Here is a 72,089-nt window from a genome sequence, read left to right on the forward strand (position 1 = left end):
AAAAAGGGCTTAGTCAATAGTGACCCTTAATATTATTCAGCCTGTGCTAAAGGAGACCTGTTGTTCTGTATCTCATCAAGCAAAAGATCATGCAGGCGCTTTGGAGTTTTGAAGGAGGGATAGCAAATGTCTTCACTATCTCCCTCTCATTTTATTTTTCATTTCAACTCATTTAAATTAAAGAGAGTAAAGCGCTGATTTGCACAGCTCCTATCGGAGCCACGTGTGTGAAGATGTGGATGTGAGTGTGGCGAGTCTTCCAAAGAAACCTACTCTGCCTGCTGCAGCCAGAGAGAGCTACTCCTCACAGCAGGAGGCAGGTGGCTTATAGAAATTTAATGACCATGTGTGGGAGAAAATCACAACTAAGGTTGGACACATTTGATGGGACTTTGCAAAGCCTTTAAAAGCAGTTAAATCATTTGGCTTCAGAAAACCAGGTGCAAATACTAGTTTGGCTTCCCTCCCCCCACCACCACTTTATTGAGATATTATTGACATAAAATGTATGTAAGTTTAAAATGTGCAAGGTAATGCTCTGATAACATGTGCATATTGTGAAATGATAACCACAATAAGATTAGGTTAACAACCTCCTTTCCCTCATGTAATTACCATTTCTTTGTGATGAGTAGATTTAAGATCTATTCTCTTAACAACTTTCATATAATATAGTATTGATAAAAATATAGTCACCATGTGAAACCCTGGGTAATATTCATTTCACCTGCCTTCACTAATCAAGGTCATTTTAAGACTTGCAGATCCACCAAGCTGCACATAGCCTAAACAGTAAGATGTTTGCCAGAGTTGTTTTCCAGGAACTTGGAGTCAGCTGTGTCTAGTTGGAGCTGAGCTGGTTAAGACTGGATAGGTAGAGGGGTGGGATAGGGAGGGTGGGATAGGGAGGGTGGGAGGGAGACGCAAGAGGGAGGGGATATGGGGGTATATGTATACATATAGCTGATTCTCTTTGTTATACAGCGGAAACTAACACAACATTGTAAAGCAATTATACTCCAATAAAGATGTTAAAAAAAAAAGACTGGATAGGACCACTGACCATCCAACTGGGCATGCGCAAGGGTCCACTCTCCTTGATCTTTTGAATGTGTGGAGGCCTGTAGCTTAGTTACACAGAAGAACACAGAAGAACGATTATCACACCTTTTTCCAATCATCTTTCCCCATGCTCTCCACGTTCCCCACCCCTCGGACCGCCCTGCTGCTTTATTCCTCATCTTATAAATACCCCTCGCTCCTCACCTTAGGGGTGTTGGGCGGAGGGCTTGTTCTCCCATAAACTCTCTCTTTGCTGCAAACCTCAGCATCTCAGTGTTTTGACTTGCTGTGCTCTACGGCAAGATGAACCTGATTCAGTGACTCATGCTGTACATTAGATTCCCTAGAACTTATTCACCTTCTAGCTCGAAGTTTGGATTTTCGATCAACATCTCCCCATTTCTCCCACTCCCCCCTGCCATTGGTAAACACCATTCTACTTTCTATAAGTTCAGCTTTTTAAAATTCCACATACAATTGAGATCATATGGCTTGTCGTTCTCTATCTGATTTATTTCACTTAGCATAATGCCCTCAAGGTCCATCCACGTTGTTACAAAAGGCAAGATTTTCTTTTTATGGCTAAATAATATTCCACTGTATGTATATACCACATTTTCTTTACTCATTCATCCCTCCATGGACACTTAGGTTGTTTCCATGTCTTGGCTACTGTGAGTAATGCTGCTATGAACGTGGGAGTGCAGATACCTCTTCAAGATAGTGCTTTTGTCTCCTTCAGATAAATACCCAGAAGTAGTGTTACTGGACCCTTTCCAGATTCTTGGACAGCAATACCACAGGCATGAATATCGCTTCCACAAGACTCTTAGGCAAGCAAAGCTTTTTATTAAAAGGGAGAGCTTGTGCACAAGGGGGAAGGTGGGAAAAATGCCAGCTCCCTGAGTAGAAGGGGTGAGTTGCTTTTCTAACAAAAGGGAGGGTTTGTCTCAGGATCACTGATTTCCAGAAATCATCAAACTTCTTTGATCAGCAGCAGATAGCTCCCTGGTGGCTATCAGGAACAAGGAGAGTGCTTCTGTGAGGAGAAAGGGACGCATGAAAATTTTCTGCAGGAAAGCACCGGAATAGATAAGGTTAAAATAGTTGAGCGTCCTGTCTTGTGGCAACCAGGGACACTTGTTAGTGTAACAGATCAAGTTAATCGTTTATTCCTGTGAGCCTGGTTTCCCCCCAAGCCCCCAATGCCGGGACTCAGGCCCCCAGGGCCTTTTTTAGCTTGCAAGGCCTGTTTTGCCCAAGGCCGCTCCCCAGTCCTTTTCCCAGACGGCTGTACTCTTGTCTTCTTGTCTCAGTAGGGTTGCTGGATCATACGGTAATTCTATTTTTAATTTTTTGAAGAAACTCCATACTTTTCCATAACACCTGCACCAATTTGCATTGCCACCAGCAGTGCGGGAGGAGTCCCTTTCTCCACATGCTCGCCAACACTTGCAGTCTGTTGTCTTTGATAAGTGCTATTCTGACAGGTGTAAGCAGTTTGGCTCCAGCTGCTGTATAATCACCTTGGTTCTTCCATACTCTCATTCCATTGCTCATGGTAACAGTAATATCTATACCCTAGAGGAGACACAGTAAATACTATACGTGGTGACTAAGAACTGAGCCACTACCCAGAGAAATCACTGCACTGGCACCTCAATGCAGGGGCATTTATCTGTTACCTTCTGAGACGTCTCAAGTTCTCAGAGGCTGGTGCTTTTCTGGGAATCTCATTTAGGGAAATCCAGCCTACTTAATTCCAAGGGTGTTTTTATGACTGTTTTGCAATTTTTCAAAGGGGAATCAAATTTAGTAAGACCTTTATTGGAATCAATGCCCTTGACTGGCCTACTTTTGCAAGCAGTTTGGCAATGGTGCATTTTCAAAAATCAGCGTTTGCAATCAACGTGCATGCAAGGATGTTTATCAAGTCCTTAGTGAGACTGATTGAAGTATCAGAAAATGGGGGGAGCCTCCTTTGATCTGGAGAGGCAGAATGGAAAAGGCAATGGAATGAAAGACAGTGGCTTCATTGGTTTTGTGCTGAGGCCCAGAACTGGATCAACCTCACTTTAAACTCCTCCTCTGCCCCCTGCTAGTTGTGAGGGCCTCAGAAATCTGTTGCAGTCAGATTAACTCTGGCGTTTAACTATCAGTTGAAATGCCACTGATTTAAGAGAAGGCTGTAGGCGCCCCTTGTCCATTTCTCCACGGCATGGAGAGGAACACACAGGCTTTAGAGTTAAAAGAGCTGGGATTGGATTCCAACTTATCTCAGCCTCAATTTTCTTACTGGCAGATGGGAGATAAACTCATAAGATCATTCTGAACATTTAATTGAATAACATAAGCAAAGGCCAAGACGTAAAACCCATTGATTACTGTCATTTCCCTTCTAATAATGGCTAGCGTTTACTGCATGTTTGCTGTGTACAGGGCACTGTGTAGGAATCCTCTATGGACCTACTCAATTAATCCTTGGGGGAGGAACAAGGCTTAGAGAAATTCAGTATCTTGCCTAGGAGATGACATCAACACGTCAACGCAGAAAATCTGAACCCAGTCAAACTCCACAGCTCAGTTGCTTAACCACTGCACCACCCAAGCTTTTTCAAAAAGAAATCACAAGTTAATTAATACTGTGTTGCTTTTACTTATCAAATGTTCAGAACTTTTACAACTAGAAGACTTGGGGAAGTGGTTCTCAACTAGTGTACGCAGAAACAACCCAGATAGTATTACGACTTTCTTAAGAGTTCAAGTGTTGTTACAGTGGAGGATTACTGGACTGAATGTCAATATTATGACATAGTATGAGTGTGTTTCATGTTTGGTAATTGCAATCATTGTTGCTTTTGTTGTGGTCATCCATGTACAATGCTTGGTGTCAGTCTTTTTATCTCTTGTAAAAATAAAACACAGTGTGTGTGTGTGAAAAAAAAAAAAAAAGAGTTCAAGTGTTGCGTATAAAGCTCAGGCTAGACGTGAATGGTGCTTAGACGTGCAAAAAACATGTTTTTTCTCTGCAATGGAACTTCACTTTCAGGTGGGTGATAGAGTGGAGTCAACTCCAGGTGATCAGAAACAATTAATCCCTCCCACTTATCTACTACATCTGGAGTTATCTCCACATCCCTGCCCACCAGTGGGGGCAGGGAGGAACCTGGTCCTCTGTGGTCAGCTGTCCATCTTGTATCTACTGAGAGATAGATCTTCCTGAATGATTGTTGATCATCAAAGAGCACAGGCTCAGCTCCATTTCAATTGCTTGAGTCCCTCTTGAAAATACAGGACAAATTTGAGCATCTCCCCCGCCCCTCTGTGACCATGGGAAATTCTGGGATGGTGTCTCATAACCTTTCTGCTAAGACAATACACAGGCCACAGAGTCATTTCTATTTTTTGCCAGACATGAGGTGGACATGAGACAGATTTCCAAAGGTTTCCACCTCTCTAGATGCTACCCAGGAAATGAGGTAGAAGTCCCCTTTCTTCACAGTAGATTCCAAACTAGAGGTGTGCTGGTAAATGTTTAACGATCAGTTCTCCATGGGGAAAACCTTGATTTGTCACAGTTGCCAATTCTGCAGTGTAAATACTCCTACTGTGGCGGATTCCAAGCTGTCAACACGAGAGCACTGAACATGGAGTTGGGAAGAGATGCCACCATTGGCTCTCATGAGCAGGTACAGCTGCTCCAGCACACCATTGCCCCAAGCTAACAAATGTCCACGGTCCTCACTCACTCACTCAACCCAGGGCTCCATCTAGGAAAGTCTCAAGGAGGGGCTCCTCCTCAGGAAACCCCCAACCTCCATCCCCTCTCCTTTCCTTTTCCATCCCCAGTTTGGCCACTTTGAGTCTCTCTCAGGGGCTAAAAACATTCAGTTTTATCTTCTGAAAAAACCCAAAATAAAATAACTCTACTACTCCCTTTATTCAGTGACCATCTTTATAGGTAATACTAGCTTATGGTCTAGTGCTGAATCGGGAGAAAAACGGTTTAACAGAAAATACCAGGTTAGGGCGGGGGAGTGGGAAGGATCTATATTTACTATATCAAAATAATAGCTCGCTACATTACAGAGAATTTCCTCACCTCCTACACTCCCACCAGCACTGCCTGCCAAGGATTATACCCCTTACCCATTCCCCAGGTGATGCAGGCATGATGTGGGTTTCAGTAGATGCTCAGGCTACAAGCTCAGCTGTGCAAGAAACACGATTTCATTTTTTTCTCGATTATGAAGATTAACATTTTTTTCTTCAGGATGGCAATACGACCAATTCAATAAATATAAAATGTATACGTTCTTTGAACCCCAAACTTCATGTTTTTTTGATATATACCTGTTATGGGCTGAGCTGTGTTCCTCTCCCCCACCCCCCAAAATTTTATATGTTGAAGTCCTAACCCCAAGTACCTGAGAATGTGACTGTATTTGGAAAGAGGGTCTTTTGAGAGGTAATCAAGTTAAAGTGAGATAATCTGGGTGGGTCCTAATCCAACACGACTGGTGTCCTCATAAGAAGAGGAGACTGATACACAGGGAGATACCATGTGAAGACATGGGGAGAAGGTGGCCATCTACAAGCCAAGGAGAGACACCTCAGAAGAAACCAACCTTGCTGCCAACATGATGTCAGACCTCTGGCCTCCAGGAATGTGAGAAAATTAATTCCTGTTGTTTAAGCCCCCTAGTCTGTGGTAATTTGTTGTGGCAGCCCAAGCCAACTGAAAAAGACTTGCACTTTTGACAAGGCAGGTATTTGTGGGACAGGACTCAGACTTGTAGAGCTTGACTTCAAGGAATCAGGACAGAGGACAGAAGAACACAGCATTGCAGCAGACACTAGGCGCTTCCCTCTAACTACCCCTCCACCTCTTTAGTGCACACCTTGGCCTGAGGGCTATCTCATCCCTTCCACACAGGAGTTGCCAGAGCATTGATGCTACTGATGCTTATTCACCTTCCTCTCCATCCTGCATCCTTCAGTCAGTGACTGATGGGAACTCCTTCGACCCTCAGCGCTCAGATACGAGCTCCCAGAGTTCTCCCAGCTGTGCTGAGCTCCAGTCACCCAGCATGGTAGCTGGTTTAACAATACACCCCTTTACTGGATGTTTCTCTGAACCTCCAGGGTAGGTGCATTGCTGTAGTTGCAGGCTTCTGTGTGAACAGCATCCTCTCTCTTCTCTTTTTTTTTAACTTCTCTTTCTAGTCCCATTTGGGTGGGTGGTAGAAAGGAGTCAGAGGAGACCATGTTTGAGGTCCAGACAAAAAGATGCCAATGAGCTGCTGTGCACCTCTTAAGGTTGACCCTCCTTGGTCCTTGGGCCACTGCCCTGACTTCCTGTCTCACTTGCTAATTAAAAATGTTTTAAATGCTAAGTGAGAACAACTTTCATTCCTCCCAGCCTCCCTCATTTCCAATAAAATTGAGCAATTTTAGGAAGTGAAGTAGACAATAATCGTTACAATTTTTGAGTTCTATGTGGCAGCATTAAGTGCTTCAGGTGCGCAGAATTACTTAATTTTCACAGTAACAATTTGAAATAACTTATGCTTATTACCCTATTTAACATATGCATCAACTGGAGCTCAGAAGTTAGGTGACTTGCCCAGGATCACACAGCTAACAAGTGGCAGAACCAAGATTCAAACATCCTCTCGCCTGACCCAAGAGCATAAGCTCTGTTTAAAACAAATATTTGGGAGTGTTTCTTTTTTCCAGCTTCATTGTAGTCTTGTTACAATTGTTAAAGAAAATCTACTGTAGGAAGACTCATGGGGATTGCACCATTCACCCAGAGAAAAATATGGTAATATACTCTAACACATTTGACCTTGTGTCCTTGCTGCATCTGGATTTGAGATGGCCTGCAAAGGCCAAGGAAAAGGTGAGTTCTAGAGTAACCGGCACCTTGGAGCCCAGGAAAACCAGAAGGTAGAGACAGGGCAAATGTTCTTTAAAGCAGCTTGATTTGACAGAGGAAAAAGCATGCAAGACTTGTTATTTTTATCTTATTTAGTGTGCATAAAGTAACTGAGGTAGTGTGTTGGTATCATCAGTAACATACATGCAAACACATAGGTACACACACAACCACACATACCATATTTTACTATAACTGATGAATTTGTTATTAGCAACTAGGAAAGAGTTTAACAAAGGGAACCTGACACAAGAAAAAAGAAGACTCGCTGGCTGGTTATGATGCCCTCCAGAGAAGGAAACGGAAATTAATTGTTACAGGAAATTTGAAATCCATGAATCATGAGTGGAAAATGATTTTTCTCCTTATATGGAATTAACAAAAAAACATTATCTAAATGTCTGGTAGATTATTTTGTAACTTGCAGCTGTGACTTGTGTTTAATCTTAAAGAGACACTAGGATTAACATTGTGCGTAGCAGAAAATATCTGTGGAATTTTTGCATGCAGTTTTAATGAATAAATAAATGAATATAGTCGCTAAATTTATAAAATAAGGATTGCCAGATTTTTAGGAGCTTCTCTAATCAAAAGTGTTCTGCTTCTAAGGTTTTCTAACATATTATTTAAATAATTAAAGAACTGTATGTGTTGATATTAGTCTTTACTATCTTTTTATATTCAAATTATAAACACAAACCTAAATTAAAAAATTAAAAAAAAAGTTTTCTTCTTGGTCCCCATATGTTGATTCTGAATGATGAAAAAAACTGATTATGTTCTTAGAGCCTTGACCTGTGATGTTTTTAAAGTCTTGGCAGCTACAATTCATAGTAATTAAAGTGATCAGGCTGGAGTGTTTGTTTGTTAATGCCAGGTTATACTCTCAAATTAGTATAGTACTTTGGACGTTTCATCTTTGCAGAATTACAAGTTAAACCTTATTACTGGTTCTTTATGGAACAAAAGTGTGAGTATTATCATACAAACCTATTTTCAATTTTCTTTGGTTTTTTCTAGAACCTTAACTGTTTTGACCTGAATAATTTTTAACGGGAACATTAACTGCTAAGGTACTCATTGTGGGCAAAATTTTCCTGGGTGACATGTTCAAACTCTGACTGTAATTGAATTTATGTGTGTAATGTTTCTACATTTTCCCATAGTGTGTGGCATTTAGGTTAGTTTATATTTCCTTCTTGAAGTTACAAAACTCGGAGTTTTTATTTAATTCATCTCCAAAAAAATAATAACTTGTAGCAAAAGTAGGAAATCTTTGATATTGACTGTGTATTCATTCAGGGACCAACCTTGCCTATCTTTCCTTTCATCAGTAATTATCGTGGGTCCTTTATCTCTGCATGTCTGGCTCATACCTGATAACATCTCCAATTCATGGTTCCTCTAATACAGTTTGCATATATCGAGTAATTGATTCCACCTTCTAGAATCGCTGAGTCACAACACTGTAGTCACAGACTTCTTTGCTTTACCACATAACGGAAATAGACAAATCATTTCAGCACCCCTGCCCCAAACTGCCTCTGTGTGAGCTGAATGTAGGTCATCGCAGACAGGGCTGTGATGCGAGATGCCACGATTTAAGGATACACTGCCTCTGGCTTTTTTATTTAAATTCAGCCTCTCTACAACACACCTTTCTCCTACCATTGTTTTAATGAAAATTTGCCTTCAAAATAACAGAACTAACATTTCCAGTTGAATTGTAACCGAATCCAGGTTTGGCTGCTCACAGCTCATAAGCCAATAATTTGAGAGGCAAGTGTCAGTAGAAAGGAAAGATACTTTAATCAGAAAACCCAGCAATCTGGGGAGATGGTGGACTCATGTCCAGAGACAAGTTCCAAAGATTCTGCTCAGCCATGACAGTTTTTAAAGGAAAAAAATGGAGGAGCGAGGAAAAATCTCAGTGATTCATCGAGGCAGGGGGTTAGGTTCTATATCCTTCTCCATTGAGGGTAGACTGGCTGACTCTCTCTTCAGAAGTTGTCTTACCTGTGTGATCTGCCTGCAGGATTGCTTAGGGGGCTGCTGGGGATAGAGAGCTAATCATTTTTTAACTGCTTATTTCTTCATTCTTACTTCTTTTTATCTAGGAAAAGAATCAATAGTTTAGGCAAGGCATGGTGTACATTCAGGAGAGCATAAGTCAGGAGTTAGTTTCAACTGCTTAGTGATCTCATTCCTAAAATCAGGTTTTTTTAAGGTTAGAGGGGAATAGAAACGGGCAAACAGGAAAGGGGCAAAGAGCTGCTTTCAATTCCCCACTGTCAAACATCATTCTATTTCCAAGGGATTAAGGGCAAAGGTCCATCTTTTGTAACATCTTCATACTGACATAGGGCACCATAGTCTCAAGAGTGGAAGATGTCACCCTGGGTCTGTAGCATCTCTTTGCTGACAATTTTAGTTGCCCGCTTACATATATGGGCAGAGCAAGCTACAATTATTTTGATGCCCACAAAGATATAGATTATTATGAGCAGTAATGTTAACCCCATTCTCTTGAGGCCAGTTTCTTGGAACTGTGCTAGCCATAGATTCAGAACTGCTCAAGATGAAGAAGCTTATATCATGACTACAGTCTGGTCATCAGGCAGTTAGTTTTTTTTTTTTTTTTTTTCTTTCCCTTGGTGGCAGTTATAGCATCTGTAAAACAACTCAGGAATGTGCATCAGACACTGAGTCTGTGACTCTATTGTCCTAATCATTAACTGCTCGGTTTTGTACTTGGGGGGGGAGTGAGGTTCTGCTTGGTTCCAGAATGACATTTGGGTAACATATATGAAACGTCTTTACAGACCTTAATCATAAGTTTTGTAGATGAGAAACAAACTCAAAGGAATTTAACCAGCTTGCTCCAGGTTGAGTTGGGATTCAACCATAGCTTATTATAACCCCAAAGCCAGTGGTTCCCAAACTACCTGAATATCAGAATCACCTGAGGATGACACATACAGATTCCCAGGCTCCACTTCTGGGTAATTCTGTGGGTGGATCATGGGTAGTGTTCCCGTACAGTCTAGTATCTGCTATTTGTGGCTTATTTTTATTTTCTAGGTAGACTCCAGCCAAGAAAGGAAATTAAACCAAAGTACTTTATTTTTATAAGCCAAGGAAGATGTGAATGGTTTAATAAATCTCATAGCTTATCTTGAGCTGCTCTTTTCTTCTTCCTGAAATGGATCATTTTCTCTATCAGGCAAATGATATGGAAAGAAAAGCAGAGACTGATGTAGTGGTTGCCATGGTGAGCTTGTATACTGCCCCCGGGGGTAATGGGGAGGAAACCCTAGTCTATAGCATTTGCCAATTTCTGTGGTGTAAATACTCCCACCATTTTCAAAATTGTTAATTTCAAACTACTGATGGTTTAACAACCTGCTCACAAAAGTTCTGAATATTTAACAATTGGCCCAAAAGCCAGCTTCAGGATAGGATACTACTGGGTATAAAATACATAGGGGGGAACTGAACAATTTCCCAACATTATCGATATTGTCCACTACATGGCTCGAATTAGTTGCATGGTCCGAGTTGGTTGTGACCTCCCCAAACATCAGTCTATCTGTTGGTCTCCTGCTCTGACTTCCAAAGGGACCTCGGTGGCCCCGCTCCTCATCTCTCACTCAATTTCCAAGGACATGCTCTGATATGGGCCTGGGGAGTAATGAAGCCATGGAAGGGACTAGTGGGTAGGGAGCATTTGGTGGAAGAGAAGTGGTTGCCGTCTTTAGGAAGACTACTCTTTCTTCTTACCTGCCTTATAGCAGGGGCAGTACAGCAGGCGAGCCGCCCTCTGCTTGAGAAAGGCTGCTATCCTTAGCAGGCCTCGCAGGACAAGGTGGGAATGAAACATGAAACAGGGTTTAAGGGAGCTTGGCTCTGAATCTGGGAGGAACATAAAGGGCTGGGTCTTTCTGTGCCTCCACAGGAGAAACATGCATAAGGTCAAGTCAGAGTGCAGGATCAACATTAGCGAAGATACCATAGTGAAGATACCACTGGCTTGATTTTAATCCATGAGTTAGGCTAGAGGGGCAGGCTGGTTTCTCAGGCAGGGCACAACCCTAGCTCATCCAACGACAGAGACTGTTCTTTTGCCTGGAGTAGGCTTTGTGCCACTGACTCATCTTAGGAAACAGCGACGCTGGCAGTTTGACAAAGACTGGGCCCTGAGCACGCTATCATGACTAATGCCACCACATGGAAAAGGACCAAAAACATATTCCCAAACCAAATGTAAATGATTCTAAGATCACTTACCATTTTAGATTATTTGTTCCTTTGGTAAACTTCCAGAAGTTGTGATATTTTGGGGGTGTCTACAACTGCAACAAAGGTACATAATCTATCCTTGAGCTCCCTGAGTAGCCAACTGCAACACTACTTATATGAGAACAAACTTGTTTTGAACGTTAACTCACTTTTATTCTGGTTCAGTCCATTTGCACAATAACTCATTGCCCATATACTCTTTTTCCCGACTAGACATAAAGATGTTTATCTTCTAAGATGACAAAGTTAAATTAACTCCCAAATGAATCAACCAGAGAGAACTGAATCACAGTAGGACTCACAATTTTAGTATAAACACTCCAGAGCAGGCAGTGTGGGTAGATTTCAAGGAAAAAGACCTAGATTTACTCCACCAGCTATCAAGTCTTGGTCCAGTCATTTAACCTAAGAGGGTTTTCCCATCTGTAAAACCAGGATATTTATACTTAAATCTCATGGTAACATTTCCTGCCAGGTACTAAGCATGTTTATCATGTTCTTTGCCCTTAATCCTCAAAATCATCCTTTAAGAGTGCTTAACTTGGAGTTCAGACTCCCACACAGAGATCGAGATGAGATCCGACATGAACGTGCCTTCCCATACACGTGTATGAAATTGAACAAAGTCTCCCATATATGTGTGTTTGTGCATTTTTATCTGGGTTCTCAGCCAGGGACACATAAGAATCTCAGGATCTGGGGTGAAGATGGGGGTCAGGAAGAACAGAGGCAGTAGGTGTGCTACTGCCATTGTGATCCTGACATTTGCTCCCCTGTCTAGTTTGTGAGATACCAATTTTGACAAAAAGACCAAACCACCAGTTTATAATAGTGATTTGGGTGTGTACCATATATGTAAAGTAGAAGTTATATTAAAGATGACTAAAAATGGAATTACCTAGGATTTTCCAGAGAAATTAAAGCATATGTCTACAAAGATTTGCACACAGATATCAAATATTCATTATAATCCGAAACTGCAAATAACCCAAAAGTCCACTGTGAATGAGTGGATTAAAAGGAAACATATGTGCCCAACACATAGATGACTCTCAAAAACATTCTGAGTGAAAGCCATATATAAAAGATAGTTCCATTTACATAAAATTCTGTGGGACTTCCCTGGTGGCACAGTGGTTAAGAATCCTGCCAATGCAGGGGACATGGGTTCAATCCCTGGTCTGGGAAGATCCCACATGCTGCGGAGCAACTAAGCCCGTGCACCGCAACTACTGAGCCTGTGCTCTAGAGCCCGGGAACCACAACTACTGAGCCCACGTGCCACAACTACTGAAGCTCGCGAGCCTAGAGCCCGTGCTCCACAACAGGAGAAGCCACCACAATGAGAAGCCCGTGCACCGCAATGAAGAGTAGCCCCTGCTCTCCGCAACTAGAGAAAGCCCACGCAACAACGAAGAGCCAACACAATCAAAAATAAATAAATAATAAAATTCTTGTAAACTAATTTATACTGACAGAAAGCAGATTAGTGATTGCCTTGGGGACCAGGGGTGGAGGGATGGGCTGAACTGCAAAGGGAAATGAGGAAACTTTTTCCATGATGGAAATGTAATGTATCTTGGTTGTGGTGGTTTCACGACGTACACATTTTTTCCAAACTCACTGAGCTGCAAAATTTTTAATAACTGCAGATTATACATAAGTATGTCTTAATAAAATTGATAAAAAATTGAATTAACAACTCCAACTCCTAGATGCCAGCAAATCTCATGGAGCATTTCTCATGTAATTAAAACCACTCACCAACTCAAATGCATGTCTTTTGAGTTGCTCTTTTAGTGAGAATGATGAAATAGTACTGATCCCTCAACACTATTCTCTCCCTTGGGCCTCTGAATAGGGCTTTTAAGAGGCAGTCAGAAGTATACTGCAAAGCTAAAGTGTCATGGGGAGACTGGGATAATGACCTCAGCCTCATGAGAACCATACCCATAACTACTTCAGCCATACCCATAATGACTTCAGCCTCATGAGAACCATACCCATAACTACTTCAGCCACAACTACTGAAGCCTGCACACCTAGAGCCCGTGCCCTGCAACAAGAGGTCACCGCAATGAGAAGCCCGTGCATTGCATCGAAGAGTAGCCCCTGCTCACCGCAACTAGACAAAGCCCATGTGCAGCAATGAAGACCCAACGCAGCCAAAAATAAATAAATTTTTAAAAAGTTCTTAAAAAAATTGTGTTAAATTTTTAAAAAATGAGTTTGCCTTGGAAATTCTACATTTTTCCTACATTTGTGCAAAAATATTGTGGACTCAGTTTTGCTGCATTTGGACAGCTGCAAAAGAAGTATGATGTGTTTAAGTTGTGAGTAGAATGTTTTTAAAAAATAATTATTTGTTCCAGATAATAACTTTCTAGAGAAGCCAAACCTTTGAAACCCTTGAAACAAACAGAACTGAAACACCTGATCAATTTTTATTTCAAAATGTCTACAAAGTTATAATTCTCCATTATACAAATAATTTTTCAAAATTCAGACATTATTCAAATGTAAGCCAAAGTCCTTATACAAACAGAATACACACAAAGATCAAAAATATACATATTCTCTCAGCAAACTTTGTTACATAAATAAGAAAAGTATATACAAAAGCTGGTATTTTCAATCTAAAGAACAATTATTTTAACACTGTAACCATATACAGAAGGTACTAAAATAAAAATAAACACCACAGCAAAAGTTAAAGGAACAACAAATTCATTTTATGACATCTACAACTGTAAACATACATAAAGCCAATCTTGGGGGGAATGTATACTTCACACTTATATCTTAATTTTTACTTCACTTTATTCATTTTTAAGAATATTCTCTGGATAGGTGAAATTCACAATTCTACCAGCTACCCCTGACACCTAATACAAGTTAGAGCATGTGAAGAACTATATACTCTATGTCTTTGTACTTTGGGACAGATGCAAAACGAATTCTTCAAAAGTTAAATTTTTATGAACCTGTGTTAAAAATTTTCCAAGTAAATTGAATTGGCTATTGAAAAATCAAACAATTCTTTTTAGGTAGGAAATGTTAGAAAAAAATCCAAACACTTGCAGTCTTAACATAGTAAAGCAATAAAGAAAAATTATGCCAGTGGTTCCCCTAGATAAAAGCAACTTAACTAGGTGTATGTCTAATTATGTTTTGCCCCAGAAATTCTCCTTCCTTCTCTGAGCTCGTGCCAGAGTTTGAAAAGCCCGGAGACTAGAAGCCGCAGAGCGAGCAGAAATCTCAGATAATCTGTCCTCATCTGCAACGAAAGAATTATATTCAGTGCAAAAAATGTCTTATAAAAATACTATGTTTCAAAACATTAACAGCAAATTAAAAGCATCAAGATTTGTAATGTCAATACTGACTCTGTCAGAAACCAGTAATCTTTTAAAATATAAGATATCAACATTTTTAGGATAGTTCACAGTAATTTTCCAAGTTTATCATATTTAGAAATCAAACATTTTAATGTTAAATGAGCATCTGTTTCCTTCCTGAAATCCCACTATGTCATTACCTAAACACTTGGCCTGTGATTTCAGTATTACTCGGAAACAGTTCATCATCATATTGTCTTGTCCTACTTTAAAAAGCACAGCTGTTTGAGCAGAAGAACTTTAATGTTTTAAAAATGAAATGCCATACCTTAACATGGTACTCACATCACATTTCTAAAATAATTTCACTTAATGTAGAAATAATGTCTGACTTTAATACGCTACCCTTCATTATTAGTGAAATTCCACAATCTGAGCAAACAAATCTCTTATCAAGTTATTTGTAAACACTGTTCTTCCATTAAAAAGAAAACAGAACTGGATTCAAAGTGTCCAGATATTGGCATTTCAAAACATAGCAACTTGATTTCCAGCTCACTGAATTCTGAAAAATGTCTCAAACTTGCTAAGAGAAAACCTTTAATGTGTGTGAAGCTATAATACATAAAGTATTAATTCAAATTTACTTTCAAATTCGAAATTTAAAGATTTAGTAATTTCATACTTCTTAGGGTGAATTTAAAATAGTAATTTCAATTGTTCAACATTGAGAATTCAAAATTCCTCCTGCCACTATTAGAAGCAAATGAATTTGTCAAAACGAAAGAAAAAAATTCATTTTCCCAAATTATATATATTTTAAGAATGTACAGACATATGAAAAAAATGATGGATATAATGCTAGGCCAAATTCCTGAGCCACCAGCTACCCAGGGTGTAAAACAGAGTACTGACCTTAGGTGTGATGCTAGGCACAATCTCTTGCCAACTGTTTGCCTTAAAAAATATTCTTCAAGGCTTATTTCCCAGTTTACTCGTTTATAAAATGGGGATAATTTCACCTTCTTCACAGGGTTTCAAGGTTCTAATGAAATGACATCTGTGGAAGTACTTTGTAAACTATAAAGTGCTAACCAAATGTAAAATCATACTATTATGAACTACTATATAATATAACATTATACTTTTATCTTGTGTTCTTTGACTATTAAAATACCTTCATCATTAAAGGCTTCTTGCTGAGGTAACTGGAAATTGTTCATCCTTGATTTTCCCACTTAAAAAAAAAAAAAGCCAGAAGAAATTATCCTTCAAAGCCACCCAACAGTGTATCTTATTTATAGTCAACTCTAAGTGAAGGTAGGCTGTCAGAAAATTTATTAATTTTATAACTTTAATAGAAATTACTGCCAAAGGGCCATTCATTAATTCATAATGTACTTAGCAAATATGTAAACAAACAATGGATAATCTCCTAGGATTCTTTTCAATGATAATACTCATCTATTCTAACTTTAAAGAAATACAGTAAGCTTCTCTTTAAAGATGGCAGTTGGACTACACACATCTACAAAGTGATATAAACCCACAGGACAACGAAAATGGGAAACAAGAAAACAGCAACAAAATTTTGGAAAGTGGAAAGCAAATGGAAGGGCAGTGAGTATGTGGTCATCATAGCCAAGTGAGCTGAATCCTAAGGCAGCAGAGGAGGGAAACCAAGAAGCAACCAATTTGCTCCCCTGATGGCTGGGGTTTTGGGAGTTCTGAGTACCACTGAGAGTTGGAGCGAAGGTAAAACTGAATCAGGAATCTAGTTGAAAGTCTTTCTACAGAAGTCTGCCAGATCCTTCTTCAAATTTGTACAGCAGGGTAACTCTCCCAAAAGAGGAATGGAGGTCTCATTGCTAGAGAAGGTTTATCAGAGCTACTTTGACTGAAGGATACCGGATTCAACTGGGGGCAAGGAAACCATATTCAAAGTAGGGGTATTATATATATCATTTATCTCCTCAAACAGATAAAACATGCCATCCATGAAATAAGAACTGGATGCTGTATAAAAGGAGTATGTAGTGTTTAAAAAAATCTTAGAAATTAAAAATATAGCAAAATATCATTTAAAAACTCAAGTAGAAGATAAAAATTAGTGACCCTTTCAAATTAAAACAAAAAGACAGAGATGGAAAATAGGAGAGGTAACATAAGAAAATATCATGTTCAACATATCCAACATCTGAAAAATAGTAGCGCTGGAAGGAAGAAATAGAAAGTGGAGGGGAAGAAATTACTGACTAAATAACTTAAGAAAATTTCCCAGAACTGAGGAACATGACTTTTCAGATTGAAAAGGTCTAGTGAGTACTAGCAAAATGAATGAAAAGGGACCCACTATAAAATTTCAGAGCACTGGGTATAAAGAGAAGATGCCAAGAGCTGCCAGGAAAAAAAAAAAAGCCACATACAAAAGATCAAAAATAAAAAGAGCTTCAGACTTCTCAGTAATAATAGTGGACGTTAGAAAACAGCAGAGCAACACCTAATAAAACCAAAGGAAAATATTTTATGACCTTGAATTCTACATCCAGGCAACATTTGGTAATGTATGAAGACATCTTTGGTTGTCACGCCTGGGGAAGAGGTGCTATGGCATCTAGTGGGTTGCCTGTACGTTTATGGGAAAGAACACGAAAGACACCTCACACTTAGACCAAAGTGAACCTGGGTACAGCACAACTGAGTGTTCCGGAGATGAGATTTTTTCTATTTAAAGAAATCTATTACATTAACTAAAAAACTAAATAACACAATTTTTTAATATAAAGTATATACTCAGAGCCTTTGTATCTATCAGAATAACACTTTCATTTTAATAGACAAAAAACTAAAATCCAAGTAATTACCATTATGCTGAAATTCTGGATCTCTCAGGGAGCCCTGAATTCGACGAGAAGGATGCCAGTAGGATGGGGCACAGGGTGGAGATGGAGACTGCCCAGGTGTGTTAGTTGGATTTTCTGGAATTTTTGATACTGGAAGAGTTGTCTCAGCAAATCTGGGGACATTGGGTTCAGAATCTTCCCTCAAAGGCAAGGGATCAATTGTTTTTAGGCCAGCAGCTGGAGAAGTCAGGAGGGATATAGCACGACTTTCTTTCTAAATGACAAAAACAAATCAAAACACATATATGCATGTGTACATATATAAACAAAACAAACATTTAAACACACAAAAGTATATAACCATAAAAGCAGTAGGAAAAAATATGGGGAAAATTTATGTAACCTCCATGTGGGGAAGGCTTTATAAGCCTAACAACCGATATAGATAAAGATATTTAGCTAAATAAAAACAAAAAATATGTAAATATTAAAAAAATAAAAGAAAAATGACAAACTTGGGGAAAATATACAACTTACTGGACTGACAATGAATTATTATCACTGTTACATAAATATTTCTTTAAAAGTAGTAAGATAAACCTAATTTAAAGGTAGAAAAAGGATACATATCAGCAATACATATACATACAAATTACAAATAGCAAACATTCCACACCTCACTGATAATCAAATAATTTCAAAATAAAAGCACTGACGTAGTAATTTTTCACTTACCAAATTACAAAGATAAATTAAAACAAACAAACAAACTATAATACCCTGAGCTGACAAGGATGTAGAAAAACTGGCACTCTTATCCAGTGTTACTGGTAGGACAACCTTCCAGGGGAGCTGGCAAAATATAGCAAAAACCTTAATACTGTGGCTCTTTGGCCACACAATTAATAATTAGGGGTATTTACATAAAAATAGGTAACAACAATATGAACAAAAATGCAGGTAAAGAATGGATTTCTTTAGAGCATTTTTTCAAAATAAAGTAAAACTAAGAAATAACAACAATAGGCATCTAGTTTTAAAAAATACATTTCAACAAAAGCATCTAGTTAAAAAATAACTATAGTATAACTACAGATCGTACATCATGTCACAATTAAAAATCAGATTATAAATTATTGGTATGGAAGTATGTTCACAATACATTGCTAGGTGAGAAGAATATATTATGAAAACTTATCTACAGTATAATAAACAAATACACTATATAGCTAAACTTAAATTCAACAACGGATGTTTCCGAACAGTAGGTATGAATTACCTTCTTTTTTGGTTTGGTCAGTATTTTCCATTTTTCCACAATGATAAAATATCATGAATGGAAAAGTCCCTGTATAATTTTACCTTTTAGGAGAATGTAAACAAGTAAAATCAAATATAGCTCCAAACTTTCCTGATCATTCCTTGTAATTGTTGCCTTTAGTTATTAACTTTTGAGTTTATCAATGTAATGTTCAAAACATTGCTTTCCGACCTTAGGCATCATTTTCTGCAATTAGAGGGCTTATTGCTTCAAAGGGGAGATAGCCTGGGGTCTCATCCAAAAAACCAAATATTTTAAAATCAAGATCTAAGATAAAATCACAAATTTTCCACTTGCTTCCCTTTTTAATTACAAAGATCTCTTATGAAAATTGTTCTTTTGGTTTTTTCTTTTTGTACACATATATGCAGAATTTGGAATTTCTGTCAAATTGGTTTCATTATTGTTAAAACCTGAATTAAATCTGTAGAATATTTGTAATACATGGGGTTCCCAGGTTTAATTTAACTGACTTCATGATCTGTTCTTGAACCTAAAAGCCTCCTTATTGGCCTCACTGCTTCTACTCTCCCCCAGTATAGCCCATTCTCCACTGAGTAGCCAGAGTGATTTTAGTTATAAAGTGTATCAGAGATCTATATTTGCTTTACTGCTTAAAATTCTCCAAGAGCTTCCCAGTGCCATTAGAATAACATCCCACTCCTTACCCAGCTCCCTTGCCCACTCCCTTTCCACCCTCATTCCCCACCCTCTCCTCTGCTTTCTCCAGGCTCCAGTCACACAGGCCTTTTCACTCTCGATGGAACGCTCACTGTTGTTCACCTGCACTTGCTGTTCCTTCTACCTGGAAAACAATCTCTGGCCCAGATCTCTGCATGGGCACCTCCCTCATCAGCCAGGTCTTGCTAAAATGTCACCTCCTCAGAGGTGCCTGTCCTGATGACCCAAACTAAAGCAGTCTCACCCACCCCTTGGAGGTCATTTGCAGTTTTATTTAATTGATAGCACTTACTACTATCTGAAATTCTTTTTAAAAAAATCATTTGTCTACTTCTCCCAATGAAAATGTAAGTTCCACGATCGCAGGAATTTTATCTTGATTACCAATGAATCCACAGATCCCAGAACAGTGTTTGGTACATAGTAAGAGCACAGTAAATTCTGAACTGAGCGAATGAAAATGAAACTCCTGATATTCCCCTCCAAAGATGGCTTTCATGCAGAGTTCTCTTACTCAGTGCATGGCACTCTCCAGCAATCCTGCTGGGCAAGTCAGAAACCTAGAAGTCATTATCCAACCCAGCTCCAGACCTTGACATTGTTCCCCTTACACAATTCTTCAGTTTCACTCACGTCTATGCCCACCCTCTTTAGTCCAAGCTATCACAGCTCCTATCTGGACTACTGCAATGGGCTCTCAAAGGTAGCCACAGTCCACTCTTGCCTTCCACGGCAGCTAGAGAGACCTTGCAAAACATAAATCAATCACAACACTCCCATATTTAAAATATTTCAGTCATTTTCCATTTTACTTGAGATGAAAGAAATTCTCAATATTGCTGTCTCCCTGCCACACACTGTACTGGTCTTTGTTTCTTAAAACTCTATGTCCATGGGACTTCCCTGGCGGTCCAGTGGTTAAGACTTCACCTTCCAATGTGGGGGGTGCAGGTTCGATCCCTGGTCAGGGAGCTAAGATCCCACATGCCTCGTGGCCAAAAAAACAAAATATAAAACAGAAGCAATATTGTAACAAACTCAATAAAGACTTTAAAAAAAAAATGGTCCATATCAAAAAAAAAAATTAAAAACAAAAAAACTCTATGCCCTTTCTCTCCATGGGACTATGGCATATGCTATGCTTCTCCTCCCCTCCCTTTTTACCTGGTTAACTCTTCTTCTTCCTCTTTATCTCAACTCAATTATGACTTCTTCAAAGAAGCATCCTTGACTTTCAAGAAGCTTCCTGATCTCCATGACTAGGTCAATTCCTTTCAGAACAGCACTATATACTTCTTTGAAACTATTATTAGTTTTAATTTTACTTTTTTGGGGGTGTGATTCTCACAAGACTGTAGGTTCAACAAAATCATGTACCATGTCTATTTTTGCTCATTATCACAACCACAGCATCTAGCATGTTAAGTAAATGGATACGAAACATCTGCTGAATGAATGAAGTGAGCTAACATACACTCGGGTTTTTAATATCATTTTTAAAATGTATAGATGGTATTTGGCTATCAAACTAATATCATGAGAATTCTACTCTCAAGTCTTGTGAGACAGTGTTGTTTAGGGGTTAAAAATGTGGGCTCTGAGAACAGACTGCCTGGGGACAAATCCTACTCCACCATTATGAAGACTGAACAAATTAACACATGTAAAGTACTTAGCACAGAGCCTAGAACATAGTAAGTGCTCAGTAAATGCTAGCTATTATGATCATCCCCACAGAAGTTCCCCAAATTGCTGCTGCCCCACAACACTCCCACAATTCAAGGTATGTCATTAAAAGTTAACAATGAAAATATTTCTGGATAATATAATATAGTCTTCCTAATTCCTATGGTAAAAAAAAGAGATACAGAATGATATTAACCAACGGCAACTGAATGACAGCGATAATTCATTGCAAACTGAATGACTTACAGATTTAACGTTATTATAATAGTAGTTTCTGTAAGAAAACAAAGGAAAAAAATGACTGTGTACAGTGAGTTTAATGACTCTTCTGCCTACCAGCAACCAAGGGGTAGACAATGGAAAATAACCAAATCTAGCTCCTGGTACAGCTACTGCTATGATCCAAATGACCATCACCTCTTGCCTGGATATTGTAATTGACTAACCAGTTTCAAGCCCTTGCTCTTGCACCCCTACTGTCTATTCCCAATACAGTTGACAGAGTGACCTTGGAAAAACCCAAGTCAAATCATATCACTCCTCTGCCCCTCTAAAGGCTTTCCATTTCATTCAGAATAAAATTCAAAGTCTTTGCTATGACCTATAAGGCCTTACACAATTTAGTTCCTCATTATGTTATGCCTCTGCCCTCACTGCCCATCCTATTCTCCCTTTCTTGCTCTCAGCTCCACTCCTGCCTGTTCCTCAAAGAATCAGGTACCTTCTCACCTGGAGGACTTTGCACTTGCTATTCTTTTTGCCTGGAATGCCTTCCTAGATATGCATATGGGTCAGTCCTTCACCTGCTTCAGATTCTGCTCAAATGTTACCCTCTCAGTGAGAACTTCCCTGGCCACTTCCCACTCACTTCCCCTGCTTTATTTTTCTCCTTAGTTCTTATCACTATCTAAAATACTATGTATTTTACCTAGTTATCCTGTTTATTGTCTCTCTCCTCCACTAGAATGTAAGTTCAGTGAGGGCCAGGATTTTTACCTGCTCCTTTCACTGCTACATCTCTAGTGTTAAATCAGCACCTGGAACATAGCTGGAACAAAACTGCCACAGAAGATGCTCAATCAATAGTATTGTTTTTCTTCTCTCTCTTCCTGTTGTCACTACTGACAAAAATTGAAAGTATAGCAGAAATACAGTGCCACTACCCAAAAAAACAATTCAATGCCTTTGCCTTCTGAAAGTAAGTTAAGAGCATCATCTCCATATATGATAGGCAGAATTTTCTAAAATCTGAACTTCTCATTCACTTATTGCATGTGACTAAAATAATCACTTCCTGAAGAGATGTTTTTCTCCAAAATATAAATATTTACCTTCCTAAAATCATTCTTCAAAGTTTCTAAGCCATTCTGAGAGGACATTCTTTTTCTCTGTTCTGCAACTGAAGGCTTCACTTTAGATGGAGACACTAAAACAGCACCACCTGGAAAAATGCAAAAGATGCTATATTTTGATTAAACTGAATTATCATGTAGAGAAAGCAGGTGAAATAAGAACTGCACAGTGTTTGCCTGTTACCGACAGCTGGAGTGGTAAGATCGTGATGAGTCCTCTGGATTCCACCAAGTTCTCTTAGCTTTGGAGTAGGAAGCCTGCCTCCTTTTCCTGAGGACACAGAAGACGATTCCGACCTACAAATTAAAACAATTATGAAGCATGTCCTCCAGAAAATATAATAAAAAAATACTTTGCCATCATTATACAATTAAACTATAAACCTATAAGAGAAGGGCATTTTGTTTCTGAAAAAAATAAACAGATCTACACACAGTTAAGAGTAACTGAATATTGGAAGAGAGGTGAGATCACTGCAAGTCAGCAACACACCAGAGAATTCTTCCATTAAATCAGAACCTAAGTTCCATATTAGCTGCAAAACTCATGAATGAATAAGGGCGTTGGACTATGGACAAAAAAATACCATAACCAATGGTAGAGAACCACTCCCCAAAGCAATCTGCATATAAATCAATGGAAATTAGCTATTTGCAGAAATCACTTATTTTATTTAAAAAAAAAATTTTTTTAACATCTTTATTGGAGTATAATTGCTTTACAATGGTGTGTTAGTTTCTGCTTTATAACAAAGTGAATCAGCTATACATATACATATATCCCCATCTCTCTTCCCTCTTGAGTCTCCCTCCCACCCTCCCTATCCCACCCCTCTAGGTGGACACAAAGCAACGAGCTGATCTCCCTGTGCTATGCAGCTGCTTCCCACTAGCTATCTATTTTACATTTGGTAGGAAATCACTTATTTTAATATTACAAAACATCTTTTCTTTCTTTTTGGTAGTATAACCATCTAATAGTAAAGAATATCAGTTATTTTCTTTAAGTCATAAAGTCATACTTCCAGAGATATCTAGCAAATCATAATTAGCAGGATATAAATGAAAATAACCCTAACTACTTCCTCCCCAAGTAGCTCAATGTTCAAGTGTTCAATTACCAAGTAATGGTGACTCAAATACCTGAGTGAATCAAATTATATAAACCATAAAGAAATGCCTATTTCATGACATTAAAGTAAAATCTGCTCTTTATTAGTCATAAAACCAAAAGTGTAAACCACTATAATTAATTAGTGACAAAACGAAATGCATATTAACTGTGAACAATAATGCGTCTATATACTGATTAATTTAAAACGCTCACCCTTCTTTTATCTTGTCTGCTTTAGATTTTTCCTGTACTTCCAACTTCTCTAGTTCTCCCACATTAACCTGCTTGTCCCTTTCCTCCTCTTCCTCCTCCTCTCTTGGCTGTTTCTGTGTGTCTTCAGTGGTGTTCTCTGCATCCCAAGCCAGACGCCTTCTAACAGGTATGGGAGCATCTGACACACCCAATTTCTCTGTGGTAGTTTTCTGGGGCTGTTCTTCCAAGATAGGTCTTTTTTCTTCTAGTTTTGTAGAAGGACATTTCTGCAAAGTCTTATGGCTTGTAGGATCTCTGCATAACAAAAATAAGTTTTATTTTAAATTGAGTAGTTTGAGGTTTCTAATTGATACTTATTTTAATAAGTCCATCATTGCCTTCCATGGTTCACAACTCTGTTTCCCACTGATATTGCCTTGCCCAGATACTGAAGAAAAAAATCGAATTAAGAGTTCATTTTACAATAGAAGTTAAAGTTATAATCTATTAAAATATTCCAAAATAAATTATATTTATCTCCTTTTACTCCTCCCATCACACATACATGCCTGCACCACTGCTGATAAAACTCACATGTATCTCTCGAGTGGCTTCTGCATACATAAACTAGGACCCCCTCACATGGCCTAACTTGTTCAGTTACTCAGTTAGGGTTTGTGCACAAACTCATGTGTATTTATGGATCAAATAAGCTGATTCAAATTTTATATTTTAGATATATTAATCTTTTCAAGTCATTGTTAAAGAACAGATTCTGTGATGAACTTTTAAAATCAGATGTCACATAATTAGAATTTAGAGTTAATCTGGTATGTATGGCTATACTAATACACTATAAAAACCAAAAACTATTTTATTTGCTACAAATCGATGTGCTATTCCTCTTAGAAACAGTTTAATTGTGTTCACTTTAAAACCCAAAATAGCAGAGAATTCTTCCGTAGAATCAGGGTGGAAGTTCCATATTAACCACAAAAATCCATTAATGAATGATAATGGAAATGTACTAATAGATAATATTCTCTAAGTTTTTATTATTGTTACCTTTTTCTTTTTGTTTTACTTTTTAAAGTTTTTTACGTCTACTGTATAGTCATCTCTAGTCTACTCTTAATTGCTAAGAAGGAATATTATAAACTCCAATCTTCCAGATTTAAATTATGTATTATTTCTACCCAAGTGTGTAAAGCAAGTATGTATAGCTTTACTTTTCATAGAGAATAAACTAAAAATAATGAAATGTTATAAGTGGCTAGTATATTTCCATTTGACTAGACAACTTTTGAGTCTTCATATCATTTTCCTATGTAATTCCATGATCTACATAATCTATAACATACTTTTCCACCATCCACAAATAACATCTCACCCAGCAAGATCTAGTGCTCTAATGTTGGTACTAATGGTTCCTTCTGAGCTCGTGGTCGAGGAGACATCCCAACAGTGGTTGTTTTCAGACAGAATCTGATTCAGATGGTCCCGAGAAAAATGAGTTCCCTGAACTCGTTTCCTATAAAACTCAGCCTTCTCTCGGAGTTCTTTAACCTATGCAGGAGAGTTGAGACATCATGTATCACTGTAAATGCTCCTTTGCAAATATCACCAGGTAGCATATCCAAGACATTGTACAAATACAGCCAGAGACCAAGGAGAAAGAAAGGCAAAAGTAGCCACATACATTCATCAGACTATGTGCATTTTTAAGCAGAAATTAAAACAGTCAAGCTGATGCACAATGCAGTTATTTTACTTCAGGCCAGCAGGCAGGGAGAAATTTGCAGCAGCTAAGAAAAATATTGACACCTACTTCTTACTTCAACTGAAATTACACAAGTACTCTATGCATTATTACAGATTTAAAAACTCAAAAGCAACCAACCTCCGCATACCACATGGCATTTAGAGAACCCTAGGGGAGGAATACAGAAACATACTTAATGACAGGTTAATGCCATAATTGAATATTAATGGGAATCACTGAAATACCTTATTATTTTTCCTTCTAGATATATACCAAACTTGTCAATCAATTTTTTTTTTAGTATTTTCAGTAACCAAGACACTTTAACATTGCCTTGAAAATCAACCACATTCTTGCATGGGTGGAATGCTGTCTGCAACAAGGTAACCTAATTACTATTTCCCCACCTCTGGAAGAGTACTGACATGCCAGAAACCCCTAGCCCCAGTCTTTACTTCTAGGCTTATATACACCTGCTGCTACTACTACAGAAGCTCCACTGAGAGAGTCATGAGGCTTTCCCCTCCAAATTCCTCAACATTCCCTTGTAATCAGCAAAACCAGTATTAAATACATAATTTAAAAGGATATCCCACAAAATAATAACTGTAATATATTCGACAAAGCAACAGGATACCAAAAAAAGTTCTGATGAACTATTAATATAAGGTGACTTGAATTCCCTAATATGCAAATAACATATTTTCACATGAAAAGGAGTCTTTTATACTCATTGAAACCCTTTCATTTTATACATCATGCTGCCACCTTCTGGCTTCCCTGAATACAATTCCACAATGTAAAAAAATTAAGTTGCAGCTTAAAATAGTTTTGAATAATCTGCTTAAAATAATTTATTCTCAAAAAACTGTATAATTTTTTTCCTATCATAAATACAAATATTAGCCTTAAAAGGATACCTGGATACTGTCTGCTAAAATCGCTTTTCTCATATTATGTAACAACCTAAATGGGAAAAGAATAGATACATGTGTATGTATAACTGAATCACTTTGCTGTACACCTGAAATTATCACAACATTGTTAATCAACTATACTCCAATACAAAATAAAAAGTTAAAAAAAGAAAATAAAAGCCAAAAAAAAAAAAAAGTGCTTTTCTCTCACTTAAAGGCAAAAAAGCAAATAATGAAAATTGGCATTGCAAAAGCAACTGGAGAAACATATCCTCAGCTCCTTAAGGAAATACTACTGATGCAGAGGGATGCAAGTGCTACATCTCTAGGGAATCAGACAAAGCAAAGGACAGCGCCTGCCAGGGCAAAAGAAAACACATAATCCCACCAGACTCCTACTGCTCTAATGAACCAAACCTGAAACATTCCTAAAAGATAATTCAAAATATTGTTTTCTTCACTGTTAAAAAAATTAAGTCATGTTCATTTATCATTTTTTTCAACTCTTATACTTTAAAGAAAATTACTAATAATGGTTTTTGCATTTAATAGGTATTGAGTCTGTTGAACTCTTAACCAGTGTATTCTGAATGCATGGGAACCTTGTAATAAAGTGCCTTGATATAATCCAGATTTTATTTCTAATAAGTACCCCCATGCTTCAAATGTGTCATGGTCACTCCATCACCTACATGATAAAATCTTCATGCCTTAGGATCACTTCCTCCCCTCTGGGTTCTCAAAGCCCTTGGTGCATATCCCCACTAGTACTTATTTCATTCTTCTGGAATTATTGCTTGTGCCATTCTTCCCCATTAACCTATGAACTCCTTGAGGTGAGGGAGAATGTAGCCTTTCAACACTGATTCCACAACCTGTCCTGAGTATGGACTAAGCGCTAGGCCTAACCTAGACGGCTGGTAGCAAAGATAAGCAAGAAAGTTCCTGCACTCAATGTGCTCGCAATCTGGTAGAGCAGGCCGACCTCCTCCTATATGATAAATCATTATCATAATATTGGTAAGATCTATGCCATAATAAACAAATGAGATATAAACTGAAGGAGTGGTTTCAAAAGGGGGTCCTACCAGTCCTGCACTGTGTGTAGGGTGGAGCGGGAAGGAGCTGCAGAGAAGGCTGCATTCTATCCATGCGGGAGGACCTCACTGATTGATGAATGAGAGGATGGACGAACATCCTCTCCATGTACACAGTGACCCAGTTTTATCTGACATCAATTTTTTTTAAAGAAGGGAGGGGAGATACAGAAATTCTGTAAAACTTTATTCAGTTCTGTTGTTACTGACATTCAAAACTCAATGTTTTAAATTGACTTTATTAGCAATCTTTGTTAATAATCTTAGTACTAATGTTATATTATACAAATACATGATTTTAAACTTCTGTAATCCTAAACTAAGATGAAAAAATAGGACGCTGATATTTCCAAAGTAAGGTGTTCTACTAGAAAGAGAAAAAAAATCAACGGTGTGAACTCAGTATTAAAAACAATCCCTACAGCCAAAAAAAGGAACCACTAAAAAGGATACGAATAAACCATGCCTAACTCAGTTAAAGCCACACACACACCCCTTTTCCGGTCAAGTAACACCATCAGGTTACATAATATTAAATGCTATAAGTAGAACGTTTTCCTTTCTGGATTTCTTTTCCCAAATTAGGAATTCAACTGAATTGTTTAAAATTTATATGTGAAAAATTCAAACTCAGAAAACTGGGGAATAAAATATTCCTTTTTCTCAAAATCATCCCCTGAAAATGAAGAGTCATCTTATACCTAAAAGTCCTTACAATGTCTGTCAAATTACAGAATCTCTCAATGTGGCACTTCATCTTGAAACAAAGTCCTATTTCTGGAAGACACATTAGAAAAAAATTATCTCAACCACTGCAGTTGGGAGGATTAGAAGACTACCAAACAATCAGGAAAAAAAGACATTTAACACAGATCCAGTAGTTATTCTGAGGATTGGACTTAACAGTTGCAGTTGCTGATTATTATTAAAAAACAGCCTTCAAGCGAGCATTTTAAAGAGGAATAGAGCCACTGGTTATAGTATAGAGATAACAAATATACAACCACTGGACAAATAAAACCAACTACCCTAATGTTATGTGAATAGGAACTTGGGACACAGGATAAAATATCTAGTGACTAGACTATAAATAGATTAAAAAAGTACAATATCTCAAAGAAGAAAGAGGGAAATGAAGATGATACATGGACTAGAAAACTGTAACATGATTCAAAGTGCGTTAATATTCTAATGATAAAAAAGTCGCTGATGTCCAAATGCATTTGACGAGTGTGAATAATATTCCATGAAATGTTAGGAGTAGGAAAATGAGGGAGTACCTTATATGTAGGTACCTCAAAATCAGCCACATACAGTAAGTATCTTCCAGGGAAAAAAATGTAAGATATAAGAAAATATGGCCCATATTAAATGTCTATGACCTGATCGACTAAAACTATTATCACTATCAGTGATTGCTAACCTCATAACTAAAAATTCTTATTCTTTTCTAACTCCAATTTGTTTTTTTGAATGATTTTGACCATGAAGTTAAGGCAAACTATTCTACTAATTTAAACATTTTCAACCACCAATAGCAATTAATAAAACAAACCTTCAGAAAAGTCACATTACCAAGATATTATAATAGGAAATCTTAAAGACCGATCTTAAATTAACAACAAAAACAAAAATGTTCTCTTCCACAAGGGCAGGATAAGGACTGTCACATTATCACGACTCCAGACATAACAGTCCTCTGATAAGGACTGTCACATTATCACGACTCCAGACATAAGTCCTCTGAGTCCATTAAATGTTTAGATCTGAGGCCTAAATACCAACACATCTTAGTTCAAAGAAGTTTCAGACTAAGGGATAATCTTTCCAAAACAAGGAGCTTCTCATGAACCCAACCTAGTGAAGTACCCGAACACGAAAGGGCAGTGGCTGACACCTAGCAACTGGCCACACACGCCCTCTATGGCCACACTCTGTTCCTGCCTTTGCCTGGGGTTTTCCCTCATTCCCCATCAGACTCCTCAGGCACAGAGATCCTCACCAAGGTCTGGCATGGTCAGAAACTGCTCAAGAATTCAAAACTGACTCAATTCCTTTCTTCTGTCATGGCTGCTTTCAATGCTCTCATTTTTAACTTGATTTCACCAGGCTGAGTATAGAAATTTTGCCCCCAGTAATATTTGGTTCGGCCAAAAAGTTTTCTGTAACATCGTATGGAAAAACCTGAACGAACTTTTTGGCCAACCCAATATCATCACCAGGACATAGGTCTGGGAGCTGCCAGAGCCAAGAGCCAGAAGCTCAAAGTGCCAGAGCTCAAAGTGCCAGAGGCTCATTACACATAACTGTTAGCCATGGTTCAAAGTACAGAGCTAAATAAGATTCATTCCCCATCCAAATTATCCCTCTCTTTATAATGTCTAATCCAAAATGTTCTCATTTAGCCTATTCACACAAAAAGGGGAGCAAACCATCAAGATGTAGTTTAAAAGATGCTAACTACACAATAACCAAAAAAGCTCCACCATTTATCCTTTGGCTATAAGAAGCTAGTACTAAACTAGCACTCACCAATTCTAGAATTACCCTTTTCTTCCAACCTTTCTTTAGGATCCTCAGAATTTCTCCCATATGTCAGGGTATCCCAACACTAGAACTCAAACCTCTATCAGCACAAGCCACTCCTTCCTTGTGCTTGCAGACTGCACTATTAGTACATGCTAACAGGGCACGTCAGTCAGATAAACTAATCTTGAAAAATTAATCAATGTTGAATTGAGAGAGTAGAGGTCTGAAGGTTATAAAATAATCAAATCTATAATGCTACAATTCTATAAACTGACTTCATTAACATAAATATTTGATTTTAAAAACATTTTTAACTTTAAAGACCTTATAATAATACTAATCTTTAAGCTAGTATTTAAAAAAAAAGTAAACACACTGATAAACTATATCCTCATACATACAATTTAAGTCCCTGATACTTTTAGTGCTATTACCGCATCATACATTTTCATATTGTCGTCTCTATTACTAGGTGAAACTATTGCGAAATTAAACTGACATAGTGCCAAAGAACATGTGGGCTTCTTGAGCTTATATACTCACCTGATTTGGTATGTTTTCCTTCACACGTGTCCAAGTCCCAGCTTTATATAAATACTGGGCTGGGCTCAGAAATTTTGCTCTATATTCAGAATTCACCTTCCTAACAGAAATGAAATGAGAATAAATATTTCACCATGTTGATCATCTAAATACCATGATATTATTCTTACAAAATACATACCCAAGCCTTTGATGTCTCCAAGGAGTAAGTTTCTTTTTAGGCGGGTTTGAGTCTTTTGATTCCATCTCTGCTTCTAATTTTAAAGGATCATCTGTTTTATTATACTAAAATGAAAATAATTTAAACTTTTTATGCTCAATTTATGTTATACATTAAAGTGAAAACAAAGATGTTATAAAGTATAACTGGATACTGAATTACAATTCTGTTTTTAAAAGTAAGATTTAACTACTAAAGATAACATAGAATTCATAAAAAATCAACAAGCAAGTTTTGAAACTAGTGTATCTGGTTAGTTTCTTTAAGTATATAGCTCAGGATATGGTTTCATTTTCTAACAATAAAAATTTTAGATACTTGGCTAGGAAAAAATTTTAATTAACAAACATCTAAATAAATAAACTTTATGTTAACGACCTATTGAACACTGGTCTTACATTTTCCCTTGATATTCTAAGTTTACATTGAATTGTTACTCATTGGGACCTTCCATTTAATTACTGTAAGTTAGCACACAGCTTTACTGAATAACAATTCTTTTTTTTTTCAAGAACATCATAGGTCCAAAAAGTATATATATTATTAAACATATACATCATATATAATATATATGTATGACTTATATATATACATATATGATTTTTATATATGTATATTTATATATATATAAATCATTTTACTTTTAGTCATATAATTTTTATTCTTAGAACCCATAACATTTCAGGTATGACATTCCAGGAGATCAAAAAATAGGACTTACCCCTGATTTACCTATAATTTACAATAATTTTAACCTGATGCTGTAACTGAAACAGCTGTAATTTCACACAGAGAAGTAGGTGTTTGTATATACCAAGGTAAATCGTGTGAATTATACCTGCTATAATTTGGCATACTAAAGCTATGGTTTAAAATACATGCGTGTATGTGTGTTTCTATGTGATTTCCACTATTTAATTTAAAGTATGTGTTTCTATCACCACTGTAACCCCTGGGGCTCACATTACTATAAGGACAATCATTTGACATTAGACATAGCAGACTTACCTGCTGTGTTGCTAAGCATTCGCTGCACTGTATTATACTTAATTATTTAGATCTGTCTCCCCACTGACCCAAGAACTGCTTAGGGCTTAGTGTAGTTATCATTGTATTCTCAGTACCTACCTGGTGCCTGGTTTCTACCAGGTGCTTGATGAACATTTGACATTTAGTGAATAAATAAACAAATTAGTGAACTAGCTAAAAACAAAATCTCAAATGGTGATTAAGTAAAAAGAAATTTGTAAAGTTCCAAATGGTGGTAAGTAAAAGAAAATGTGGAGAGTTTCAAATCATGAGGATTTTATTTTGTTTAAAGAACTGACAAATACCTTCTTTTCAGGAGATACTGTTTCAAAATTTCCGTTCTCCTTCAAATGATTTCTTCGTTTTGGTTCTTTCACTGGAGATAAACCCTTAAAATTTCTTTTGTATTCAGTTTCATGGATGACTGAGTTACCTTTGAATTGTGGAACAAATTTGCTTTTATTGTGGAAAACCTTAAAAAAAAATTACTTTAGTTTAGTTTTTTGTTAAATATATAGAACTTCTTCAATTGCTTAAAAAATTTCACGTATAAAGTTGAATCATAGGATACAAGAAAGGGAAAATTATATACGATTGTAATTTCATTTCACATATCTAATTAACATCCATTGCAACAAAAGCAAAAATAGACAAATGGGATTGCATCAAACTAAAAAAACTTCTGTACAGAAAACAATCAACAGAGTGAAGAGACAACATACTGAGTGGGAGAAAATATCTGCATTCATCTCATAAGGGGTCAATATTTAAAATATTTAAGGAACTCAACTCAATAGCAAGAAAACAACCCAATTAAAACATGGGCAAAGAGGCATAAAAACAGACATATAGATCAGTGGAACAGAATAAGGAGTCCAGAAATAAGCTCACGGGTATATGGTCAATTAACTTATGACAAAGGAGCCAAGAACATACAGTGGCGAAAGGGTCTCTTCAATAAATGGTGTTGAGAAAATTGGACAACTACACACAAAAGAATGAAAATGGACCACTGTCTTGTGCCATACATAAAAATTAACTCAAAATGGATTAAAGACTTGAACGTAAGCCCTGAAACCATAAAACTTCTAGAAGAAAACATAAGCTAAGCTCCTTGACATGGGTCTTGATGATGGTTTTTTGGATTTGATACCAAAAACAAAGGCAACCAAAGCAAAAATAAACAAGTGGGACTACATCAAACCAAGACACAATATTTGCAAATCATATATCTAATAAAGAGTTAATATTCAAAATAATAAAGAACTCATAAAACTCAATAGAAAAAAAAAAGCCATCTGATAATAAATGGGCAAAGGAACTTTTTTCCAAAGAAGACATACAAACGGCCAACGGGTACATGAACAGGTGCTCAACATCACTAATCATCAAGGAATAAATCAACATCAGTGAGATTTCACCTCACATGTTAGAATGGCTATTATCAAAAATACAAATGGTAACAAGTGTTGGCAAGGATGCAGAGAAAAGGGAACCCCCCTGTCCACTGTTGGTGGGAATGTAAATTGATATGGCCATTATGGAAAGCAGTATAGAGGGTCCTCAAAAAATTTAAAATAGATCCAGCAACCCCACTTCTAGGTATATATCCAAGGGAAATGAAATCAGTATCTCAAAAGATACCTACACTCCCATGTTCATTATAGCATTATTCATAGTAGCCAAGATATGGAATCAGTCTAAGTGTCCATGGACAGATGAATGGATAAAGAAAATGTATTATTATTCAGCCTTAAAAAAAAAAATCCTCTCACCTACAACAACATGGATGAACCTGGAGAACATATGCTAAGTGAAATGAGCCAGGCACAGAAAGACAAATACTGCATTATATGATCCCACTTATATGTGGAATCTAAAGGAACTCATAGAAGCAGCGAATAGAATGGTGGTTGCCAGGGACCAGGGGGTGGGAGAAATGGGGAGATGTTGGTCAAAGGGTACAAAGTTTCAATTATGCAGGATAAATAAGTTATGGAGATCTGAAGTACAGCATGAATATAGTTAACAATACTGTATTATGTACTTAAAATTTGCTAAAAGGATAGATCTTAAGTGTTCTCACCACACACACAAAAAAATGGTAACTATGTGAGGTGATAGATGTGTTAATTAGCTTGATTGTGGTAATCATTTCAGAATGAATACATACGTCAAAACTTCACATCGTACATCATAAATATATAATTTTTGTCAAATAGACCTCAGTAAAGCTGGAGAGAAAATCCAAAGGTCAACTTTCTCTACTCATTACTATGTTTTGAATAATAGTTATTGTAATCAAATAATGCTTAAGCCAAAAGAAATAATGAACCATATCTTTTCTCCCCCAAGTTCCCTACCCCCCTATTAGTTTGGTAATGAGAATAGTAAAATAGGCAGATTTTAATAATATGAAAATACACATTAGCTTTACAAAGCAACTCTGTTGTCAGCTCTGTCTTTCTTTCTTTTTTTCCTCCTTGACATGAATTTTTTTTCCTCCTACAACAATAAAAAATTCTTAACGTTTTGAATATCTGACATATGCATTTGCTCAGGTTTTTTCCTTTGCTTATTTTTAGCTTAAAGCAAGGAAAAAACAGGTAATTATCATGTTTCTATTTTTAAATGTTTTTTCTTTTATCCTTAATATTTCATAATATGGTTTCCATTTCATGGTATATTACCACTGATTACAAAGAAAGCAAATAGATAAGATATGGAGTTCAAATAAGGTATATTATTGCTTCACAATGCTGAATAATACACCTTCATACAGATCACAACCAAACAGTGTATCTTTTTAAGTACAGTATAACCTCAAGGACTCTTCTGCCAAAAATTGTTCTGACTCCTTTACATATTAATATAAGACATCCTTTCAGAAAACAGGTGTCTGATAAAATAGAACGGAACAGCTCCTTTAGAAGTTCCCTATCAACAAGCTTTGAAAGTTTCTGTCACAGAGCTCTTCAATCCACAGACCTGAAAACTGATATGCTTTCAACTAACAAAGAGCATTTGCTTCCAAAAAAAATTCTCTGAAACCCTCACTAATGAAAGCAATAAAGCTAGTAGTGAAGGTATTGCTAGTGATTTATTACTTCTGATACTATAAAAAGAACATTTCTACACAATGCTTTCACTGAAGTATGCAGAAGTTGTCAACAGGGCTTTGATTTGAATCACCTCTACCTTAAAGGTAAGATATTCTACAAAAATTGAACAGTCACAATTTTTAGGTTGTAAGTAATTTTGCAGGTATACTTTCTATCCAAGAACACTTGCGAGCCAGCAAAAGAAGTACTGATTCTATTCACTAGGTTTATAAAGGGTATGTATTGATTTATGTTATTTTATGTGTCCCTAAAACGTTATATAAATTTCAGTTTTTTAAAAACTGAGTAACAAGTAAGTAAGCCTAAAGCTGCTACAATTTGTAGGATAACACTGGTACTATCTTAGTGTAAGATGACATGTTATTATTGTCTTGCTGAATCTAATTATCCTCTCGGTCCTTATGGGTGTATAAAGTATACAGGTGAGTGAGAAAGAAAAGACTAAGCTGTCATAAGCCTCTGGGGATATTCTAAATGGAAGTATTTCCTACCTAAGCCTAGGAGTATGGTTAAGAACATAAGTGAGCTAAGAACTGTCTGGAGAATTATAGTCGTAAAACAACAGAGTATATATTAGTAACGGTAGTCTAATACTAAAATTGTGTGAGGATACAATGAAACCTAATACCACATTTAGTTACCATTATAGGTTTTGAATTTATAAATATAGTTAAACTGACAATTCCTATCACTGCTCATTTGATATAAGGACAAAATTATATATCTTGCATCACTTTCAACCTATTTTGTACTTATTAAAATAAATATCCAAAGCAGTTACACCTTTCTTAGAAGACAGAAAACATGCAATATATTAGTCAACAAAATTCAACATTTCAGAATAAAATCAATTTAACAATTTTTTAATAAATAAAAAAAATTCACAGCATGCAAAAACTTACCAGTCCTCAAGTTTTCATTACCCTGTCTCATATTTAGTATATGTGATGGATCTGGCAACAATGATCATCAGTAGCCTAGGACAGTATAATATTACTACTATAAATCAGAAGTAATAGGATGATTTTAGCAAAACTCTCATTTTCACGTTTCTAGAACCTACCTTCAGGCCTTCTTAAGTATCTAATTTCTTTCAGTTCTTAGTTCTATGTAAATCTGCAACACTAGATTAGATGATATTCCAGAAAAATGTATTGCATCCATTATACTACCTGATTGGCTGCAAAAGCTGAAGCAGTTTCTTTAGGGGTCTTCCAAACAAACTGCCTTTGATATTCAGAATTTCTCAAGACATTATATGAAGGAACAACAGTCAGTCCAGCTTTTTTCTGTAGAAGTCTATCCAACTGTTAGGGAAAAAAAAAAGTCCCACTCAAAGTCATTAAAATATCTATTCAAACTTTTTTTTTTTTAACTGTGGTAAAAAACGTAGAACATAAAAATCAACCCTCTTAACAAATTTTTAAGTGTACAGTACGGTATCATTAACTATATGCACATCGTCATACAGAAACCTTTCTTCAATTGTTAATCTTCCTTTAAATTGTCAAACTCTTTAAAATTCCCTTAATACCGTCAAGGAATTACTGTGCATCCCAGCAAAAGGTAACATTTCTCTCATCGCTTCTCGGCCTTTTGGCTAAGATCAAGTGTAGGTAACATTTCTCAGTCCCTTCCTACCAATTATGCATAATTGAATATATTACTAAGAAACAACAGCACATTACCTCATCCACAGCTTGCTTTGGGGACACCCCTTCCCCTGCCCACCAGACTTACATGTCACCTTCCTTGATTCCCATGCCCCCTGGTTTTCCAACACTTCTAAATGCCTCTCCGTGGTTCCAGTCAGCGGTGGACATGAGATGGGGAGGAAGCAGTAGAGTGGAGAAAAATGGGGAGGCAGTGAGGCATCTGCACAGGTCCCTGCAGCCTCTGCTTATGTGCTCACAGGGACCTGCCGCAGGCCAGCTGGGACATAAGAGAGCAGAACTGCAAGATCTTTTGAGATCTAGCCAGACCTCTCCTTTCTTTTGCATTTTGTCAATTGAGACTCTGTTTTTTCTGCTAGTACACAATAAGAAATTGAAAAGGGTCTAGGTATAAGTCAGCTCACCATCCCTGCCAGAGGTAATGGCCTACTCCCTTTCTCTGTCTCAACTTGATCTGTCCCTTAGGACTCAGGTGCTGATATATGATAAATAAAATCCAGAGGCAGGCTGTGCACCCAACGAAGGGATATCTTAGTAAAACCAGTACAAAATGGCAACTATTAAGAAGAGAACTAAGTCATAATAACTAAAATCAACAGCCTCTTATCAACTCTTCTACAGACACTGGACAAGAAAACAAATAATGGAAAAATTTAAGCACAAAATGTAATATTACTGAAATGATGATGAAATTTACAAAGAATTCTACGCTTCTGAAAGGAAATACAGTGAATATACTTACCCCACCATCTACGTTTTCTGAAGGAAGCTTGGTAGAATGTTCCAGCTCCACATTTTCATTAACTGGTACATGATTTGCTACTACATCCTCCTTATTTTCCACAATATCTGAAGCCCCTTCAGCTCTGGAGTCTGCAGAGTGAGATCTGGTTCTCTTGGGAACCCTGGAGGCGTCTAGTGCAAGAACCCTTTCTTGGTTAACATCTTCTTTTTGTTCTGCTTCCTGTGGTTCTGGTGTTCTGGGGGCTTCGGGTTCTGGTGATACAACCACAGCGTTCTCTGAGGTAGCTCTATTCCACTCAAGAGATTTTGAAATCTGTGGGTCATGGTGAGGGACTCTTCTTTTGGAGATAAAACTTGGCTCTTTTGTGATTCCTACAAAATATAATATACAAAAATAGCAGATACCAAAGCATCAAGCTACAAAGACAACTTTTAATCACATGTATGAGAGGAGAAATGGAATTTAAAATTCAGTTGAGATACACAATATCCTTCCAGTTACAGGATTAAAAAAAGTACAGTTTTTCAACATAATATCTTTAATTTTGCTTTAAAGAAATATTAAAAGTTTGACCATAATTTTTAAATTGGGGTCACAATGTTCGAGTTATCCTAACACAAGTGGCTAGAATCGCAACGTGATGGAGCTGGCAAGCCAGGTGGAATGTGCTGCCTCCGTTTCTAATTACCTTCCTGTGCTACTTTACAGAACAATGGGCCCTGGTGCTGTCAAAATTTGGAACTTTTCACAAAGCTTCTCTTATGTACAGCAGACCAAGATGAGAAGGGGTGAGATGTCATTATGCTGGATCTTAGTTCTACATTTGCCTTGAGTTCCTGAGAAGTAAAGAGAATGAACCCTTTTGACAAGAGCGAAGATACTATTTCTCTATATTTCTGTCTGGCAAGCAAATGTCCAAAAAACTTAACCTTCTACCCAGGTAAGAGGAGCTCTGTGGAATGACAGTCACTGAGATACTGCCCTAGTTTGGAGCCATTCTTTAAAAAGAAAGAAGACAGTACAGGGTGGGGTGGAGAAGAAAGATTAAGACTGGAAGAGAAGGGAAGGTAGACAGAAAACCTGGCATTAGGTAAAACCAGAGCCCTTTAGCCTCTATCATGGATGTTCTGGCCATCAAACCCAGGGTCCTCATCCTTACAAGTCTCCCCTAGACCGTGGTCTTCAAACTGGGTGTATATATATCTGGAGGCACAGAAAGACATTCTGTGGGGGGCGGGAGCAGAAATGGGCAGCTTAAGGGAATCACTTTCCAGATCCTAACTTCCATATGTGTTACTTCCTGACAGCCTAAGGGCTGCATCTGCCATCTGTAGTTTCCTTTCTCATCACTCCCTTCATAATCACCCTCTTCCCACTTCATACAAGAAGGACACGCCTCTCAACCACGCTATGGAATAAAAAAATTGTCATAGGTGGGGAGGACAAACAAAGGAACAATTCAGGCAAGCACAACTCCTGAGGAAGAGTATTTGACAGCAAAGCAACAAAGGCAGAGATTAGAAATAACAAAAGAACAGTGCCTTATTTTATCCAACACAACACCTTTTCTATCTACCTATCTTAGAATTAAAATTCAGGTGTAAGACAGTCATTATGTGAAATGCATATATGCATATTAACGCATTTATGTGGACCAAAAAATAAAGTCAGACTTTTTTCTCACAGAAAATAATTCTAATTTACATGATTAGTTTTCTAGTGAGGACTGACTTTACCAATTAAATGATGAACATTTACCATAAATTGAGCTCAATTGCTAGCTCCAAAATTTTAAGAAAAGACATGTAAAACATATACACAATATTCAATATGCTAGAAATCATATCCTTTGAAACTATTCATTATACTTTTGATAAAAAAGAAATTAAATATCAACTTTAAAATGTGAAGAGAGATAAGACTTTCTAAATTCTTTTAGCGGGTATGAAAGCACAAAAGCTTGAAGACCACTGCCCTAGACTTCTCTCTTTAACACAGAGCAGGGCTGGTGGAAGAAGAGCAAAATGAAAAGGGAAGATTCTCCAGTGGTCCACCCTTGTCTCCTAGCACCGTGGAAAATACACTATGAGGAAAAATAAGCACAGAACGCCCAGCCAGCCTTCGGTAACACCGCTGCTCTTCTTTCCTGGCCCCCACCTCCCTTTCTGAGCGACATGGAGTTCTCACTCTGCCCCTCCCCCTTACCTCCCTGTTAACAGGCCTCCCCCTAGACCATTCCTTCCTCACAAGGTACCATACTCCAAAGTGGCTCTGCTCCCGCGGTCTCATTTCATCACCCCTACCCTCATATGTAGCTGATCTAAGCTAAAATGTTACATGGGGGCAACTATGTGGTTAACCAATGCCCCGTGTCATAATATCCCTCAAGGCCCTCAGTGGGCTAGCTACATTTTGAGAGATTTATGTTGGGATTCTTAATCTAATGGAGCCTCGAATCTGTGGAATTTCTGGTCATTCGGAGAGGATTATGAGCACCACCCTGCCCAAGATGCAGTGACACCCAGTCTTTGAAGCCAGGCTCTGGGCAAAGGATCCTGACAATTCAGAGGAATCCTAAAAGAACCACCCACTCTCGTGCACTCTTCCCTTTGTTCTCCAATCCTAATCCTGGAAACACTCTCATTTTACTAATTTCCCAGGCTTGCCACCCCACGTTTAAGTCTTTCTTTTCCTGGCTTCAAACATCTAAGGTTGGAGGAACTTCTATACTACACATCTGGCACTCTCACACATGTCACAGGTTGGGCACCAAGCACTCATCTGTATATATGCACCTAGCCCTTAACAGGAACATCTCACGTCATCCCTCCTAGGAATCCTGTGCAATGGGTTTCCCAAGTCCCACTTGGTGAAACAGGCCCAATTTGCCCGAAGTCACACAGCAAATGTGGATCCAAACCCAGGTTTATTCATTCATTCAAAAATGAAGTTTAATAAACTCCAGAGTATGCCAAGGCCCTGTGCCATGTACTAGGCAGGAACAAGGTGGTGAAGACAGACAGACAGAGCCCTGCTCTTAGAGATCTTATGTTCTAGTGAGGGAGGATTAAGCAAGCAGGTTGAATGGAATCAGTCTGTCTCTTTCCCCCTCTACCACACTCTGGGAAACCTTGGCCGAGGGTTCTAACTTCCCTGAGATACAGGGAGGAAGCATGTGTGATGACAAGAACATGGCCTCTGAACGCACAGGCTTTGAACAACACAGACTTGATTTCAAATCATGGTTCTGTCACTTATGAGCTGTGAACCTTGGGCAAACTGCTTAATCTATCTAAGCTTCCATTCCTCAAGACCTTGGGAGTACCCCTCCCCACGCTTGTCCACTCTCAGCTTTCATGTCTCAGCTCCAATATCACTTCAAATAAGCCTTTCCTGACCACTGATTCTAAAGTGTATTCCCTCCAACCCAACCCTCCTTCCAGTTATCTATCACGCCAGCCTACAATTTTATATAACAACCTGAAATCCCCTGGTTTATTTATTGAGTTACTTGTTTACTGTTTTCCCCACAGTTAAGGGTCTTTGTCTGGTTCAAAGTTATATCCCTAAAAGAGGGGAATAGTCATGGCCTACAGTAAACCCTCAATAAATATTTGTTAAACAAACGAGTAAGTCAACCAGGCCAACTGAACAATGCTTCACAAATTTTTAATAAATCATTTTGCAAACTTAACCCCGAGGTTTATTCAAGTTATAATGACTACTAGCTGTGCAACTTACCTAATTGATCTGATCTAAGTCCAGCCCATGGGTACCTCCTCCCCACTGAGGAATTACAAGACTCTGACAAATATGACTTTTTCCACAGAAAGTTTCTCTGGTATTCACTCAACCCCTGTAATGCAAAGTACAATTTGAGTAAAATGTAATTAATGAAAGTTGTTTTAAAGTAGACATCAGTAAAAATCATTTCTGAACCTCTAAAAAGAGTTGAAAGACTTAAGACTGATAATTAAACATAGAAGAGGTCCTTAATAATAGCTCCCAACATTGACCCAGCCCTGTGCTAACCAGTTCATAGTGTTATATCCTTTAATCCTCACAACCACTTGAGACAGATGTTACAAGGATTCTGAGGCTCAGAGCGGCTACCCTTTTGCTGGTTGTCTGATTCCAAAGCCTGAGGCCTTGTCTGATAATGGGTGGCAATCTAAATCCTCATCACTATAATTATCTTAACTAACGAAGTTCTCACCAAGTACACAATATAATATAGTATGCCTAATCCCTTTTGAAGTTTTGTAAAGTCAACCAAGAAAAGACAAATTTCCTCCCATTCTGGATGCAAACCCTCAAGATAAAAGAAGACAGTCAGGGCTTGTGGAACACTGTGGTCAACTGTTATGTTGAAGGGTGCTTGACCATGACAGCTACCAGCTACCTGGAACTATTAACAAACCTTAAACAAATGCACAATTATGAAGAATGTGTATTTCTTATACCCTGTCTTTATCTTGTCAGGGTCCCATTTCTCAAGCCTTTAAAAGACATAACACACTTTAAAGTTTTAAAGGGAAGGGGTGTTAAATGCTAAGCTGTGATGGGGTCCACAGGTGTCCCAATCTGAAGCTGCCGTAGTTCCCATTATAAAGTGCCCTCCATCTACACGCCTCTGAGCTCTCCCCGCCCCCCCCCCCACAAATAAATCCACCTCAAACCATCTAACTATTCCACTCGGCAACTCGGAAGTGAGTGTGAACGGAGAGGGGGGCTAGGTAAGAGAAAAAGAGCAGCATCCTCTAGGATGGTGACAGGCAAGATCGGGAGCTGACAGGCTCAGCAGGGCCGAGGGGCGCGGCCCAGAAAGCCAGTGAGGCTCCGGCGCCCTGCACCCGCCTTGTCCCAGCTCCCCCCATCAGGCTTCGGCCCCCGGGGACCCCGGCCTCACCTTGAAGCGCACCGGCATGTCGCCCGGCGCTGGAGCCCCAGCCACTCCGACAGTTAACGGGACAAAAAGCCCGGAGGGGGCGGGGCGACAACAGTAGGTTCCCTAGCAAAAGCCTCGGCCCGGCGTCCCCGACTACGCGCCGGCGCACTCCGCGCTTGCCTCCTTGAGCCGTGTCGCTCTGCCTTTCCCCGCCCATTCTGAAGCCTAAAAACCAATAGAGACTCGGAGAGCCTCGTACCGTCGTTAAGATTCGACCAATCAGTGCTGGAAAGGAGAAGGCCCGCCTCCCCAGCCAAATCCCGGGGATTGATAGAGATGGCGGGCGGAAGGCCGGCCAATGAGGCTCCCGGGCCCGGAGTGGGCGGGGCCCCGCGGGAGCTTCGTCCTGAGGAGAGCTCGACGGCGTCTGCTTTGTCGGATCCTGCGTAACAATGGGTTTGCGTGCTGCTGGGATTCGTGAGTCGCCGGCCTCGCTGGAACCAGGTTCTTGACGTCATAAAACAGGAAGGTGTGTTTTTAGTTCCAACATGTATGACAGAACGGAATGTTTCTTTGTATAAAATGAAAATATTCAGGTCTGTTCTTTCGAATATCAATTCCTGCCACCGACAACCGTGCTACATTATTTACTGTCACGTCAAAAGGGAGAGGCCAGAAAATAAATATGGCTTAGGCAGGCCAAAAAACCTTTTTTTTTTACTGAATCTTGAAAGACAAACTGCTGACTTCCCAGTGATGTTCTCGCCTCCCACAAACCCCCCCTCCCCCCGCCTCCGCCCAAAAAGTTGTACATGTAGCTCCTAGATTAGGAAGCATTCGTTAATGATGCTTGTGAGTCTCAGCTTCCAAAGCTTCAGCCTTGTCTCTCCTCTCACCCTTTTTAAAAAATAAAATTCCACTTGATTTTTACAGATTTTTGCCATCATCAGAATTTCTTGAGATCCTACCGTTGACAGAACACTGTGACCCTGGCGATGGAAAAGTCATAAATTGTCCAGATAGTTCTCTAATATGCTTGGGGAGAATGAACATATATTTATTCAGTACTATTGTACAATGTATCATGTGCTGAATTTCCAAATGAGAAATTATATTCGTATATAAATGAGAAATTATATTTATATTTGTATATAAATGATATACGAATTGGAGGAAGGAGTCATCCCCAAGGGCAGAGATGTTTAGAAAAAGCCTCAGGAAGAAATATTCAGACTTAGCCTTGAAGTTTAGAAGAACTGAAATAAGTAAAGAGGAAAAGGGAACAAGCAAAGGGCAGATGTCTGAATGGAATGCTGCCAGGCTTTTTCCAGAACAATGAATGCAGTTTCATTTTACTTTTGTCATTTGTTGACTGAGGAAAAGGATACCCTCTTTTAAACTTTCAAATATTAATTTTAATCCTTTCTGCAGAGGCTTGTCTTCTGAATCCTAATTGATGTCTCTGTTCTTCTTCATCATCACTGAGATACTTAAAATTTCATTTGAAGGAGCCACCTGATATATGAAACAAAGAGAATATTAAATTAGTCCCGATTCAGCCATGCATCCAGAGGGCCCTTGATAAATGTTAATTGATGATGACAGCATCTCTGTCGTGTAAATTAAGAATGGCACAAACAAGACACAGTGGAACATAAAACAAAAGTCCTCTGCAGGAAAGCAGCCCAGATCTTACAGGATAGGAAAGACACAGATCTGGTTGTACACAAAGCTTTGTTACCACATAATGCTAAGGTGAAATCAGTAAAAGTAAGTATGTGGAATGTAGCCTGTCTGCCAAACAAGGGCAGTGATAACTATAGTCGAGCTCTGCTGAGCAGGGAACAAGTGACAAGAAAACCAAACAGCAGATGGTAAAAAATGACTTAGTCACAACCTGAGTTTGCTGAGATGTGTTATAAGGACTCAAGGAAGAAGAATAGTTTACTTTGTTATTTTTAAGAAAAGCCTACTTCAGTTTATGAGCCAAAGATGTAGAAATGAAAAAAGCGACAAGGTTGGTAAAGGAGAGTTTTGTGGCCTGTGTTTTACCAGCTCCTAACTCTCTCCACTACTGTAGGCAGCAGACCCGGTACCCCACAAAGTTCCACCCAAGTGTTCTGGAGAGTCCCTAGGAAGTGTCTCACACGTGCTTACAGCTACCACATATAGTTTGCCCAGCAGCACTGCCACTTCTTCCAATAGCCACACATCTCTAGGTGTCACTCTTCTTGCTGGCCACCAACATTTACTGTGGCCTGAGTTACCATGGGCGCAGCATGGAACCTCCTCGGGCTGCTCAGCCCTGGCGGGAATCTGTGGCAAATCACCTCCGTACATTTTTTGTGTTACCCTCTATCGAATGAGTACCAAAGTGTCTTACAGAGCTTTTCCACTTGTATTTTAGCCTTCCTTCTCTCCAAAGGACTCAAAGTGAAGTCCATTGGGTCTAGGCCAGAAAGTAATTCCTCAAATGATGGATCGAATTCCGTGAGATGAGGGTGTCACAACTGGCTCCCTCTTCCCTTTCTTGATTTCTCTGTTTCTCATGCAAATAGATTTCTGTTTATTGCCTGTGAGAGACTAAACTGATCCAACCTCTATAAAAGGCAATTTGGCAGTGCTTTTCACCCAGCAATTCCACTTTTGTAAGTTATCTTACAGATATACATGCCCATATGTGAAAAGCCAATTCATTTAATGTTGTTGACTGCATTGTTTATAGTAACAAAAGTTGGAAGCAACTTAAGTGTCCATCTGCAGGGTACTAGTTAAATACATGATGGTTCCTCCAGGGACCAGAGCAGGAACAGGCGGTGCAGCAGGTCCAGACGGCAGTGCAGGCTGCTCTGTTCCTTCGGGCTTTCTGACCCAGCAGATGTCAAGTACACACTATATCCGTCAGGGTGCGGTAGGGAAAACAGAAACTACCAGAAGCATTTCAACAGAGAAAACTTAATATGAGCTATTGGTTAGCTGTTGGAGAACTTTAAGAAGCTAAATGGAGAAAGAGAGCATAGTAATTCCAAGAAGCGGCTCGTACCCTGGGTCTGGAAGAACAGAGGGAACATGTTGAGGTTACTCGAGCACAGCTCCAGGCTGGCTGGAGACACCTCATGGGAGTTGGTCAGACCTCTGAGAAGGAGTCACTGCCTAGTGGTGCTGGTGCCTCTGAGGGGACAAAATGAGGCTGCCCAAAAAAAAAGAAAAGGGAGGCGGAAGGAAAGGGAATGAGGAGACTGCAACCAGCTGGCACCATGGAGGTAAAGGTCATTGTTAAGGGGCTGCAGAGAGGAAAAGCTAGTAAAAGAGAGCATTCCTGTCTTTAGTGTCTGTCTTAGCACACCTAACAGGGAGCTAGCAGGATCCAAGGGGTCTGCAGATTCCAAAGGGTGAGACTAGAATTGAGACAATAGCTTATTAACTTGAACGCTCCCATGCAACCCTTAAAAAGAAAGAAGCATTTTCTTGAGCTAACGTGGAATGATTCCCCCCTCTCCACCTGCCAAAAAAAAAGGCAAGTTGTAGAAGAGCTTGTGTAGTGTACCGTCAGCTGGGATAAAAGAAAGACAAAAAAAAGAAAAATGATGTCATGATGGCATCATTCACAGACACTTTTTCCCTCATGAGTCTAACTACATTAGCAGCAGCTATGAAGATGAGCATTTTATTCATAGTTTCTAATACATGGAAAATTTGTGGTATTGATAGTTATCATTAAGGCTGACCTCCTATTTAAAATAACGCTTTCCATTGACCCTTTCTAGAGTCACTTAGATTTATATGTATCCCAATAGGGCTGTTGCTTCTTTTAGAGACAAAAACATATCAAAATCGTTTAAAGCAACTTTTATTTGTACTTGAAGTGTAAATATACTACTCACTCTATTAAAAACAGGAAGTCGATCACTTCACAAATCTAACAATCTCCCATCATTTTCTCAGTAAGAATTGAAAGATTGGAGAATTTGCATTTGCCTGTAACTATATTTTTGTTTAACAAACAAAAATATGTTATCTATAAGCAAAACACTTATACAGATAACAGAGTTGAAGAAAGAAGATACAGTGAGTAAGACACAGCCTCTGCCTTCAAATGTGATTGCAATCAAATGAGGGAACAGATGCGTACACAAAGAACACAGGAAATGATAGAGAGAAGGAAGCAAAGAGGGGGCTAAATGTGAGCACCCTGGTATTCTGAAGATGCTTTTAAATCTAGAGCCAGCAAGTTTGATCTAAGCCTGGGGACTAAAGAGCAGACAGGATAAGGCAGCTGCTTTTAAATTCCATCCTGGGAAACACCTGACCTAGGTGACCTTTCACTTTCTCTTTTGTTATGCCCCCAGGTAGCTGAATCCAGGCCAGAGATCCGGAAGATTTTAACTAACACTGGCTCAAGATTCTTTCCCCAAAAGGTAAATTACTTGCTGTCTGTTGTCTCTCTTTTTTTCCCTTACTGCTTCAGAAATAAGAGTAAAGCTGTTTTAGAAATCACCGTTTTAGCAACATGGTGATACGTCATCCTTGCATTTGCATGTGTATAATTTACTCTGAAATACAAGGTAACTGAAATTCCAGTTTCCAGGCTCAGCAATGCTCTGGCACTTGTAACTTCCCCTCAGGTCACACTTACATGGGCTTCCCTTGGTAAATCTTGAGTTCAGCCTTTGCCAAAAAGCAATCAGTCTGACCACTGCTTTCTCTGGCGTTTTTCCATAGGTAATAACTGCCTTTTCCTCATATGAATGAATTTCTGATTGCACAACTGAAAAAAAAGTAAGTGAAAAAATTAAGTCAATGGATTCTGTCTTGGAAGCAAAATTGCTGGTATTTCACATTAATGTCAGTAAGAAACAAATAAACAGGGTCTGTGATTAAGACTTACCAATGAGCCAAGTGCAGTTTGCCCTCCAGACTTTTAGCCCCCATGCCTTTGTTGACAAAGAAGTGTCTGGCTTTTGAATCAGTGGGGCACGTTTTGGAGGGACTCCAGCTTCTCCTGACAACACAGACTTTTGTGTATGAGTGAGGCTGCGGGACTCCTTGCCATACAAGGCTATAGTGAGTAAAGTAATTCTCAGTAAGGCATAAACCACTGCAAGCCTTACATACCATAATAATGTTGTGCCTCCACGGAACAAGACACAGAACAAAATTGGGGGCACAAAATTCCTTTCATTTTAAGGCCTTCACTGTTGAAGAGTCTATTATCTAAGAATTACCTTCCCTTTTCTTCACTGAATATTCATCATCTTAAATCACCATCCCTACAGATTTTTCTAGAGTTGCTAACTCGGCAGATTTGGAAGCTTTAATTCTCTGACCACTTAAAACCAGCTGTCATGTCTTAAGGTTAGATCAGAGGACGCTACCCACCTGCCTTCCTAAGAACCTTGTAAAATCTACTCTATGCCAAAATAAATTTCGAAATGTTCTTTTATCACATAGTTGTGTATATACACCTTAATAACTGTGGATCAAGACCATATAACTCTTATTATTCCTTCTGAAATCACTGTTTTTTCCATTAGCATTGCTATATCAAATATCATAAGGGACCAAGAATTTTTCAGAACATAAATCAGTTTTCCTCTCCTTAGTGACTTATAATTGTTGGTTCCCTTAAGAAATTTTTATTTGAGTTTTGCTGAAGCAATGAGTTCATAAAATCTTAGTACTACGTTGTTCATCCTTTACTCTCAACTTCTGTTAATTGAATTAATGATGTTTGACAGTGTAGAGAGTGATATGCCCAATTGTGAAATACACTGAATGTATGAATTTAAAGAAGTTCTTTTCAGTATCATTGAGCATATACCTATGAAATAAGTTTTAGGAATAATGCTCGTTTTAGTTAATCATAGCTGTGGCAGATACTGAGGCTGACTCATTCCAAATCCATTCCAACCTCCTCATGTCCTGCAGAAGCTAGAAAGCTAAAAATCCCTTTGACCCTAGATGCCTTTGCAACTGAAGTTCAGGTGTAACCTACATTCTGATGACAAGAAACACTTACATAAAATGAATTAGATGGAAGAAAATGAATTAGACAGAAGAAAGGCAAAGCACAGGCATCTACCATGATGGTATAAATCATGGCAATAACAGCAGCAGCCTGGTTCTGAGTTAGCAGCTTCCTAATTACAGGAGAAGTGACAGGGTTCTGGAACCAGAGCTTGTAACAGTGGCTTGTCAACTTAGCAGGGAGTTTCCTGGTTCTACAACTTCATGACTTAAGTGACTCTGTCATGTGACATGGCCCCAGAGTCTACTTCTTCAGACTTCCCAGGGGTTCTGTAAGCTACTCGTATCAATCATCTATTGCCACAATAATGCTCTATAACAAACATTCCTAAATGCAGCAGCTTAAAACAGTAACCATTATTATTGCATGAATCTCTTGGTCAGCTGGCCAGTTCTACTGGTCCAGGTTGAGTTTGGCTGATCTGACTGAGCTTGCGCATGTGTTTGTGGTCAGCTGATGGGTTAACTAGAGGCTGACTGGTCTCAGATGGCCTCAGCTAGGACAACTCATCTATGTTCCATGTGGGCCCTCATCTTCCAGCAAGCTAGCCAGGAGAGAGTTCCAAGAGGAAGAGCAAGGTGTGCAAGGCCTCTTGGGGATTAGGTTTAGAAACAGCACACCATTTCTACCACATTCCATAGGCCAAAGCGAGAGTCAAGGGGTAAGGAAATAGACTCAGTCCCTTGATGTGAGGAGTTACAAAGTCACATGGTAAAGGAGGAATGAAAAATTGGGGCCATTATTGCAATAAATCTGCCTCAACACTGAATACTCTGAAAACACCCTTTCTGTTTTGAATTGCTAGAGTAAATTATGTTCTCTGCAGTTTAACTCTGACTTGCACAGTGGTGGGTTAGACACTCTCATTTATCTCCAGTCCCTCTTAAAACTCTAAAAAATGACAATAAATGAGGAAAACAGGTACAAACTGGTAAGGTCAAAGAGAAAGGCAGAGGCAACAATGGCAAAATAGAGATAGCAACACATACAGGCCATATGGAGAGCAGTCTGTGGCAGACTGGGTTCTCTGGGAAGCAGACTCCGGGATGTAGTTGCATGTGCTGAATGTTTATTAGTGAGGGCCCTGGGGGTCCATACCTGTGGCGGGAGAGCAAGGGAGCAGGAGTGAGCAGAAGTCAAGTTGCAAGGCAGGCCTGACCACAGCCTCAGGCAACCCCCTGGGGAGTTTAGAATTAACATGGCCTGTCAGAGTTGTCCTGCGTTGGGCCATAATAGGCTTCCCTAGGAAGGGCATGGCCTTGGGCAAGGTGGCTGTCTGCAGTGAAGGTGATCCCTAAGGGGGATGATAGCAGAGAGCACAGCCAGTAGCAGCAGGATTTGGACAACGCATCATTGTAAGCATCTTCCTACTACGCAGTCAGTGTTCCCAACTAGTAGTATATATTTGAAGCCATAGACCAAAAAACCTCTGTTCCCATTGGGAGCTAGTCTCAGTGCAACCATTAGAGTCTTAGTCCCCAAACCTTCAGGAGTGAAGATGGGTACCTGTCAGCACGAGTACCCTTCATTTCAGGCACTAGGCCTGGATTTCGCTGTGCCCTTTCATTCCCTCTGCTGGTCTCCTCAACATTACCATGTGGCATGGTGTTATAATGGGCCTCTGCAGAAGACCATCCATAGCCTTGTATTTCCAAAGATTCTGGTAGAGTTGTTGCCAAGCAAACAATTAGGAAAGCTGGATCCAAGGGCCAGCAGGACATCCTGCTGATGGGAATTGGACAAAAGGCAAAAGAAGGATGGGAATCGGAGCTGAGAGGAGCACAGGAACCCCTGCTCTAGAAGGGAGCAAGGAAAACAGAAACTGGACCTGAGGATCTGGGCCCAGAACTTGTCTTTCTACCTATAGGTGTCTAAAACACAGTATTAAGGAAAATTATCAATACTGGTGAGCCAAAAAGAGAAAAACTACTGGCTCCCTAAAATTAATTCCAATTAAAGTCATTTATAAATTGGCTACTACCATACATGTCATAAAGTGTGTGCTCAATAAATTAATTGGAAAGCTAAACTCTGCAATTACTGAAATATGGATGGTCATTAGGGTTTGTTACTACTTCCTTGTGATCCAAGGCTCACACCATAGCATGAGAGAACACATGAGCCAGAGGGCAGCTTCATTCTCTTCTGATGAGAGAAAACTCTGTGGAACAAATCCATGTTTCAAACAAATGTTCTTTTAACAATATAAGCCACTTTGTTATTATAGTTGTGCTGTTCTCTTGATCATGGGCTTTTATTGTTAAGAAAGTAAGTGTCCGTTTCCAATATGTGTTTCATCTTAGCCAAATGCAGTAAGGTATGTGCAAACACTTTGTGAATTGAAAAGTGTTAATAGAAGCGTGAGCAGTTCTTGTTATTAGGTATTAAGAATGGTCTCCTTTTATACGACTCCTCATATTTGCTGTTCCTAAACAGTGGAACTCACGTGGTTTAACAATCTTTCTTTTTTCTTTTCTTATTGAGGTATAATTGACATATAACATTATATTAGTTTCAAGTGCACAACATAGTGATTTGATATTTGTATATACTGCAAGACGATCACCACAATAAGTTAACATCTATTCTCATACATACTTACAAAACTTATTTTCTTTTGATGAGGACTTTTAAGATCTACTCTTATCAGCTTTCAAATTGCAATATAGTATTATCAATTATAGTTGCCATACTGTACATTACATCCCCATGACTTACTTATTTTATAACTGGAAGTTTGTACCTTTGCCCCCCTTCACCCATTTCTTTTTTTTTCTTTTAATTAATTAATTTATTTATTTATTATTTTTGGCTGTGTTGGGTCTTTGTTGCTGTACGCGGGCTTCTCTAGTTGCAGCAAGCGGGGGCGACTCTTCATTGTGGTGCATGGGCTTCTCATTGCAGTGGCTTCTCTTGTTGCGGAGCACAGGCTCTAGGTGCGCGGGCTTCAGTAGTTGTGGCACGCAGGCTCAGTAGTTGTGGCTCGCAGGCTCTAGAGTGCAGGCTCAGTAGTCATGGCACACAGGCTTAGTTGTTCTGCGGCATGTGGAATCTTCCTGGACCAGGGCTCAAACCCGTGTCCCCTGCATTGGCAGGTGGATTCTTAACCACTGCGCCACCAGGGAAGTCCCACCCATTTCTAACATCATTAATCTGTTAGTCTCAAGTTTATTACGAACAATACCTTTTCTGATTAGTGTTATTATTGTCTAATATTTATTGAGTGCTTGCTACATCTCTTAGGACTGTATATACTATATCAGAACGGTTCTGTCAGGAAAACAGAGCCACTGTAAGTGGTATAGGAAGTGTAAATGGTATATGCAATGTGGCAAAGGAAGGGAATACATATGGGGAAGGAAAGATCCTGTAGGAATTTTAAAAGGAGAGAATCAATAGCTTGTACTTTAGTTGTGAAGAGAGGACTATTGGATTGTCAAGTCTCAGGGTTGGAAATGGTCCTTAAAATCTGGTCACTAGTCTGGCCCTTGAGATAGATGCATTGTATTGATGAGAATGAACTTGAACATGCAATTTCGCCCCACTAAATTTATTTAGCAAAGAAATACATGTGATATCTCCAATTGTATGTCTTTAAGGCATCTTAATATTAGTCAATCCAAATGACCCCTAATTTCTCACCCTTGCATCTAAGAGTTTCCCCCTCCATCCTTTTAGTTGTTTAGGCTAAAAACCTTGGCTTCATCCTTAACTTTCCTGTTTCTCTTACATTTGGCATCCAGTTCATCAGCAAGTCTTGTCCGATATGTATTCAAGGTTTATCAATAATCGGATCATTTCTCACTATCTCCACTGATACTATACTAACTCTAAGCCACCGATAATGTTTGCCTGAACGGGTGTGGTCTCCTGGCTCCCACCCTTGGCCCCGTACAGTCTGTTTGCCCTCACTGGGGCTCTGCACATTCCCCGTGCTCGACTTCTCAGGGTGGGCCTCCCCCAGGATGCATTCTTGGCCATCTGCTCTCCTATCTGCCTGCCTTCTTCAGAAAGCTAATCCATTTCCATAAAAGCAGTTAACACCTCTGTGCTGATGACTCCCAACTGTTGTTTTCAGTCTTCACTTCCGGTCAGAGTTTGGACTTCCTGAGAGTACTAAGCACAGTGGTGGTCTAGCACAAGCACTGGAATCAGACGGCTTGGGTTTAAATCCCAGTCAACTCTATAAACTGCATTAACTGTTTAACCTCTTGTCCTTCATAAAATGGGAATACCTATCTCAAACAGTTTCCATGAGGATTAAATGAGTTTACATGTGTAAACACATAGTGCCTGGCACATAGTAAATAATAAGCATTAGCTATCATTATTGGAGGTCATACTGTCACTGCCAGCTATATTTATACAACACCAGACTCCTCATTTGCTTCTCTCCTCCTTTAATCAGTTCTCCTCCAGTTTTCTATGGGGTCTCTAATTCTCAGACCCACCGATTTGAACATTTGAAATAATCTTTGACTTACCCTCTACTTAATTTCCTTTATCCAGTCAGTGACAGACAGGCCTTGCTAACTTGCCTGACTTTTCCTCAAAATGCCACTTACTCCTTTTCATTCCTCTCCCTCCCTCTGCCGTGCCCCGGACTGGCCCCCATCCCCTCGCACTGCCACAGCCCGGGCAGCCACCTCCTCAGTAGTCTCCACGGGCTCAGCCCCCAACCCCCGAGCCCTGGAAATCTTCTCAGAGTCTCTGTCTGTTGTTCTGTCCTTCACTCAGGACCTTGCTGTTCTCCTCTGTTTCCACTTCCATAAGGTGGAGAGTCCTCTAAGTAGAGAGAACTGTCTAGAACTTCCAGAATGAAGCTCCATTCTGTACAATCTTATTTCCTTCCACTCTTCTGCTTTGCCAGCTCTTTCGCCCACTGCCCCAAGACCATCTCACACTCTTTCTGGCCTCTGCTTTCTTGCATGTTGTCCTCATCTGGAATGCCCTCCTCACTTTACTTCATCCAACTCAGTTCTACCTGTTCTTCAGCCCAGCCCAAACTCAACCCTCTCCCTGAAGAGCATAAACCCATTTAATCTCATTCTTTGTGTTATTGCAGCACCTGAAACCAGCATTTGATTCGGATTACATATTGTAGCATATTACTCCATGTATGAAGTATATAAATATATGTCATATTTTTGTGTGTATTAGATAAGATCCTGGAAGGCTGTAATGTTTCCTAAACTTCAGTGTTCCTGCTCCACCTCTTCCCTACCATACACATAGGGAAGACATAAGTAAATGGTAAAGATTGAGAAAACCTTGATGATGATATAAAATAATAGTAATAATAATACACATTATATGCCAAGTACTCATCTAAGGAGTTTTACATTTATTCGTTTGTTTAATCTTCACAATAATTTTATAAAGTAGAAATATTATTACCCCCTTTTTACAACCGAGGAAACTGAGGCACAGAGAGATTAAGTAACTTGCCCATGATTGATTGCTGACCCAGAGTAATCTTCACATATGGAGGTATGTGAAAGAATGCAAAATATAATCTAGGAAGACTATATTGTAGAAAATACATTGAATACCCAAGGAAAAGAAATCCTAGGATTCATCCTCACTTCAGTTATACAAAATATAATAACTGCATTTCTGGGTTGTGAAGGGAAAGTAATAAATAGGGATCACTTTAAAAAAAAAAAAGATGCAATTTGTCTTCTCTTTATTTCTCTGATTCTAAATGAATCACAGAGATGACCTGAAAAAACATCTCATCCCACCTTCCACCTCCCCACTCCCATTTTATAAGTGAGGTCACTAGGATTGCTTTGAGAGCTCACCCAACCAAAACCATCAGTCGCTATGAAATAAGCATCTGTGTAAATTGGCAGTTGCCGTGCCCTAGAAGGAGGCTCATGTTCCGTGGCATGCTCTGAAAGTCACGTACGCTCTTCTTTATCTTGCCACAAGGAACAGTTTGGATAGATACAAATGATGAAGGGCTGTATTAACTTGTGTCTGTTTGAAAACCAGTTAAGTATTCCCCGCAAATAACAACTCGTCCACACCTACCTGAACTCTAGGTCTTCACTCTTCAGAAGAGAGTGCAATAGGGCCAAGTGGTCCCTCCATGGCTGGCCGAACAGCCTGCCCTCGTAACACTGAAAGCACCATCCCCAAAAGCTGGGATTTCCCCTCCCCGCAACTCATCACCTCCTGTGTATGAAGGAAAGACTGCAGCTTGTCTCCAGCACACAGCTAAGGTGGTAGTTGAAGAGTTGAACAAATCAGTCATTTTCTGTGGCCTGAATAGGAATCTGTACCTCTTGGCTTTTTTTAGAGGAGGGAAAAACAGTGGCCGGTTACCTCAGAAAACTCTGCCCAGTAAGAGGCTGGCCCTTCAGAGGATCTGCCCTGGTTGCCACACAGGTTTTGCAGACCTGGTTAAAAAGTTCTTGAAATGGTTATCTTTGCTTACAGTAGTAAGTTAAAAAATGAAATGAGAATTAAGAAACCTTGTAATATAATTAATATTTCATACCACCTCATTAGTATTTGAATATGTTTTTGCTAAGCTCAGATGATTTCCATACAGGTGGGAAACTTCAGATTTCATTTTATTAAAAACAATTAACGGCACTTTGAAACAGTAGTTAGTTATATGTCATCCTACCTCCAGAAAAATATTTGCGTGTGAGGAGGTTTGAGCTGCCACAGGCATTCTTGACTGGCGTTCAAGTGGATTATTCGCTGTCTTGCCTCTAGCATCTATTCTGCCTTAATGGCTTCTATCCTCCAACACTGCTGAAAGTGACTTGAGGCATTACAGATTCCAAAGGCAACCTGCCAGATGAAGCAGAGAAGCTGCAGGAAGCATACATTGTGACAGAAAAGTGAATGCAGTTCCCCTGAGACAGGCATGCATTAATATAACCATGGTTTTTAATCTCCTCAGATACTCTCTCTGTAATTATACATGCCTTGTATAGTATGTTCAAAGGAAACATGATAATATCTAACAGCTGGACTCTTTCTAGTACTTTCTTATCAAGTCCTAGTTTGCAGCTTTCCGGAACAAAGCGTGTCCCTAATGCTTAAGCCCAAACGCTTGACTTATAAACTTAGTGTAATGAACCCTGTCAAAATTTTATTACCAATTGGTTTGTACCATAATATATGTATGGAGCAGCTATTGTACACAAGGATGAGTTATTGTAATGAACTTTCCATTTGTTAGCTTTCTCTTAACCCTGGAAATTGTAATGTCTCCTTTGTTTTTATTTTAGACAGCTGCCATTTAGCCAGCTGCCATAAAGATAGCCATCTCCATCTGATTTCTTTTGCAGCTACAATTCACATATTAAAGTGGAATCCATATCTTTCATCCTCCTTGGGTGATGTACAGAAAAGATCCTGTCCACAACTGGTCTGACACCTGTGTGTTCTCTCTCATAAAAGCCAATGCCAAGCTAAATCTTGGACTAGGTTTAATCATTACAGTCCTTCTGGACCCCACAAATGCCAAGGCATTTGCTGCACAAGACAGCCTGGAACCAAGGTGTAATCAAGCCTTCCACTGGTCCCACTGGACTGGGCTATGAATCATCTTCCTTTCTTACCCAGCTGGCACAGATAAAGAGCAATTGGACAGCATTTTGTCTCCTGAAGAGTATAATTTCTTTAAATTACCATAGGTACTAGTTGTTGTATTCACTTGCAGCTTTTATAAGGTCAAACAGATCTCAGGAAGGCCAAACTAATCTCAGGAAGCAACCCACATGTGGAGAAAGCCCATTGCAGAGTTCAAAACCTCTTAGGGAGATGGAATATGCAGAATCGTCCTCACAGTCACCTGCCTGGGAAACTTGAGCTGATGGGGCCTGAAGAGCATTACTGCTCCAAGCAATGACACCACCTTTTGTTCTCAGTTTCATTTCACTGCCAAAATCATTCTGTCACCTGCCTCTTCCCTAGGGGCTGAGCTAATAGGAGATTGTTACACCTATCAGTAAGTCCATCTGGTTCACTGAAATTTATCTCACAAATAGTAGCTAGTCAAAAGAGATGGGAAGAGTGGCACAAAGTGGTCTTATTTCTGTAAATCACCACCACCACCCCCCCCCCGGTGAAAAAAAGCACTAGCTTACCCTGCACTAGAGCAGCAAACCTGTAAGGTAATGGACCCTTTCAGAGCATTCAGGTATGACCTGAATTGGGGCTGATATTTATTTGGTTTGTTCCTGGTATTTTATTCAGATTACATTTGTAATGCTTCAGTCTTCCACTGAAAGTGACTTTCTTCTTAATCTTCATAACCTGGAGGGAATGCAGATTGTCTAGGTATATATAAAAGGAAATAACGTATTCACAGTATCAACAAAAAGCAGGGAAATCTTTTTTTTCCCCTTGTAGGTTCCTGCTGAATATTTTAAGAGTCAGTGGGAGTTGTGGTACTTACTCATTTTTTAACCATGGGTCAGATTGGCTGCACTCTCCTCCAGTCTGTGGCTAGAACAGAGTTTCCCCAACTACATTGCTGTGGTGGTAAAGTACGCACACTCTGGGGCCACCTGCCTGCGTTTGAATCCTGGCTCTACTACACCAGCTGTGTGATTTTAGGCAAGTTTCTCAATCTCCACATGCCCTGGTTTCCTCATTTGCAATGTGGAGATAATCATAGTGCCTACTTCATGAGATGGTAGTGAGGATTCATTTCAGTAATATAGATGAAGTATTTAAAGTGACTGGGCAATCATAAGTGGTAGGTATCATCATAATTATATTCCACAGAACACTAGTTCCAAGAGATGTTCCTGAGGAAACAAGAGTCTGTGGTCAAATAAGATTGGAAATGCTTTACACTAACATATTTCATCAAACCTATAAACTATCGATTACGTACCACTAAGAAAGAAAAAGCAATGCCAATTAAACTAGGACACGATGCTCTTCTAGGGATTTGGCAGTTCTCCTGAGTTTTTTTTGTTGCATTGCTCTCTGGCCTGTGGTGGGCAGTCGTTTTGCACCTACCTCAATAACACAATATAGCCTCAACCACTGGGTATTGTCCTTTCTTAAGTTCTATCAAGCACTTGGTTATTGTTTTGCAAGAAAATATGGCATGGCTGTTAACCCTGCATGATGAATTTTGGCTGCTGTCACATCATACATACACGCCCACTGCTCTGTTTCCATACCTCTTGGCATATACAGTAACTTTTCATTCCAGCGCCAAATCATGGTGTCATCTTTATAAAGACATTTTAAAGAGCAATTAAACATCACATATGTTGTTCTAAGAATGTTCCTAACTCAACTGACATATGACAACAACAGCTCTGACCAAGTTCATATGTGCCCACGCAGTGTCCACCATTGCACAACTGCTGCTTGACGAACAGCCACTGGAAGATGCCTCAGTCCATAAGAAGCATCCTAGCTTCAGAGATGACAAAATGTGGGAGGAAAGTGCTGCTTAGAATTGATGAAACATTTATGTCCCCCTTTAGGGGATACTCAATGCATGTTAGCATATTAAAGGTTGGAGGATGCCCTGCAGTGAAGAAACCATCTTCCCTGATTGAAGCCAGTATATTGGGCCACACAGATGTCTTTACAAGCTGCACCTGTCAACGCATTGTGGCGTGCTGAAATAGAACCTAACAAATCTGAGCATTACAAAGTAATTGGAAGGGATTTTTCTAGCCACTCTGTAATCAAGTAGCAGCAAAGAGAAGGCTGACTGACGCTGATGGGGTTCGGAACTTGCTACCCCAAAATATGGCATCTTGGCATATTGAATATTTTCAGCTGAAGGAGTTTGAGAAAACAGCAGAAAGAGGAAGGTCACCCTGACCTTCTCCCTCCACAGCCTTCTCCCCAGAAAAGTCATAAAACCCTCATGTGAGAGGTACCTTCCCTATACCCCAGGGGAAAGGAACACCATTACCTCCGAAGACAAACGGACCCTTAAAGAATCCTAACAAACAGAACTTGCTAAGTTTGCCCCAGTTTACTATACATGCTTCATACTCCCTAACCTATCATATTTCTACATTGACCACTCTTCATCAAACCTAGCATAAAATTACATAGGTCTGTTTCTTCAGATCTTCATTTCCTTATGAAGTTTCCCATATCACATAAAACTTATATTCAATAAATTTGTATGCATTTTTTGGTATGTAAATCTGTCTTTCTCAGTTTAATTTTCAGACCCAGCCAAGGACTATAAGAGGGTCAAGGAAAAGTAGCCCTCAGAAAACTCCTGGAGACTAGTGATGAGTCAATATCTTCATACTCTTAAGGAAAACACTTGCCTTCATCCCAGTCCAGGGTTTCCACCGTGATGGGACTAACTCCTTAGAACTGGTCAGATTTCAGTTAAATAACAAACATTCTTGAGCCCTCAATATGTATCAAGCCCTGAGTTACAAAATGGTTAGGGAACCTCTGTTTCATCATCTATAAAAATGAAATAATAACACATAATAATAGTGTTTATTAAAAGTAATAATAATAGTAATTATTGTAGGTATGCAGTTAAGTGATGTATGTAAAGCACTTAATACAATGCCTGGCATGGAGTGTTACAGGGTTCATTGCAATGAGGGAGATGGGAGGGAAACGCAGGAAACGCTGAAGGTCCTGGGGCTCGCTGTGGGCCATGAGGGCCACTGCTGCCCACTTGTCTCTTGTTCTAAAAGGGCAGATTACCATAGAGGACACCAAGCAAATGGCTTTCTGTCCTCTGGTTTAGTTTAACTTTAGATTCAACTCATTCTAGTTCCTTTGTGCCTGCAAAACCAGAGGAACTAAATGAGGTTTCAGCCAGCCTTGCCTGTGGTCACCTGGCCCCTGCAAATGCTGGGGTGTGACAGAGCAATGCAATGACTTATTCTACCTTCAGCTTGGCATTTGGGATGAGAACCAGCAGTGAGAAGAAGATCATCTGGCAGGCAGAGGGAGAAGGTGCATGTGGGCACTGGGAGTTAAGCCAGACATAGACATCAACTCAAGGCTTTCACTTCCAGCCCCAGATTGGCAAGCTAAGGGAAGGATGGCACCTCAAGTCCTGCCCGACAACCCCCACTGGCCCCCTGCACTGGGCGCTGCCCAGAACTTCAGGAGATACACAGGCCCGCTTTTACTGGGGCCTGAACTTGAGTTAGAACCAGGCCAGGTACAGAGATTTTAAAGACAGGAAAACTTGTCCTCAGGGTACCCACTTTACAGCCAAGCTCCCAGTTCTTCCTCCCTGTCAGAGGCTTAGCCAGCTGCTCCTGCAGTTTTGTAGTGCTTTTCACGTACTCGCAGCCACTCTGCAGCAAGATGTCAGCCGCTTAGATGCTAGCCTCCTGCTGGGAATGAGAAACCGAAGTGAGAGAATGTTTTAAAAGGGATTATTTGCAGGATGGGAAAAGCAAAACACCGCACAGACATTGAAATCGCAGTAATTGGCTGCAATAACAAAGTTCATAACATTAAGCTTTGCTTCTCCATGCAAACATTAAGAGGGATAAGGAACAACTTGGTGAATCAACAAAGATTGTTCCCACCTAGAAGGAGGAAAAGAAGAACAAGGTAGAAGAGAACAAAGGAATAGAAAAAAAAAAATGCTGCCCAGAATCATGCCTATGGAAATGAGTAGGGGATAATCAAGAGAAGAAGGATGGCGGTGGAGGTATAGGAATGCATTCAAGGAAAAGTTTAGTAGAGAAGGCATTTGTAAACCAGTGAAAGAACTTAAAAACGGTAAGAAGAGGGAGTTAATCTTATTTTTGCGGCAGTCTCTGCAACTGCCTGGAGGATGGAGAGAGGCCCCAGAGCAAAAGATAGCATATATCATTGGTTTCCATGGTGATGACTAACGGTGTCACCATCAGAGCATTATGACTTCAGAATAGGAATGAGGATATAATGATAGCATATGCTAACATACCCCTTTAATCCCTCCCCAAGCTCTTAGTATTTATTCTTTAATTTTCACAATGCCTGTGAAGTAGAGAATATTATCCATTTTATTTCAGAGATTAAAAAACCAAGACAGGAGCAGTCCAAATGGGCACCATGCCTGAAAAGTAGTATTTCTGCTCATCTTTCATTCTACAGTATAAATTTGTGAAATAATCAGTATGAAAGACTATTTCATTGGTTTCATGATAAGTAATATGAGTATTTTGAGCTAATCATTTTTGAAAAATGTACTAGCATTGTATGGAGGAAAAACCATTTCTAACTACTATTCTCATGTTTCGCCTTTGCTTACAAAACAAGAAAAGCCAAAATTTTAGCCTTTTCAGCGGGTCAGCATTGCCTTCCAAACTTTGTGTCGAAGATTACCAGTCCATCTTACCCATAGGTTACTTTCATTGCAACTGGCATTTTTTCAGGCTTTGTATATTTTTTCTGGGCTTTGTTTCACTTTAGTCTTCTGTCTCACTCTTTTCCTCTTCATTCATCTGTCCCATAGCTCCCTTCAAACAGACCTTCAAAACCAGGGGTAATAAGACCTGTGACCATATCACTATAAAATTCTTAAAGCTAGTTGACATGGAGAGGAAGTTTGTATAGCAGTTGAGAAGGCTTTGGAGTCAGACAAACTGGGTTCTAATTCTGCCTCTGCCACCTACCAGCAGGGTGACCTTGGACCAACTACTGCTCTAACCTTAAAATAAGATTATATTAGTATGTTTTGTGAGAATAAAACTGGAGAATGTATACAGAGCACTTAGCAATTATTATTCTTGGGGCTATGAAAACCCAGGAGTCCTTTCCTAGGTGGCTCTCCTTCCACTTTCTCATACCCTATTTCACATTCCCCACCTTGGCTCTAAGGTCTTTTGACGCTAGCCTCCTTGTGGGGGGTTCTCTCTAGTCATATCACGAGAACAAAGAGAGAATCTCAGATAAGCTATGTTCATGCTTAGGATCTACTAAGACCTCAGGAAGTGGCTGAGGGGCTGTAGATCCAAGGACCAAAGTTTTCTTTCTCTGTGTCCCCCTTGCAGATTGTGTGATCGAGGGCAAGCTACTTAACTTCTCAGACCTTCAATTTCCTCTTCTGCAAAATGGCATCGCAGTGCTTCGTAGGTGGTCATAGGGACCCTGTGAAGGTTAAATGTGATTATGAATATGAAAATTGCCTTGTGCAGGAGCATAGCACACAACAGATGTGCAATAAAGTATGAACTGAATGTGACTATGAATTTAAAATATTCCCCACCATTCTCACTTTCCTGGAATTTAACAGTAATTAAGTACCTTCTGGTGTATCCTATGATGCAGTTACTAAAATCGTGTAATAGAAGAACATTTTTTTTTTATAAGCAAAGCATTGTCATTTTTTTTTTAATTTTATTTATTTATTTATTTATTTATTTATTTATGGCTGTGTTGGGTCTTCGTTTCTGTGTGAGGGCTTTCTCCAGTTGTGGCAAGCGGGGGCCACTCTTCATCGCGGTGCGCGGGCCTCTCACTATCGCGGCCTCTCTTGTTGCGGAGCATAGACTCCAGATGCACAGGCTCAGTAATTGTGGCTCACGGGCCCAGCTGCTCCGCAGCATGTGGGATCTTCCCAGACCAGGGCTCGAACCCGTGTCCCCTGCATTGGCAGGCAGATTCTCAACCACTGCGCCACCAGGGAAGCCCGAAGAACATTTTTTGACATGAGAAAATGCTCATGATCTATCACTAAGTGAGAAGTATTTTATATCATTTTTGTTCTTTGTTTTTTAAAAACTACAGGCACACACAAATAAGGAAAAAGGGGCAGTAAGGATTTTTGCCAAAATGTTAACAATGATTATCTCTAGATGATGGTGGTGTGGTGTCTGTGTGTGATTTTCTCCATTTTCTAAGTGTTCCGCATTAAGAATAAATCCTTTTCCTTTTCGGGAGAAAAAGTAAAAATGAAATTTAAAAAGGAAATTGTGGCAAGTTTTTAGAATTATATGGTGATTCTTAGGGACATAAAGCATGACCATGGAAGAAAAGCAGTAAACGCAGCAGGGAATGTGGAGCAAGCCAGCAGCAGCCGAGAAAGGGGGTTAGGGGTGGAGGGAGAGGGAAGGAAAGAGGTCAGAGAGAGGACAGGCAGTAAGTCGAGGCCAGGACCCAGAAAGAACCTTGTCGTCTTCCAAGCATTTGTTGCTGGGACTGCCAAAAAGCCTGTGGGGATACAGGGTTGTGTCCCCAGGCAGGCAGGCCGCTGAAGTTCAAATTTCACCAGGGAATTGGGAGTCAGTGGGCTTCTGAGCCCCAGTGGCTTTGAACTGCCTGTCTTTTCTGTCTCGGGTCCACAGAAAAGGTGATGTACTTGCCTGCTTACGTAAAAGCTAAAGGACGAGCCAGATGGCCTCTGTGTGGCTTTCAAGCCTAGGAGACTGATTTACTAGGACTTGGTTTACTTTCTTCCAATGAGCAATAAACCAAAAGCTATCGCCACTAGGTGGCATGCCCCCAATACTATTTCACTTTGAAACTGGCAGAAAAGTCGGTGTGTCAGGGAACCACAGACACCCTATAAGTCAAAAGCATAGTTAGGGGCAACAAGGTAAAGACCACTTAAGGTTTTCAGTTTCTTCCTATTAAAAACAAACAACAACACTACCACCACAACAAACAATCCTCTCCAGAATAATAAATTCAGTGCATTTCTCATGGACACACCTGAGGGTCTCCTTGGAAGACTTGTCTCCCCCCACCTCCTCCTCCCCGTCCTTTGCCAACCAAAATAAGTAAGTGCTCCCACAATACTCCAAAAATGGAAGCAGGTATCTAGTGTCGTCTTAGACTAATGTCCAACCATTGATGTAAGATAAGCTTTAGTTGAGGGAGGACAAGAATGGTGTTCAGCCCAAAATGAATATACTCCTTTTGGCCTAATAAATTTCTCTTTCTGAATATCAGTGCTAGTGCCAGGACCTCTATATTTAGCTAGAGTTATCAGTCATTCACACCTTGCTGTGGATTCATTTTCCTCTGCTGTCTTTTCTCCTAAAAATTACATGCTATTGGTTATCCTGTCAGAATAGAATTTTGGTCAGATAGCTAAAAAGAAGAATAATTTTGCAGCACATGAAAGGAGCACCCAGAAAGGATAGGACAGGGTGGGACCTTGAACTTGCTCTACACGTGGTTGCTGAGGCTCTCTGAACCCTTGGCATTTTTGAGTGAGGAGAGCGTAGATGGAGATATAATTAAAGGGAAGTGCTGAAAGAAGGGGTTGCGGCAAGACACATTTTGCATAATTTGCAGATTTGCCTAGGACTATCTGGATCATAAAGCCCCAATGATGAAGTGGAAGAAATACAAGCAGTTTGGTATTTTCTGATTATAAAACTCTGACAGGAAGCTCCCCAAATTCCCTGTTATTTAAATAAATATATGAGATGTGACAATAAATATAAGGACAGATTTTTTAAAAAACAAACACGCATGTATATACACACAAATGGGTATTACCCAATTCAAAGTAGAAAACTTAGGAAGCTGATCACTCATTTTAATGATGCAAACCATTTTTGGAGTTCCTCTTTTTGAATTGATTTTAGCAACTGATACATATCTTTTGAAAAGCCACAGTGCTAACAAAACATCATTCTTTCTGAAGACAGATTTCATTTGTTGATAGAATCAAACATAATTTGGAGCTAAATCTGGCAAATAGGAAGGTTGATCAATAAGAATGCTCCATTGCTAGTCAAAAATGAGATGTGACTTTGAAGTATTGATCAGAGGTATGTGCTCTGATATCAAGCTGCGCCCCAATCCCCATTCTACTATTTTATTAGCTTTGTGAATATAAGCAAGTTGTGAAATCATTCTGTGCCTCAGTTTCCTCATCTATAAAATGAAGGTGATAATAATTCCTACCTGATAATGTTGCTATGTGATGAGATAGTGTGCGTAAAATACTTCCATGGTGCTGGTACATACTATTTACTAAATAAATAGTAATATTGGTAGTAGTAGCAATAGCAATAATAGATGTAGCAGCAGCCATAGTAACATGTGGTTTATGAACTCAGAGGCAATTTAAGTATACATTCTCTCAAAGTAACAACTTGCAATAAGCATGTGTTCTGACATATTTTTTAATGTTCTTTTTTGTTTATTAGCCAATCCTTATTTAAACTCAGGTGGTACATATTTTCCAAAGAGCTCCTCCAGTCAGTGGAGAATATTCAAACAGGCAGTTTCTGCATCAGTGGTTTTAAATTATTGTACCAATACATTAGAATTAATTAAGATGCTCTATTCTCTAGACATGTCAAATTGTATGTCTTTTGTTAATTCACAAGACGTACCAAGCTAATGCAAATCACTTAAAAACTAAAATAGATCTAGTCAGTTACTGATTAAAATAGATCTAGTCAGTCATAGATTAAAATAGATCTAGTCAGTCAATCAACACATAATTATTGATGATGAATTTTGGACCGTACGGGCTGGCCCCTGTGCTAGTCACCAGAGATATAGGGATGAACCAAAAAGACATAGCAGACGTGCAGGAAGGTCTTGGATTCTTGAAAATCCTTCTATCTAAGGGACACACACACACACACACACACACACACACGGCATCATTTATAGAAGAACACCCAAGACACTAGCAGTGGTTGCTTCTAGGGAGCAACCATTTTATACCATTTTGTATTGACTTCCCATGTGCTTGCATTCATTACCTTTTCAAAAAGTAAATAGAAACTAAAAATTTAAACTTTTATATAAGCCAAGAAATTTAGCAGCTCATATCTATGACTCTGATCCATCTATTCTCTCTATGTGAGATCTTTGCACTTCCCTCTTAATGCAGAAAGAAAATTAAATCGTTCCCTGCGATATAGTACTACTATTGATCCCCAGCCCATTAATTACTCCTAATTTCCCTTGTAAGCACACAATAACAGCTGTGCAATCAGTCAATCCCTGTACCACCGTGACAGCCTGTTGAAATGCTTTGCCAAAAGAATTTGGTCGTGGTGGGGTGACCAGGATCTCCCTGTGTGGCTGGATAACCATTCTGTAGTGGCCAGCAGGATCTGCAACCTGCACAGCAGAGCCGGTCCAGCATCCCCCTCATCCATCAGCAGCATGTCTCCCAGAGGCGCTAGGCAATGACCTTCCTCCACGAACGCTGAGGCTCATTTTCTTCTTTGAAGCTCATTGCTATGTGCTTGACTCCAGAGAGCAGTATGTCCTTCAGCTTTAACCTTGCCAAGAAACCATCAATCAATCTATCAGCAAAAATTTATTAATCATCTCCCACGTTCAAGGCACCATGATGGATGCTTTTGGGAATGTCAAGAAATAGATGTAGTTTCTAACCTATAAGGGTTTATTGTCTAGTTCAAGAGACAGAACATGTAACAATTCAAAAGGTAGAATCGTAGAAGGTAGAATATTAAAAGTGACAAATTAAGAGGTGAAGGGGGAAAGGGAGCTAACATTTACCAAATGCCTATACATTGCGCTAGGGCTTCATATATGCTTTTCACTGAATCATCCTGCCCTGCTTTTAACTCCATTTTACAGACTGAGAGATGAAGAAAGTTGCCTAAAATCACAGATAGGTAATGGCAGCACCTGCATTAAAATTTCAGTAAATCTGATTTCAAAGCTCTGCTCTTCTGACTCCAAAACTTTGCTCTTCCCAGTGTGTATAATACCTCTGCATAGAAAATAAGCACTCTAAGAATTCACTGGAATGAGTTATCACTTTGATGGTAACATAAGGCATCATGAATAGGATGTGAAATTTGAGTAAGGCTCTAAAAGGTTAAAAAGCCAAAGATGGGTAGAATGTTGTCAGGTAAAAGAAAGGAAGAAAGGTATATTTCTATTTGTAAGGAAGGGCCTGTACTGTGGTGTAGAGATGAAAAAGCCCAAGCTGGTGAGAAGAATACTGAGTGGTGTGCCCATACCTGTTACCTGCTCTTCTCAGCACAGGTATACAGCATGGTCCCAAGAGCATGTAGGTGCTTCTGGGACCGGTCAATTAATGAATAAGTGAGCACTTCTTAGAAGGAGGTCCCGCTGGGCATACACTGGGAATGGCATCTTAAAACCTTATATATCTCCTTACGGGTTCTTGCTGTATGTCAGGGACCCATTATACAAGACTAGCAATTTAACTTGATTATAAGTAATGAATATATTGAGAGAAACACAGATATTTTGGAGTAGAATCCAACACTGACATTCTTTTGAAAATATAAGACAATAATGCAATGCCATACTTGTAGTGGGAGGCATCAGAAGTTTTGGGCTCTGGCTCAGACAGCTGGGAATGATTGGTTACTCTTCTCTGCCTTTGGGGGTCTTAGGGTAAGGGTTGAGAAATGCTAGTATGGACAAGACACATACATGGCATAGCGCATGATATTGTGGTGGCAAAAGGTGAAGGAGGAAGGATCCGTAATGCTCCTCCAGGTCTCCATGTTCTGCTCTCCCTTGTCATCCATACTCTCTTGTTTTTTATTTCTTGTACTGACTAGTAAATCTCTCGTTAGGAATACTCCATGTGTTGCTTTGTCCTGATAGGTCGTCTTTGATTTTGCTCTGTCTCACATCCCACATCTGTTCCATCAGCAAATCCTGTTGACTCTACCTTGGAAATGGACCCAGAATCCAACAATGCCACCATCTCCACTGCCAACACCTTGACCCAAAGCTCATCTTCACTCCCCTTAATTGTTGCAGTAGCTTCCTCACTGGTCTCCCTGCGTCTGCCCTTGCTCCCTAGAGTCTACTCTCAACGGCAGCTGGAGGGATCATATATATTTTTTTATTTTATTTATTTATTTTTGGCCACATCGTGTCTTTGTTGCTGCGTGTGGGCTTTCTCTAGTTGCGGCCAGCGGGGGCTACTCTTCAGTGTGGTGCGCGGGCTTCTCATTGCGGTGGCTTCTCTTGTTGTGGAGCACAGGCTCTAGGTGCCTGGGCTTCAGTAGTTGTGGCTCGCAGGCTCTAGAGTGCAGGCTCAGTAGTGTGACACACAGGCTTAGTTGCTCCACGGCATGTGGGATCCTCCCAGACCAGGGCACGAACCTGTGTTCCCTGCATTGGCAGGCGGATTCTTAACCACTGTGCCACCAGGGAAGCCCGGAGGGATCGTACTTTAACCTACATCAGATCATGAGAGTACTCTGCTCAAAACCCGGAGAGACATCTTGTCCCACTCAGAGTAAAAGCCCAAGGCCCAGCTGGCCTAAAGGCCCTCACAATCCTTTCGAACCACCTCCTCTATCCTCCCTGCCTTCACCATTCCCCAGCCACACTTGCCTCTTTACTGTCTGAGCAAGCCACGCACCTTCTTCCTCAGATACCCTTCCTTCTCTTCCTTCTTCCTGGGATACCCTTCCTCCAGACATCCACCTGGAGTTACCCCACCCGCCTTCAGATCTCAGCTCAAATGTCACTTTTTCACCGAGGCCTGTCCTAGCATTGCAAAGCCTGACATGCCCTGCTAGCAACATCTGACATCACCATGTATTCTACTTGTTCACTGTCTGCCTCCCTCCACTAAAAGGTGAGTTTCACAAGGGCAATGCTCTTTATCATTTCATGCACTCCCAGCACCTTGAACAGTGCCTGATACATAGTCGGCAGGCAACAAATAGTTGAATGAATGAATCTGGTAGTCTTTGGCTCAAAAAGTGTTTGTTTTGTTTTTATAAAGCATGGATCAAAGTAAACCACCTGCTAAGAGGCAAAAAGAAATTGCATTTAAAATTTAAAACAAGTTACAGAATTTATATAGTATAATTTCATTTTCAAAATTATATGTTTGGGTATATATTATGGAACACTAATTATATGCTGGCAGTTTGATAAATATACTCTACATAAGCCATATAATATACTCTTATATAAATGTTTGTAATTGCATGAACAAAGCTCTGGGAAATACACACCAAACTATTGGAAAGTAGAAGTGACATTTGAGGGAGCAAGGAAAGACCAGCTTTACTTTATATACTTCTCCAGGAGTTGATTTACAATGACATATATTATTTTATAATTTAAAAAGAAAAACATCTGAAGAAACTGGGTACCAGTCTTATTTCCATTGAAAACTTTCCATTTTCATTTTTAACTTCTCACAGAATGATTTCCTTTGGATTTGGGGCATGTGCTAACTTCCAAGGTTGTTCTGTCTCAGGAATTCTTTCTTGGCTACTTTAGAAAACATTACAAGTGTCGGTGCCATCCAAAAAGCAAAGGACTGTGATCTTTCTTTTTTTCCTTTGGGTTGCATTTTTTTTTAAGATTTCCTGTTCTTATTGGCATGGTTACGAAATGAGAGATATTGCACACTGGATTGCCACAATCGCCATTTTCGACCTATCTTTGTGTCCCACACGTTCTTCAAGGATTCCTGTCACCTCAGTATCTGTAATTTCCACACCGAGAGCATAACAGCGTGGTGCAATTGTCCTTTGCAATGCAGCAGAGCAACAGAAACATGCTGAGGCCTACAGCAGTTTCACAACACAGAGGGTCTTTCCACTTCAGCTGGACAGATGCCCAGACAGGCTGGGTGGAGTATTCTTAAGGTCTCTACACAGAGACCAGGCCTGTTGGAACTGAAATGGCTCCACCCCGTCAGCAAGGGACACTATGTGGGGCAGGCTGCCTGCATCCCTCTGTTTGTTGTTTAGTTGGGCAATTTGGGCAATTGTTCACAGGGTAACAGGGACTCCACCACCTATCACATCTGGGCTGTCACTGCCGGCTTATGAGTTACTTCTGCCTGTCAGTGACCACGCCCTTTCCCAGCCTGGGCCACAGGAAGTCAGGCTGGGAGGGAAGGAAGCCTTGCGAGCTGTGGGAACCACACAATCTCCCGTACTGCTGACCAAGATCTACTCACCCCTCACCAGAGAAACTATCCCGGAACCACCTTTGCCCCTCCTCCCCAGCCCTCTTGCCCTGAATGGCTGACTTGGGTGAGGTTTACATTCATTTTTTTCATACTTAAGGTTTGGGTACAGGGATCAAGTTGCTCACCACTCAGACTGCACACAAGAAGCCTTACATTGAAGCATGCTCAACCTCCATTAATCAAGTCACGCAAATGGGAAAAAAAATTAGATCGCATTATATATTTTTTCTTTTTTTTCTGATGGTAACAGTTGTTGCCAAATACTTGGTTTCAGTTAACTGCGGTTGGAGTATACAGCCTTGGTACAACCTTTCTGAAAGGTAATTTGACAGCATGGATCAAAAGCCTTAAAGATGTTTATATCCACTAGTAATTCCACTTCAGGGAATTGAATCTAAAGGAACGCAAGGTGAACATACAAGGATGTTTCTTTGAAGGTTACATCCGTGGGGATGGAATACTTTAAATAATATTTTAGAAGGTTTTTTAAGGGCATGAGGGAATGCTCATGATAAATGAAAAAAGCCCTATATTTATGTAAAAATATACATAGTCGGTGAAAAATATGCATGTGTACATACATGTAATATATGTACGTAAGTGTTATGTGTGCAGAGAGAGAGGGAGCACTTTCATTCTCTTGAACTACCCTCTATCCTTGGTACCAACCACTGCCCCCTCTCCTAGACTTCTTACTAGTCACTGGCTGGTCTCTTATGCTGCATCCTCCTCCTCTTTCCAGCAGATACGTTTTGGAGGGCCTGAGGTCTCGGTGCTCAGTCTTCTCTCCATCTGCATTTAACTTCCCTAGACCAGTCTTCTCTTTTTCATCCTCTCTATGCTGGTGATCCTCAGGTTAAAATGCCCAGTTCCGTCCTCTTGCCCGGAGCTCTCACCATATATCCCACTGCCTACTCAAAATCTTCATTGGGGTGTGAAATTTCCATTCAGGCTTTTCATATCCAAAATTAAACTCTTGATTTCCACTACCACACACACACTTCTCTCCCATTGTTTTCCACCTCTGTAACTGGATCATCATTTCACCAGAAATGGGACTAGAAATCTGAACGTCGTCCTTTTCCTGCCTTCCTTCCTTACATCCAATCCATCAGCAAGTCCCCTTGTGCCTATGTTCAAAATATATGCTCAATCCAGTAACCTTTCACCATCTCCACACTCAGCTCTCAGCCCAGGACACCAGCATCTCTTCCCTAGACTTTTGTAAGAGCCTCCCAATTGGTCTCTCTGCATCCACACTGCCTGCCTACAATCCGTTCTCCATACAGCAACCAATGATCATTTAAAAATAATAAATCAGATCAAAGGCAAGAAATCCATAACCAAAATATTAAAAGTTACCCAGGAATGATGAGATTATGGACTGTTATTTTCTCTGCTACTCTGTTATTTGTCAAATTTCCAATGATAAACACATTTCACTTTTACCAGCAAGAAATCAAAATGTTGTTTTGAAAAGCCAAAATCATTACAGAGTTCAGCCTGAAATATTAGTATTTATCTCCCATGAATCAGTTCTGGCAGACTAGCACCAAACAAGCTATAGGGCGGTAACGAATGCTCAACTTCCAAATACAGCACAAGGAGCAATGGAGGAATGTCCTAAATCAAGGTAGCTAATACACAGCACTTGTGATGCCACTTGTCCCTCCTGCACGCATAGCAGACATCACTAAATGATTGGCACTCTTGCCAGCTGAGCTTAGGGGCAGTCTTGAAATCCTTCTCAACACAGAGGCAGCCACTACCATTCAGTTAGGACTGACACTTAAGAGGAAACATATTAGTCATCTATAATAAGCATTCTATGTGAAGATTGAGACATTAAATTTTTATGCTCCATTTAAGTGAATATAATGCACTAAACATTTTCAAATTATCTTTACATCTAAAGCTTTATATATTTTCAAAACACCCCATAAGGTGGGTAGGGTAGATATTTTTATGGCCCCAGTGGTTAAAGTCACACAGCAGAGCTCTGGTCTCCTCATGCTTGTCCGTGGTTCCCATAAACCTCTGCAGCCTATGAGAGAGGTCAGAACCGCACACCAGACACTGACCACAGCAGAGAGGGAGGTGGGGGCCAGGGTAGCATCAAACCCAAGCAAAAATGGACTGCAGGTAATGAGTAATTCATTACTTAACAACTTCGGAAATAAATAATGGAGAAACAGATGAAGTGCGGTCCACAAATATCAAAACAAAAGCCATCATCCTCTTCAGGGGCAGGGCGTTTGAAAGCCAAACAGTTTGTTGGTTACCATAGCAACCCAACTGGTGTGCTGGCCAGCTACCCATTTGACCTACTCTGAAGTAGTTTTTATTCGGGGCTCCCAAGCCTGCAAAGGACAGATTGCTCAGCTGGCTTTAGTATCTTTTCACACTTCCTTGTCACCTTCTCTGCTGTCATATACAGGTTCAATGACCAAGAAAAATAAAGCGTTCACATGACCGCCACGAAGTAGAGTACAAACTCCTGCTGCTGTTCCATCTGTCGGAAGTAAGCAGCTTATTCCATTGGCCACTAAGCAATTCTGATTGCCATTGGAGATAGTGTGACCCCTGTCCTTGGCAAGCCACTTAATGGAGGTTCCATGGTAGGAAGTAAGTGGAGAAAACTCCTATTCCCATAGGAATAGGCGTGGCACTCTAAAATAGCAAAGACTATCAAGGAGATTAATCTTTCTGCAACGTTCAGGACCACATCACAACATTGGTGAGTGGGGAAGTTCATCTTCTCTTCAAACTCCCGCCGACACACCTCCCATTAACTGCTCCACCTGCCCCCCACCTTCCTAAGGCATCCCCCTGCAGTCTCCTGCAATCACATAT

General features: G+C 39.6%; 1 protein-coding gene and 1 long non-coding RNA gene across 4 annotated transcripts; one reads left to right on the forward strand and one right to left on the reverse strand.

The window, feature by feature from the left end:
• Positions 1-14,007: 14,007 nt before the first annotated feature.
• On the reverse strand, positions 14,008-42,493 carry MDM1 (Mdm1 nuclear protein). 3 transcript variants are annotated; one of them, XM_059934682.1, is made up of 15 exons: positions 42,376-42,493; positions 41,208-41,322; positions 37,464-37,837; positions 36,221-36,355; positions 32,232-32,399; positions 30,859-30,962; positions 30,678-30,777; positions 25,730-25,759; positions 25,220-25,395; positions 23,851-24,144; positions 22,708-22,820; positions 22,503-22,612; positions 17,505-17,757; positions 15,818-15,877; positions 14,008-14,579 (listed from the first exon to the last, which is right to left on the reverse strand). In XM_059934682.1, exons 1-15 carry the CDS (start codon positions 42,391-42,393, stop codon positions 14,467-14,469), a joined length of 2,163 nt encoding a protein of 720 aa, XP_059790665.1. In that variant the 5' UTR covers positions 42,394-42,493; the 3' UTR covers positions 14,008-14,466. The 3 variants fall into 3 exon arrangements, with proteins under 3 accessions (XP_059790665.1, XP_059790666.1, XP_059790667.1); XM_059934683.1 differs by lacking the exon at positions 25,730-25,759; XM_059934684.1 differs by lacking the exons at positions 14,008-14,579; positions 15,818-15,877; positions 17,505-17,757; ... (8 more) ...; positions 36,221-36,355; positions 37,464-37,837 and adding an exon at positions 38,226-38,302.
• A 304-nt stretch (positions 42,494-42,797) lies between these two features.
• LOC132372607 (uncharacterized) lies at positions 42,798-47,132 on the forward strand. Its single transcript, XR_009505212.1, has 3 exons — positions 42,798-42,883; positions 46,704-46,772; positions 47,077-47,132. It is a non-coding gene; the product is annotated as an uncharacterized LOC132372607 (long non-coding RNA).
• The last annotated feature ends 24,957 nt before the right edge of the window (positions 47,133-72,089 follow it).

The sequence above is a fragment of the Balaenoptera ricei genome, chromosome 10 (genome assembly GCF_028023285.1).
Source record: "Balaenoptera ricei isolate mBalRic1 chromosome 10, mBalRic1.hap2, whole genome shotgun sequence".
NCBI classification, from domain to species: domain Eukaryota; kingdom Metazoa; phylum Chordata; class Mammalia; order Artiodactyla; family Balaenopteridae; genus Balaenoptera; species Balaenoptera ricei.

Excerpts from the sequence above, each read along its gene's own strand:
- MDM1 (XM_059934682.1), bottom strand. Across the intron at positions 25,760-30,677 it reads AGGAAAACATACCAAATCAG|GGTTCTCTAAATGCCATGTG; the intron begins GTGAGTATATAA and ends TTCCTCCCCTAG. Across the intron at positions 22,613-22,707 it reads TCTTACCACTCCAGCTGTCG|GTGGTGCTGTTTTAGTGTCT; the intron begins GTAACAGGCAAA and ends GCATTTTTCCAG.